The 72,089-nt window shown below is 40.7% G+C and overlaps 1 protein-coding gene across 2 annotated transcripts; it reads left to right on the top strand.

The window, feature by feature from the left end:
- The first annotated feature begins 24,394 nt into the window (after window positions 1-24,394).
- OPRK1 (opioid receptor kappa 1) lies at window positions 24,395-49,966 on the top strand. Of its 2 annotated transcripts, XM_005563313.5 has the most exons (4): window positions 24,395-24,519; window positions 24,885-25,189; window positions 40,583-40,935; window positions 45,863-49,966. In XM_005563313.5, the coding sequence occupies exons 2-4, from the start codon at window positions 24,933-24,935 to the stop codon at window positions 46,393-46,395; spliced, it is 1,143 nt and encodes a 380-aa protein (XP_005563370.1). In that variant the 5' UTR covers window positions 24,395-24,519; window positions 24,885-24,932; the 3' UTR covers window positions 46,396-49,966. The 2 variants fall into 2 exon arrangements, with proteins under 2 accessions (XP_005563370.1, XP_045254187.1); XM_045398252.3 differs by lacking the exon at window positions 24,885-25,189.
- The last annotated feature ends 22,123 nt before the right edge of the window (window positions 49,967-72,089 follow it).

Raw genomic sequence — 72,089 nt, 5'->3', positions numbered from 1 at the left:
TGCTGTGCTAGCAATGAGGAAGGCTCCGTGGGCGTGGGACCCTCCTGGCCAGGTGTGGGATATAATCTCCTGGTGTGCCCGTTTTCTTAAAGCGCAGTATTGGGGTGGGAGTTACCCGATTTTCCAGGTGTTGTGTGTCTCTGTTCCCCTGGCTAGGAAAAGGGATTGCCTTCCCCCTTGCATTTCCCAGGTGAGGTGATGCCTTGCCCTGCTTCAGCTCTCGCTGGTCGGGCTGCAACAGCTGACCAGCACCGATTGTCCGGCACTCCCCAGTGAGATGAACCCAGTACCTCAGTTGATAATGCAGAAATCACCTGTCTTCTGTGTCGCTCGGGCTGGGAGCTGGAGACTGGAGCTGTTCCTATTTGGCCATCTTGCTCCGCCCCTCCTCCATGTGATTATTTCTTAAAAGTTATTGTCAAGGACTACAACTGTTACAGTTTGATTGCAATATCAAATTAAAAAGTGTCAATCATACGGCTGATTCCTAGAAACTTCATGAAGTGGAGTTACGTATATGATCCACAGTCTCGCCTTTGGCTTCAAGAGTCCAGAAACATAATCTCAGGGACCCAGTCTCAGTGACCTACTGATAATCAGTGGGCTCACAATGCACTGGTCAATAAGAAAATTAAATGTACTCTTTTATAATAAGATATTCAATTGTGACATGAGTGGTAATTTTCTTCTTAGAGTGATCAGTGCCTTTTTGTCCTATAGAAAAGGATAAAGGGGAAGTGAAATATGAAGAAAAGGTTGCTGAATGCATATAAAATCAGCACAAAGGGTGTGGCTGTTCCTGCTATGTCAGTCTGATGCACTCATAGCTGCAGTAGGGACATGCTTCCAAATCCACAGGGTATTGAATTAGCTGGTATGTGTCTGCTAACACTTGGGCTGTTCTGCCTCCCTTTGTTCCTTGTTTTCTTCAATATCCCATACAGACAACTTATATCCTTTTGAGACTTTCTTCCTCTAACTATTGGGCTAACTGCACTGTTAGCCCACCATATTACCTAGAGAATTGTAATAAGAAGACACAGCCTTTATCTTCTTCCTGGGGAGATACTGGAGACATTCTGTCTCCTTTCATTATGGTAATTTTCTTTTTTTAACACCTTTATAGAGCTATAATTTACATAACATACAACTCAACTACCTAATGTGCAAAATACAGTGTTTTGAGTATATTACTGACTTATGCAATTATCACCACAATCTAATTTTAAAACATTTTTATTGCCCCAGAAGGAAATCCTGTATCATTCATAGTCATTCACTATCTCCCACTCCCAGACCTAGGCAACCATGAATGTCCTCACTGTCTCTATAGATTTGCCTGTTCTGGGCATTTCACGTGCATGGAATCATGTGATATGTGGTCTTTTGCAATGGGCTTCTTTCCCTTACCATGATGTTGTCAAGGTTCATCCATGCAGTACCATGTATTCATTAATACTACATTCTTTTCTCTTTTCTTGGCTGAGTAATATTTCACTGTGTGGACATACAACATGTTATTCATCTCCTCAGTAGTTGGTAGACGTTTCGGTTGCTTCCACTCTTGGCTATCATGAATAATACTGCTAAGAATACTAGTGTATAAGTTTTTGTGTAGATACAGGTTTTCATTTCTTTTGGACATAATGAAGACAGGAATTTCTGGACCATATGGCAACTCTACATTTAATATTTTGAGAACTCCAAAACTGTTGCTCCAAGTGGACCAGCAATGTATGAGGTTATGATTTCTCTACATCTTTTCTAACACTTTTATGGTCTATATTTTTTATTGTAGCCATTGTAGTGGGTGTTGAGTATAATCTCATTGTGGTTCTGACATGCATTTCCCTAGTGACTAGTGATGTTGAGCATCTTTTCATGTGTTTATTGGTCACTTGTATACTTTTTTCAGAGATCTGCCTATTTAGATCCTATGCCCATTTAAAAACTGAGTTACTTTCAAAATGATTATTGAGTTGTAATTGTTCTTTGTATATTCTGGATATGTCTTTTATCAGATATATAAATTACAGATAATTTCTCCATTTTGATGACTTTTCTTTTTACTTTCTTGATGGCATCATTTGGCTAAACTTTGTCAATTTTTCTTTTCAAAGAGCCAACTTTTGGTTTTGTAGATTTTCTCTAGTGTTTTTGGAATTCCTATTCCATTTATATCAGCTCTAACCTTTATTGTTTCCATCCTTCTACTAGTTTGGAGTTTTGTTTGCTCTTCTTTTTCTAGTTTCTATGATGAAAGTTTAAACATTTATGGCTATCGCATAATTTAATTCTGTTTTTGTTTGAGAACATACATTAAATTGTCAGGTACAGTGAGTTCCTCTTCAAAGGTGAAACTTCCTAGTTCTTTGTTTTTAGATTCAACTTCATTGTACCTTCTCACCCCCAGTAACCTGCTCTGTAGACAACTATTCCCGCTAGTCCTGACCTGCAACTCACCTTCTCCATTCTTTCTTGTTTCTCATCTTAATTTGTAGCTAGCCACACCCTGACATGCCCAGACATGCCTTGTACTTGTTCTGTAGAAAACCCTTCCCACCTTAGTAATGAACAGTCTCTCCTTCCCCTGCTCTCTTCACAAATTGTGCATTTACCCCAATTGGAAAAGTTTAGGTCTTAGCCAATTGGGATAGTTTAGATTGTGTGGTCCAACTCCAGCCAACGGGTAAAGGACACAGAAACAGAAGCTGCGTTAGAGACAAAAACCCTTCTCTCCTTTGTTTGGGGTGCTTGTGCGATCATAACTGATGCAGGCAGCACCCTTCTGCAGAAGTAAATTTTGCCTTGCTGAGAAATTATCTGTTTGAGTGCTCGTTCCCTTGGTGACTTCGAGCTCTCATTTCCAACAATTTGGGGGCTCATCCAGGATCCCATTCTCCTCAGGGAAAGGGTCAGTCCCCTCTTGTGAGGAGACGCATCCTGCTGCTTCGTTGCGGTGGCCTCAGAAGTGAGGGATCGAGACCCACCCCGTGTGATGAATAAACCTCGGCTCTCAGCAACATGGGAAGAAAGGCCTACAGATACTATGGTGACCAAGTAACTCTGTGCACAGACCAAAGTAAGAAAAATCGTGGGGGCAGTGAAGTATTCTTTAGTGGTTGGAACATCTTGAAGGTAGAAAGTATATGAGTGAGACACACAATTGAGTGCGAAGCAAGTGTGGTCCTGATCTGCGGTTCCATAGTCACCTCATATGGCTTATGATAGATTCCTCTCATGAGGTTTATACTGACATGCCCATGCTAAGAGAGACTTAAATTTATCCCAGGGAAGTGGCCAGAGATGAATGAAGCAAAAGAAAAGGAGTGAAAGAAACCTCCAGTGGGGGGTTGAGCCTCCAGGGAAAGGGTGCAAGAAATCTCTGGTAAGATAGGTTGAGCCCCACGACTTAAGAAACTCAGGGAAACACCTAAAACTTCCAGAATGAAGGAGTGCAAGAAACCTCCGGTAGTAGGGTTGAGCCTCCAGGGAAAGTGTGCAATAAATCTCTAGTAAGAGAGATTGAGCCCCATAGACTCAGGGAAACACTAAGAAAACATGAAGGACCTTAGGGAACTGATAGTTAAATGGATTTGGGAATCAGTACCTCAAACCCAAAATATTTTCTGACCATTTAATATAAAGCAGGGAAAAGGTGAAGGGCCCATGAGTTTGTTTGTTTGTTTATTTATTTATTTTTTTGAGATAGAATCTCTCTCTGTCACCAGGCTGGTGGGCAGTGGCACAATCTTGGCTTACTGCAATCTTTGTCTCCCAGGTTCAGGCGATACTCCTGCCTCAGCTTCCTGAGTAGCTGGGATTACAGGTGTACGCCACCACACCCAGTTAATTTTGTATGTTTAATAGAGAAGGGGTTTCACCATGTGGGCTGTGTCTGGCCAGACCGGTCTCGATCTCTTGACCTTATTATCTGCCTGCCTTGGCCTCCCAAAGTGCTGGGATTACAGACATGAGCCACTGTGCCTGGCCGAGTTTTTAAATAGACTCAAAGAAAAGATGAAAAAAATATGCAGGCTTAGACATAGAGGATCCCCTTAGGCAGGGGAATGTTAAAGCTCCATTTTGTTACTAGTTGGCCAGATATCATGAAGAAATTTCAAAAAAATACAGAACTGGAAAGATTGGCTTACAGAGAAATTTTAGAGGGAGGCCCAAAAAGTATGTGTAAGAAGGGATGAAGAAAAGCAAAGCAAAAGGCAAAAATAGTACTGTCTGCTCTAGAACAAAGTACCCAAGGCACCAAAACCTGTAAAGAAGTAAGCCCCTACTAAGGCCATATAAAAAGTATGAAAAAGCAAAGCAAGGGTACTTAAAAATAGGGAGAGAAAGAGGGCAAACAAATGTTTCAAATGTGGAAGAACAGGTCACTCCAAAAGAGAATGTCCTGAATGGGAAAAAGAAAACAAAGTCATCCTTATGGCCTTTGAGGAGGAATAGGGAGGTCAGGGGCCCTGTTTCTTTTATGTTGAGTCCCACCAAGAGCCCTTGATAAATTTAGAGGTAGGACCCACTTCTTTACCTTTTTAATCAACTCACGAGCAGCTTGCTCCTCTGTTTGTTATACTCCATCTGGTGTACTTTGTTCAAAACTATCCTTAATCAGAAGGCAGGAAGGTGGCTTGCTGACTCAACGATTTTAAAGTATGAGGCTATATTATTAGAAAAGGATGATTTAACCTTAACCACTTAACAATTCACTTAACCCTGCTGCCTTCTTAACAGGGAATCCAAACCCAGAGAGCCATGGGCACAAATGTTTAGATCAAATTAGTTATCAAACCAAAGTTAGACTAGACCTAAGTGAAACGTCTTTCCAAACAGGGCATCACCTTTCTATAGATGGCTCTTCCCAGTTTGTTGAAGGAAAAAGGCATAATGGGTACTCCATAGTTGACAGGAACACCCTCACAGAAATAGAATCAGGAAAATTACCAAACGATTGGTCCACCCAAATGTGCAAGCTATTTGCCCTAAATCAAACCTTAAAGTTTCTACACAATCTGGAAGGAACAGTTTACACTGACTCCAAGTATGCCTTTGAAGTAGTCCATACCTTTGGAAAAATCTGGACTGAATGAGGCCTTATTAACAGTAAAGGTCAAAACCTAGTCCACAAAGAGTTATTAATACAAGTGCTACATAATCTCCAGCTGCCAGAAGAAAGAACTATTCTTCATGTCCTACCATGAGGACACCAAAATAACCCTTCTTTTGAAAGTCAAGGAAATAATCTAGCTGGCCAAATAGCCAATGAAGCTACCTCTTCTCAAACTGTACCCATTTTCCATCTAACCCCTCATCTTCCCCCTCCAACCACAACCCCCATCTTCTCTTATGCAGACCAAGAAAAACTAACAAAATTAGGAGCTAAGGAAAACATAGAGGGAAAGTGGGTACTACCAGACAGAAGGAAAATGTTGTCTAAATCTCTTATGAGAGAAATACTATCACAACTTCATCAGGGAACTCCTTGGGATCCTCAAGTGATGTGTGATGCAGTTCTTAGAGTTTATGGATGTATAGGAATATATACTCTTGCCAGGCAAGTCACAGATAGTTGCATAGTATGCATAAAAACCAATTAATAAAACTTAAAGACCATTCAGGGGAAGAAACCCAGGGTCGAGGCCATTCCAAAGTGTCCAAGTTGACTACACTGAACTACCCCCAATAGGCCACCTTAAATATTTACTAGTCATAGTAGATCATCTCACCCACTGGGTAGAGGCTATCCCTTTTTCAAGTGCAACAGCTAACAATGTGATCAAAGCCCTGTTAGAACATATCCTACCAAGGTTTGGTTTAATAGAGAATATTGATTCAGACAATGGGACCCATTTCACTGCCCTCATCATTAAGAAGCTAAGTCAAGCATTAGGAATAAAAGGGGAATATCATACACTATGCATGGCATCCACCCTCATCAGGGAAAGTAGACAAAATGAATCAAACCCTCCAGACCCATTTAAACAAAACTGATTTTAGAAACCCAGCTACCTTGGACAAAATGCATTCCTCTCACCTTGTTAAGAGTCCGAACTGACGCCTGAAAAGACATAGGCCTATCCCCTTATGAAATGCTTTATGGGTTGCCTTACCTAAACTCTACTACTGGCCTTCCTGCTTTTGAAACAAAAGACCAATTTCTCAAGAATTACATGTTAGGTTTGCCTTCCACCCTCTCCTCCCTTAGGATTTAAGGTCTCCTGACACAGACCCCACCCCTCGAATTCCTGGTTCACCACCACCAGCCTGGAGATAACATCCCCATCAGAAGTTGGAAAGAGGGAAAGCTCAAACCTACATGGGAAGGACCTTATTTAGTGCCTCTAATAACTGAAACAGCAGTCTGGACCAGTGAAAAGGGTTGGACTCATTACACCCGGGTCAAAAGAGAACCATCTACTTCCAGACCCACCCCAACCACAGTAATGTTGAAAAGAACAGTTTAATCTGTCTCTTCCTCCTTTTCCTCTTCTCCCCAGCTACCTCACATCTTATTATTAATATAACTAGGTCTAGTTCCCCTCAAACCATTACGTTTGATGCTTGACTTGTTATGCCCTGTGGAAATCTCCAAAGCCAAAGGAAGCTAGCCTCTTTAGAAAAGTACCTTTGCCCTTCCAGGATAAATAAAACTGCCTATAAGAGTGACTCTTGCACCAAACAAGCACAAGACAGTTGCAGTTATTGGAAGTTCTGTTTTGGCTGGGGAGATGTGATCTAGACCTTCAAGTATCAAGGCTGGACCTCTCCAGGAGGAGGCTGCACTAACCTAGAGCCTTACATCCACTTTACCAAAGAGACAACTCCCCCTAATTATAAACTCCAACAATGTAACCTTGTGCAAATCTCTATTACTTTCCCCACCTCTACCGATACTAACCCCACTCTAGGTTGCTTCTATGGCCTAGGAGCTGATGTTCCTGGAATAGACGCTATAGGATCCTTTGAGATGCACTTCATTGCTCCTCCACCCCCTTCCCTTCCTCCTCCTTCTGAACCTTCTTCCAATCAAACAGCTGTTCTTTCCGTACCCAATGACAAAACTATAGTAGACATTGTAGAAGTTAAAGATTTAAAAAAAACTTTAGCGATTGAAACAGGATACCATGATGCAAACGCCTGGCTGGAATGGATTAAATATTCTGTTCACATGTTAAACAAAAGCGGCAGTTTATGCTTGTGTGGCAGCGAGGCCAGAGGCCCAGATAGTCCCCTTCCCACTTGGGTGGTCTTCTGACCGACTAGGCATGAGCTGCATGGTGAGTCTCTTTCAAAACCCCACAGCCTGGGGCAATGAGGCATGCAAGAATCTCTCACTGCTATTCCCTGAAGTTAAAGGCTCTGTGGGTCAGCCCTGAGGGCCATCTGGCCTCCAGCTTCTGATGTTAATTGTACCTCGTGTCTCTCACGACAGGGGGAAAGATTAACCTCCCTCAGAGACCTAAAAGAATGCAGTGAAACCAAGCCTTTCCAGGAGCTTACTAGTCAAGCTGCCCTTGCTTATTCCCTAGGGGATGTGTGGTGGTATTGCGGTGGACCACTACTGGGTACTCTGTCAAAGTAAATGGAGAAGCACTTGCGCTTTAGTCCAATTGGCCGTCCCTTTTACCCTGGCATTTCCTCAACCAAACAGGAAAGAAAATCACAAAAAAAGAAGTACCCCCCATGGGTCTTTTGACCCTCATGTTTATGTAGATGCCATCGGAGTTCCACGAGGGGTGCCAAATGAATTTAAAGCCTGAAATCAAAGAGCTGCAGGATTTGAATCTGCATTATTCTCGTGACCAACTATAAACAAGAATGTAGATTGGATAAATTACACTTACTATAATCAACAGTGATTTTTCAGTTACATAAGAGATGCCAGCTGAACAAGTAGGCCCTACCAGCCAAATGGCCTGGAAGAATAGGATAGCCCTTGATATGATATTAGCTGAAAAAGGTGGAGTATGTATCATGATTAGGACCCAAGGCTGTACTTTCATCCCTAATAACAGTGCCCCCGATGGAACCATAACAAAGGTGCTACAAGGTCTCACTACCTTACCCACCGAGTTAGCTGAGAATTCTGGAATAAATGACCTCTTCACTAGTTTAATGGAAAGGGGGTTTGGCAAATGGAAGGGACTCATGATCTCAATCCTCACCTCCCTTGCAATTGTAAGAGGTATACTTATTCTTGTAGGATGCTGCCTTATACCCTGTGTCTGTGGATTGGTGCAAAAACTTATTGAAATACCTCTCACTAAAACCTTCTCCAATTCTCCCCCACCTTATTCAGATAAACTGTTACTTTTAGAAAATCAAGAAGAACAGCAAAGTCAAAATATGTTAGACAAATTTGAAGAAGAAGAATTCTGAAAATCAAAAGAGGAGAAGTTGTCAGGTACAGTGAGTTCCTCTTCAAAGGTGAAACTTCCTTGTTCTTTGTTTTTGGTATCAACTTCCTTGTATGTTCTTACCCCCAGTTACTTCTCTGTAAACCACTATTCCCACTAGTCCTGAACTGTAACCCACCTTCTCCATTCTTTCTTGTTTCTCAGCTTAATTTGTAACTAGCTGTGCCCTGACATGCCCAGACATACTTTGTACTTGTTCTGTAGACACTCCTTCCCACCTTAGTAACCAACAGTCTCTCCCTCTCCTCCTCTTTTCACAAATTGTGCATTTACCCCATTTGGAAAAGTTCAGGTATTAGCCAATTGGGATAGTTTAGATTGTGTGGTCTGACTCCAGCCAATGGAGAAAGGACACAGAAACAGAAGCTGTGTTAGGGGTAAAAACCCTTCTGTCCTTTGTTCGGGGTGCTCTTGTGATCGTGACTGATGCAGGCAGCACTCTTCTGCAGAAGTAAACTTTACGTTGCTGAGAAATGATCTGTTTGAGTGCTTGTTCTCTTGGTGACTCTGAGCTCTTATTTCCAACATATTATTCAAATATGGTTGGAGCCATATGTGGCTTAGAGACTAGTTTTGCCCTATATTTAACTCAGGACTTCGAGCTCAGAGATTCCCTCTCTGGTCATTCTCAGAGGCTAGTGTTGGGCAAGCACATAATCTTCCCGACCATCAGACATGACTCTGGTTTTGGTTGGGCTCTCTTTGTTTTTTACCACTAATTTCCCCATTTACCTTTTGTTCTTCTCTGTGATATCACCTCCAACTGGCAGCCTCCACTAATTGCTACTGATTGCTTTATTGATTTTTACATTGTCCTGGGACATAAATTGTTCCATTGTCTGATCCAAATATAGCCAGGTCCCATGGCAGGGTAGGGTATTGCTCACCTTTGGGTCTTGGTCTGACCCTCCCTGAGGAAGAACTTTTGTTCCGTGGAGCAGAAGGTACTGCAGTGGGGATGAGGATTCACTCTTCACCAGCTGCTCCATCTAGATCCTCCTTATGGGCTAGAGCTGCATGGGTGTGGGGAGTGGGGAAGGGGGAAAGGTTAGGAGTTAGTGCTGCCACTGGTGCTGCCATTGCCCAGTAAGAATTTCCTGCAGACAACCTTTGAGGAACTTGAGATCTGCCAATGTTCACAGGCTGCTGAAGCTACCCCAAATAGTTCTTCCACCCCAGAAAGCTGGGGAAGAAAGGGACTACCACTTCATTGCTGAGAAAACCAGAGCAGCTCTCAGAAACATAGAGCTGTGCAGGAAAAGCAAATTTCATTCTTCCTTATCTTCTCTGCTCAGGTGTTCCCTATGGTGTGGGAGTTGACGGTGGGTGAATAGGAGCCTTTCTCCGCTTCTCCCATCTTCCTGGTACAGGATTTCCACAAGATGAAGTTGTATGAAATAGAATCTGTTGATGTTCCCTGGCTGCTGAATCAGTAGGACTAGGTCTTCTATCCAGGGAGCTGGGGGAGACAGGAGCTGCCACTCAGCTGCTGAGCCTACTGGAAAAGCTCTTGCACAGGTGGAGCTGTGCTCTGTGTGTGTGTGTGTGTGTGTGAGAGAGAGAGATACAATTTTTTCTTTCTTTTATATCTGTTATTTTTCTCTAATTTTTGTTTTATATACATTTTCTTTTAGTTTTTCTTTTTGATTATTCATCAGTGACTTCTACTTTCCTGTAGTACCTACCTGCAGGAAGCTCTCATGGTGAAGGGTGACATCAGGATCATATTCCATGCTTCAAAGCTCTGAAAGTCTCTGCCACACAGGCAGAATTTTACAATTTGAAATGACGAAAATTGGTCTAACATGATCAATATTGAGAAATAGTCACGTATCCTTATTGGACTTTAAAAGACAATTAAAAAATCTATGAAAAGTTGAGAAAATGGTCAAGTTTTATAAGAGGAAATGCAGGTAAGCTGAATTCACTTCTCCATGGCAACATATAAAGCCAGATGAAAGGGAAGCAATGCCTACAAGATCTTCAAGGGGAGAAAGTGTGAGCAAATAATTTTCTATCTAGCCAAACTAGATATGTTTTAAAAGAGGTTTTAATACATAAAAGTTCAGAAAATACTGTTTCCTGAGCCATTTAAAAAAGTAATGCTGGAAAAACTTCAATAAAACATAAATTGGCTAAGGAAGCCAGAGCAAAGGTAATAGCAGTGAGCACTGATAATATGTATCTGTAAAACTAAGATTAAAAAAATATGAAAATGAATGTGACAGGTTATAATGGAAATGTATGTGCCTTGAAAATCTGGAAATGATACATATACTAGTATATGAATATGAAAGAGAAGGTAGCAAAAAAAGTGTGAAGTGGCATAGTTTTGGTAATTGCCTAATGTGTAATGTCTGGGAATCAAAAGTATCACATGAAGTTGCAAAATCCAGCATTTAAATCATAAACATGTTTCACAATTCAAAGGTTAAAACTAAGAACTACATTGGCTAAATCTTGGCAGTGGAAGGAGAAAAGAAATATGCTAATTTTTGTCTTATAGAGAGAACTGTATTAATTTCCTATTGCTGCTCTAACAAACTACCACAAACTTAGCAACTTAAAACCACATCAATTAGGCTGGGCGCTGTGGCTCATGACTGTAATCCCAGTACTTTGGGAGGCCGAGGCGGGCAGATCACGAGGTCAGGAGTTTGAGACCAGCCTGACCAACATGGTGAAACCACATATCTACTAAAAATACAAAAGTTAGCTGGGCATGGTGGCATGTACCTGTAATCCCAGCTACTAAGGAGGCATAGGTAGAAAAATCACTTGAACCCGAGAGGCAGAGGTTGCGGTGAGCTGAGATGGCACCAGTGCACTCCAGCTTGAGTGACAGAGTAAGACTCTGTCTCAATAAAAAAAAAAAAAAAAAAAAGAAAAGAAAAATAAAAAGAAACCACACAAATTTATTATCTTATGGTTCTGCAGGTCAGATGTCCAAAATCGATTTCACAAGGCTAAGGTCAAGATGTTGGCTGGGCTGCTTCCTTCTGGGGATTCTGAGGGAAGAATTCATTTCTTTGCCTTTCTTAGTTTCTAGTAGCCACTTGAGTTCCTTGGCTGGTGGAATACAAGTGGTCACTAGAAACTGAAAAAGGCAAGATGAACCCTTCCTCCATCTCCAGAGTGCATCACTCCAGTCTCTGCTGTGTCATCAGATCACCTTCTCCTCAAATCTGACCTTGCATGCCTCTTACATTGGGTCCCATGGGTAACCCAGGGTAATCTCACCATGTCATGATCCTTACATTACTGGTAGCTACAAAGTCCCCTTTTCCATATACAGTAACATGATATTCAGGTTCTGGATATTAGGACATGCACATATTTGGGGGCACTTGTTCAGTTTACCACAGAAACTATTGTGTATTTTCTTCAGACGCAGATGATTAAGGTGATTTTTATGTAATGGTGATTATGAGGATAACCGCTTCACCTTTATAAGCATTGTTATGGACTAAAATGTGTCTCCACAAATTTATATGTTGAAGCCCTAACCCTCAATGTGATTGGATTGAATTAAATGAAGTCATAAGGATGGGGCTTTAATTCTATAGGACTGGTGTTTTTACAAGAAGAAGAAGAACCACCAGAGCCCTCTCTCTCTTTTTTTACATCCATGCAGATAAGGCCATGTGAGGACCCATCGTGAAGGTGGCCATCAAAGAACAGAGGAGAGAGGCCTCACCAGAACCCTCCTATGCTGGTACTTTGATCTCGGACTTCCAGCCTCCAGAACTGTGAGAAAATGAATTTTTGCTGGTGAAGCCGCCCAGTCTGTCGTACTTTGTTATGCCAATCCTAGCAGACCAATATAAACAGAACCCATTCTAAGTATCAGAGGAACTAAATACAAAAACAAGAAAACATAGTACCCTGTATTATTAGAAGCTGTAAAACAAAACTCGCCAAAAACTTTACAAAACCCAGAAAACTTAATGCAAAATAATAGGAGAGAATTAAGTCAAAATGTGTCTGTGAAATTAATAAATACAAATGGGCTTAATTTACCTACAAATACAAAAATATTTTCAAATTGAATTAAAAAGCAAATCTCAGCTCCATGCTACATATAAGGAACACTCCCTAAATAAAGAGATTTAGAAAAGTTGCAGATGAAATAAAACATTATACTAGAAAAAGGCAAAGAAAAAGAAAGCAGAGGTAGTGATGTTGTCCTAACACAAAGGATTGAGTTGTTAAATCAGAGTTCCACGAACCAGACAATCTACTATATATCAAACTTTATTAGTAATTTCCAAATGACACAGCTATAGCAGCCAGGTGTCCAGGACATTCAAATGTTTACCAGGTCCCTTTTTCTTGCACTGGACATACTCTCTGGCCAACTCATAAGATGATATTTCTAAATGGGTCTGTGGTCACTTTACATGCATGGCAGAGAGCATTTAGGTTATGAAATGCTTTTATTTTATCTCAGATTTATATAACTTATATAACTTATGTGATATTTTCCAGGAGACATGGCTCATATATTCAAAGATTCTCAAGTTATTTACTGCAAACAATCCTAGAACAGGAACATCCTGCTAAAAGCATTCAATAGATAAGGACTCTTTTCTTACCTATTTCAATTATTCAACATATTTTCAAAAACATTTTTAAGGTATATTTACAAGGTGATTACACTGAGCTAACTGCCTCCTTTATTCCCAAGGAGTTTCTCCCAAATCCTATAACTGAAGGGAAATGGATTGCAGGATAGTTCCTTAACTCCATCATTCCTAGATATTACTATCAGACAAGATGAAATGTGGGACAGAAAGAACTAAATTAGTGTTAGTAAGTGAAATTGTACAATGAAAACATAACAATTGTAAATAGCAATGCATCAAAAAATATGGCAATAACATTCATAAAACAGAAATTGCAGAAGACACAAGAAATACAGTTGTGGTGAGGGAATTTAGATCACCTCTTTCGTATAAGACACATGAAGTTGACAGTAAATAAATAAGGATATAAAAGACTAAAATAACATGGTTAATAAGTACATGTAATTGACATTTACTAAACTCTGTATCCTTAAATTGGAGAAAATATCTTCTTTTTCAAAAGCTTATGGAACATTCACATTTACCATCTATTGAGCCACATAAGTAAATTTCAATATACTCCAAAACAGGAGAAAAGAAAAAAGTTCAGACAATTTGATCATAGTTACATTAGAGTAGAAATAAATTTTAACAATTAGAAAACAGAAAGATTTCTCCTTTTGAACATTTACAAAACTCTCAAGCAACTCTTGGATCAAAGAGTAAGTAGAAACCAAAATTAAAGAATTTCCTGAAAGCAAGACAACGAAAATATTGTGTTTAAAGACCTTTGAAATAAAATAAAATGAGAATTCAGAGGAAAATTCAAGCCTTACATATTTTCAACTATTGAAAAAAGGAAGAAATAAATTATCCTCCAAATGGAAAAGATGGAAGAACAGGAATAGATTAAACCGAACAAAAACAGAAGAAAGGAAGTAGTAAAGGTAAAAGCAGAAATTACGAAGCTTTTAGAAAGAAATACGATAGACTAAATTCAAATTTGGTTCTAAAAAAAACGAGAAATGATAGAATAGGTAAAACACTATGTTTGAAAAGAGGAAAATTTCAAATATAAAAATTAAGTAATCATAAGGAAGGAAGAAACTATAGGAAGATATAATTGGCCAAAATTAACACCAGAAAAGATTTTCCAATTTTTTTTTTCTAATTTTTTTTTCCAATTGCATCCTGGTAAAAAGAAGAGCAGATTCTTATTGAACCTATGCAAAAATCTATACGGCCATTAAAAAGTAGAGAGATTCAATAAGAGAAGTGAATGCTGTGGAGAGTGAGAATCAGATGTCAATTAAAAATATTTAATTTCCTTTTATAAAGTTGGAGTCTACTAAATTGCTACAGGTTACAAATAGCTCAAAGATATCTAATGGGTGGTGTGCAGGTAAATGTTTAACCAGTGGCTCTTTAGAAAAAAAGAAAACAAGACCCTGACTGATAGCGTCTGCTAGCTTCTGTGGTTTCAATACTTCCCTATCATGGTTGAGTCAGCAACCGATGTGATGTCACTGAGCGCAGCACACCATTATACAGTACCCACCATGTCCATATAATAGACTTCTCCAGAGCACAGACTAGAGTAAAGCACAGTAAAATAGTGAGGAAGTGATTCATTTGTTTGTTTAATATATTTATTTATAATATAATTTATAAATATAATAATGGGATTTTATAGTATAATTTTATAATATAATATATAATTAACATTTATATAATTTAATTTTTAGTAGAGTCTGTTTTTAACAACAGATCAAATGTTCCCAAAATGTTAACAGCTGATTTTAGCACACTACTTACTTTAACTATGCTTTGATTAAATCACCCCCCTCTGAGAATTACAGGTATACCTGCACTCCTGCCCAATGATGTAAACACACAATTGCAACATTGCTTGTGATAGCAGGAGATGAAAACAACCCAAGATTCTATTTGTGAAGGATTGGTTACATAAACTCTGGTATAGCCTCAAAGTGGAATGCTCTGAAAAAGTTAAAAAAAATTTTTTTAATTGAGAAAACTGTGTCTCAGTACAGAAATATCTCCGGAATGTATAACTACATTAAAAAAAAAAAAAAGATGGTGGGGAACAATTAATATTTTTATGTAAAAAAATAGAGTACATAATTTGATTTCGTTTGCATAAAGAAACACAAAAACACATGTAAAAGAAACTGAGAAAGTTAGTTTGCTTATATGAGATAGGAGTAGGATGGGAGGAGGAGAATAGGAGAGAGCAAAGCTTCCAAATATCTTTGTAAATAGTTTTGACTTTTGGTTCATGTGAACATATTAGCAAAACAATTAACGATCTTTTTTTGTTGTTGTTGTTGAGACAGAGTCTTACTCTGTTGCCCAGGCTGGAGTGCAGTGGCATGATGTCGGCTCACCGCAACCTCTACCTCCCGGATTCAAGCGATTCTCCTGCCTCACCCTCCCAGGTTGCTGGAATTACAGGGGCACGCGCTCATGAATGACTACTTTTTTGTATTTTTAGTAGAGACAAGGTTTCGCCATGTTGGCCAGGCTGGTCTCAAACTCCTGACCTCAAGTGATCCACCCGCCTCGGCCTCCCAAAGTGCTGGGATTAAAGGCGTGAACCATCACACCTGGCCAACAATCTTTTTAAACTAAAATTTCTTTTTAAACTAAAAAGAAATATTGCTTGTTTTGACCTATACATAATATTTTTTATTGTTTACCATCTAAGCTTGATCAATTATCCTATATAACTTTGAATGTTACTTTCACATGTTTCGTGTAATCCTGTTCATGTCAATTATTTTTCCCCAAATAAACATATTTGCTGTATTCACTTATTCGATATTTTTCTTTTCATTGACTGTGGAATCGATGAGTCTTTCCTTCTACTTGCTTTAGTTGTCCAAATACACCCTTTTTATACAGAAGTTTAACATACTAATATTGACGCAGTTTTTCAAAATTGTTTCCGTTGTGACCATTTGTTTCTGTTTTAAAATTACATTAGGTAGCTCTTGCACAATGAAGACAATGAAGCCACAGTTCATGCTTCAGTGTTAAAGAGAACACTTGACAGTCTTCTCACATTTTAATTTTACTCTTATGACTCATCTCTGCTTTCATTCAAACTAAAATTTTTGTGCAACCTGGGAAGGTGAAAAAAAATCACTGGGTTGGAATTCAGGAGAAAGATTCTATTCCTAGTCCTCCATTTATTAAGTGATCATGGTTATAGGGCTTAACCTCTTGGAATGTGTTTTCTTAATTATAAAATAGGGATAGTCAGTTTTTTTCTGCATAAAGTACAAGGAAGATATGACCAAATATGGCATTTTTTCTTTATAGGAAGTGCCTTGATGAAAGCAAAGACTCAAACAAATTCATGATATTATTATTACCATGACCACAGAGGTGCCTTAATATGCTGCATAGATTTTGAAATATAAAAAATGTCAATACCTTTGAAATAAAGCTGGATTCAAATTTTGCTGTGTCATTGAAAGTATTTATGTCAGCTCTATCTCTGTTTATTTTTAATCTCTTTACCAAGAGTAATATTTTATAGTACCTACTCCCTCTGCTGTTTGAACGTCCTTGTTTTCACATTGTGTTAAACTGTGAGTTGGGGGCAGAAATAAATCACATAGAATTCGCCTCTGTGTCAAGTGAAACATGTTTGCAATTATCTCGTTCTTTCTTAGGGTGGATTAGTCAAACATTCTCTATTCTTTTTTTTCTTTTCTTGTAGTTTGTAGAACCATGCTTTGATCTTCTTTCTAAATATGATTTTTTTTGAGTGCAGTCTAAAGCTTTTAATTTGAATGGCACATGCTGTGAAATGCTAGAAACTGAAGATCTTTTTCTTATAAGACAAAGGAGTCAGTAGAGATGGTATTAGTAGATGTCATGAGCTACTGCGGCTTCTCTACTTAGAGGATTTTTGTTTCTAGACTCTGAGTGCTAACTGAATAATTGTGAACTTTACTGTAAAATAAGTAAAATTTTGAGCAATCACTGCCTTCAGATACAAAGCTTATTCCAAGTATATTGCCTTTGGAGTCATGAACCCTTAAGTTTTGTTAAATTCAGTGAATTTATTGATCTTCATAAATGTGCACAATGCTATATGGGATCCAAAGAAATCCACCAACCAGTTTTCTCTAGACTTGCATTCTACCACCTTGGTCATAATTATACTTCAAGATTTATGTAAGAAAAAAGAAAACAAAATGCTCTCGAAGTTACTAAATTAAATATAACCACTGTCTTAAGGTAATGCTAGCTTTCCAACACATGCTTATATTCTATAAGCATTTTTTCTGGTCCCGAGGCCATCCATTCTCCTTTGCTTCTTTAATGTGAAATGTAACATATAATTTGTCCTTTTTTTTTTGAAACTGGGTCTCACGCTGTCACCTAGTCTGCAGAGTAGTGACACCATTATAGCTCACTGTAACCTGGAACTCCTGGGCTCAAGCTGGAGCTACAGGTGGGCACCATTCCTGGCTAATTTTTATTTTTATTTAATAATTTTTGATTTTTAAAAAAATCTTTGTTGTACAGGGCTGACCTCAAAAGATCCTCCCTCGCTGGTCTCTCAAAGCACTTGGATCATGGTGCGAGCCACTGCGCCCAGCGTGCCATTATTTTTAATTCATCCAGTTAATTTATGCTTTGTAGATGCCAGAAATTGTATTGGAGATATGAATAAAAGTATCAGTATGAATATTTATTAACTGAAAATGCTTTTCTCTCTTTGCATACAGGACAGTGGGTTTGGTGAGGTGGAGGGTGATCAGAACACTTGCATGACCAGACCAAGTTCTGGGGGACTGAGCACTGTGGGTTTGGTAATAAAGACCCGCTGTCCCAGGGTGAAGTTTGTCTTCCCTCTGCAGAAGCTGACGGCATGGCCGCCTTGTCAGAGCGTTTGCATGCCAAGGAGCCAGGTGAGTGGGGAGGAAGAGTTTAATGTCTGCTGGTTGCCCAGGCTACCCTCTGGAGATTCTGCACAGCCTCTCCCAGTCCATTCAAGAGCAAGGCAAAATGCAGCCATTCAGGGACTGAGGAGTCCCTCACTCCCAGGGAAGCCAATTATTCTCCAAACTAGCAGTCAACCAGTCCCTCTCTGGGCAGTGCTTTTGTGCATCTGCCCTAAATGTCCTTGCCTGCTCAATTGTGCATCAGTAATTATGGTAATTCCTGAAGATGAAAAGCTCCTGGCCTTCTTGCTCTCCCTGGAGATTCATGTCTTCATCCATAAACTGAAACTGTCAGGCAGTCATCTGAACTATGAGCAACATTTTCATGTAAGTAATGTGTTCAAGCCCTTTAAAATGGCCTTTTTGATTCAGTTCTCGGAAGCTGAGAATGGAAAGTGCCTACAACTACACTCCAAACCAGAATTTTCGAGTACAGTGAAGGCGAGAGTGATGGAAGTAGAGAGGTATCCACTTGTCCTCCAGACCCACTTGAGGGGCATCATATCAGAGCGGGAGAGTCAGTTCAGGCAACGTTTGTGAAAATAATCCTTGAAGGGGTCTGATCTTCCTACCATGCCTCTTCTAAGGCAGATGAGGAGCATCCCCACCCTGGGGAAGAGAGTGTAATTCCCAGAAACAGTCTTAGTAACCATTAATGTGAGGTATTGACAGGGGCTTGGGTAGGGGTAGAGGATCCTCCTGGACTTGACAGAAAACAAACCAAACAGAGAAAGAAAAAGAAAAGATCCCTTGGAACTTGAATATGTCTTTGCGAAAGGATTATTTATTTTTAAAAATAATTGCCTTAATTTAATTTGCCTGCAAAAGGATTTGGACGAAGTGATTTTGGAAATTCTATTACAGAGAACCTTATGAAAAACTCAACTTTCTAAAAACTAGGCAGATAGAGGCTGATCAGCTGAGACACAAAGTGGCTTTGCTATGTGTGACCCATGGCCTGGCAACACTGGAGCAGCTGGCCACTGCAGCAGGAGACTTCTCTCCCCACAGTCACCAATAAGGATGACCTTTGGTCAAAATCCAGACTAGTGAAGACCTATAGTGTGTGGAGTTGGCTGTGTTTTAACCTCAGTGGAAACATACTGAATTTCGACGAGTAAAAGGGAGAGTAACATCACACAAGCTAAGGGCCTGAGACCTTGTCTACCAGAGAGAGGGCACCTCCATTGCAGAGTGCAAAATTCTCCCATGGCCAGTGGCAAGGGGTGCTTTTTGTGTTCCCGTAGTTGTGATATAAATTGGGGTGTGGCCCTGGGCAGTGAGAGAGAGGCAGGTGTCTTTTGCACTAGCCATGTGGCATACCCCTACCCTCTACCCCAGGGCAGGAGCACCTTCAGCAGACACTCTGAGGCTCAGTGGGTCTTTGCCCTTTCACTATTTTATTGTCTGTTAATTTCTGTTCATTGAGCAAATATAAAATGTAATTTTAATTGTAGATAGCACTGGTGTCTCCAGTGGCATTCTCTTTGCCAAATACCTTATTTAACTTCTTGGCCATGTGGACACCGTTCATCACCTCTCCATCCTGAAATTCTTTCTCCTCTTGGTTTCTCTGACTGTTTCTTTTCCTTCTCCTTCATTGACGCCTGTTCTTCATCAGTGTTCTTTGATAGATCCCTATTAAAGCGCATGGTTTGTCCAGCATTTTCTCATCAGCTTGATTTTCTTGCAATGTTCACTTTCCGTGCCCTTATTTACCTGCATGGCTCTGCCCTGTGTCTCTCCAACACAAACTGCCCGGCATTAGACAGCCCTGGACCACGCACCCAAATGAATGCCTCACTGGTGCCTCAAGCACAGCCTTCCAAACCCAAGCTCATTCTGTTCTTTCTATAGCTTGCTGTGATTCCTCCTGTATTTCTTATTTCAGTTAATGGCACCGTCATTCACTTGGTCACCCAAGCATAATCCTAAAGTAATTATAAACCCTTTCTCCTTCCTTACTTCCACATTCATTCAAACCACTTCTTGTCAATTTGATTTCCTACATGGTTCTCAAAACTATCTTATTCTCCCAAATCTGCTTAGCAATTGTATTGTTTTAGGGTTGATTCACCTCTCACCTAGATGGTTAGGAGAGCTTTATTCCTGTTCTCTGTCCAAAGGCGTCCTCCTCGCGTCAGTCAGGGCCACTTCCACCACACGGTCAGCTCACGATCCCAGCACGGCTGGGCCGACCTACTCTTCCCAGAGTCTGCGACCTGCCTGTCCCGATGCACCACTTTCCTCTCCTCACACCTTCTGTAACACTGCAAGCCCCACACCACCACGTGTCAGGCTCTCACACCTTTGCACGTGTGCCTCCATGCCTTTTCTTCTTGATAAATTCTTGCTCAAATTCCAATCCCTACCTTAGTGTCATCTTTCTTCTACTACCAGAGATAATCTAAACTTCTTTTGAAATAATTCTGCCTGTACGTCTTATATGCCATTCATTGCTTTGTGTTGCCAAACTTTCTCTCACTCCCCAACTTAGAGTCTGACATGTGACCGGCACTGACTTTTCAAACCTGTGGATTCAATGCAGTCAAGAGTTTCAGTATAAGCAGTTTCAAGTTTAAGTCTACAGCCGTAAGAAAGTCCTGGTTGCATGCCATCTATGTCACATGCACAACACCTTTAGCTGCAACAACACACGATTCCGATTGAATATGGAGCTCCTCATACCTACGCATTCCCTCCAGTATGTTCACCAAACTAAAGACAAGTGATACTTCAAAGACCCCAATCTGGGCATGCCACTCTCCTGCCTGAGAGCCTTCACTGGCTTTTTATTACTCTTAGGCCGAAATCCAAAATCTTTGACATTCTTGACAAGGTTCAGCATGGTCTGCGCCGTAACTGCTCTTGATCACCAGGCTCAAGCACCTCAGCCTCGTCAGGGTGCCACAGAAATGCCCCACTGTTGACCATCTACATTCTTCACATATGCTGTTCCCTACCTGGAATGCTCTTTCTTCCCCCTCTCCTGGATAACTGCCATAACTGCAGTCCTTAAATATCAGCTTCAATGCCCTTTCAAGAAGGGCTTCCCTGATGTTCTCTGACTGAGCAGGGCTCCCAGACACCAGGTCTTCTTCAGAGAATCTGCACACAGGTGTAGACTACACTCCACCTAAGTGTGCAGTATCTCACAGGATGCTTCACGCTGAAGACAAGACTGATTTGGGTATTTATTTTGACAGCTTTCTGACAGATATAAGTGCGTTATGAAAGGGATGCTGTTTTTAAATTTCATGCAAATTTGCTGCATTGGCTATCACTGTTTATTAAACACCTTTTCTACATAATATTTGCCAAAGCTGGATGGATTTAATTGTTGTTAATTATTCATTAATTATTCCTAACATTAAAAAAATTTAGATCCCATCTCTCACACTAGATTGCACATCCTCTTTGAGAAGAGATTGTCTCTGTGTTGGTATTGTTGTACCCCCAGAGGGTGCCTTTTCTTCAGCCACTTGGGGATACTCTGCAATATCTGCTGAGTGAAGTGAGCTGAAGCCAGCTGCATCCCGGCTCAGCAAGACTCCATTGGCTGCCCTGGGGTCTTAAGCTAACGAAGTTGCTCCCTCCAGCTCTGCACTCATTGCTGCACAACAATATCTGTTGTTGGAGCCACAAGAAAGGGAGTTAATTGCAGTTTACTGGTGGGTTATTTAGTCTATCTAACAAAAATGTCAAAGCCACCCCACCACCCAAGATGCTCCTTAGCATTGTAGCATTATCCAATAAAAATCACCACATTTTCATCTTTAAAAGTGCTTTCCATGTACTTAGTTATAAGCATAGTGTTTGCATTGAGTAGAGTGGCCAAGCCTAACCATGTGTGCTTTATATCAGTGTGTAACAGTGCACAGCATTTTAGCGGTTTATTTTTCCTTTCTATTTTATGAGCTTTTATCCAATATTATGATAAAATTGCATATTCCCAAGAGCATGACTCGACAGAAGCAGCTGTACTTCCTGGATTTAGAGACTCGGGTGGGTTCCCCTGGCAACCTGAGCCACCTGAAGGCTTCTCCATGCTCTGTTCATTTTGTCTTCCCTTTATTTTGGCCATTAATTTGGTAAAAAAGAAAGATAAGAGTGCTCAAATGAAATAAAACTACTTTTATCATAATTAGTCTTGTTTTACCTTCAAAAGACTGTCTCGACTAGAAGAGGACTTTTTTTTTTTTTTTAAATCAATGAGAATGAGAACCTCCTATTATAGTTTGGTAACCCCGGGCTGGACTTGTACCCCTGCTTTTGTTATGGAAGGGAAACTCCTCTGCACTCATGGTATATGTGAGAAATGGAGTTCAAGAGTCTGAATTGTTGAAATTGTATCAACTTGGTAACTTCTTTAAAGGTTTTCACCTCTTTACAATTTTACCTAAATCTTTTCAAATAATAACTTTTCCTTTCTTTTTCCATCTTTGCTGAATATCCCCTTCCTAAATGTATTTTGTCTTTGGAGGGGAAAAGTGGCTCTGTATTTGTCTTCTTACATGAAATAGTTCTATTCAATAAGCATATGGCAAGAGCCAGAAACACCTGTGTTTGAACCCAGATCTAACATTACCAGCTGTGAGACCCACTTGTGCACTAACCAAAGAAAACAACTAATGTGGTAAACGAGTACAAAAGAAGCCTAGATAGAAAATACGGGCACCTTCAAAAGTGTGTAGCACAAGCACAATTGTATCTTTGATGCATGGAATCATAAATAGACAAATAGGTAATAGATAAAAAGATAGATGGATAATTTTGAACTTCCCACTTATTTCCTTTTGACATACTATTTTTACTTTCTTTTTAACACTGACACCGCCCAGTTTTTGTTAGTTTCAAGTAAACTATTTGCTGGGTTGGTTTGGGGGCAGCGTGGGATCACTGTGGCAGGAAAGGAGCTCCCAGACATGCGGGGAAGACAGTCTGCCATCTTCCTTATGAAGAGGGCACCCTTAGACACGCGGAGGTCTCAGCAGGTCTGATGTGTTACTGAAGCAGATGTGATGCTCCAATGACAGTTTGCAATCAGACTTAAAAGAACTCTAAGACTTGATAATAATTTTCAAAATTATTTGAAGGAGTTGAAGGGATATGGTTGAACAAAGAGAAGATTTCCTTATGCTCTTCATATTACACTGCTCCAAAGAGTTGTGCATCTGTGCATCTCTAGGCGGGAAGACGCTGGTGGTCAAATCCCACTTTGGGATCATGGCGTCTTGCAAGAGACAGGAGCTCCCTTCTGCCCTCAGCTGATGGAGGGAAGGGTTGTATCAGCCATTAGTGTGCCCAGTTGTGGCATGGACATTACCTGTGGGATGCAGTGGGGACCTGTGTTTGTCAGCCTGAGGCAGTGAATCCACTGGGAAAACTGAGGTGCCTAAACCCTCAGTCTCCCCCAGGCCTGCCTCCAGTACCCTACGCAGAAGGGGAACTTCCCCACTTCCTTTCAGAACCTTAATTTTAGGGGCTGAGCCCTTGCTCCCCTTGGGTCTTGCCGGTCCCTTTGCCTGAGAAGAGAATGTCTCTACTCCAGCAGAATCTGACAGCGATCCTTGGACTAGCAGAGTTATGCAAAGAAATGATGGTGACAGTTTATTTATGGACGCTCAGATTCGCGGCCGGCCGTATGATGGAGGCGGTGCTACTGTGAGGGAGAAGTGAGGAGAACATGATGGCTGCAGGGATAAATGTAAAACAGAGACATTTTCACCTCCTTAGAGCACCACTGAGGCCCGGGTAAGGAGAGTGTTTTGCCCTTCTCAGATACTATCAGGAGTCAGGTAATACCCGGAAGGTGCAGTTTGTCTGCAGCCTGTCATCCCAGTTACAGCAGACGGAATGGAAGAGAACACAAGGAAATATTCTATTTATGTGTCTTTTAAGTCATTATTTTATGAACTGGTCTTATTCTAACTGGATCATTTTGCTACTTTCTTTGGATGGGTCATTCTAATAAGAGTCGTTCCTGACTGCGAACTACGCAGATAAGAAGTTCTAGACACAATATAAAAATCCAGGTGCATACTTGCACAAAATAGGCACGCCCCTCCTTTTCACTAAATCTAAAGGGCTCAGTCTCAGGTCTCCGGGAAGGCTGCATGGCCGGGGTCTAGCTTGTGTGCCGCTCGGGCAGTTAGTGGGCCGGGCGAGCCTTCGGGGCTGGAGGGGACGCGGGGCTGAGAGGCTGGGGAGTTGGGGGCTGACTCCGGGCGGGCGGGGCCGGGCAAGGACCAGCTGGCCTGGGGCGGGCGCACCAGCCGAGCTCTCTGCCCGCGGGTCCCCAGCGCCCAGCCGCGTCCCGGCTGCGTCCCGCCCCGCCCCGCCCAGCGGAGCCGCCGCCAGTAGTGGGAGCCGCGCACTGAGAGGCGGGGACTGCGCTCAGCGGAACAGCAGCCCTGGGGCCGAGAGTGGGGCCGGGATCCGAGAGCAGGTGACGCCAAGAGCTGAGTGGGACTCTTGAGCGCGCGGTTCAGCACCTACCAGGGCGTCCCCTAAATTACCTCGCCTTCGCCTGTCTCTGGGAAAGAGGTAAGCTTTGGGCTTTCGAGGCGCAGTTCTAGCTAGACCTCCGTTCTGGGAGGTGGGAAAGGGGCTTGACCCTGGGGGCTCAGATAGGCAGTCTGGGGACAGTTCCACCGGGGCCGGTGCCTAGAAATGGTGAGGGAGGCACCTCAGGAGCTGGGAGAGAAGGAGTGAGCGCTCTTCTCCCCTCTCTGGCACCCAGCGGCGCGCCTGCTGGCCGAGAAGGAAGCGAGAAGTCTGTCCTCCCTGTCCTGTCCCCGGCAACTTGCGGCCAGGGTGGGGGTCCGCAGGCTCCGGGTCCCCAGCGGCGCCAGCCAGGGCGGGGGCAAAGTTTGCCTCTCCGCGTCCAGCCGGTTCTCTCGCTTCCGCAGCCCAGCAGGTGCCGCCTGTCCTCGTCTTCCCGCTGCAGCCGCCCCACCATGGACTCCCCGGTCCAGATCTTCCGCGGGGAGCCGGGCCCGACCTGCGCCCCGAGCGCCTGCCTGCCCCCCAACAGCAGCGCCTGGTTTCCCGGCTGGGCCGAGCTCGACAGCAACGGCAGCGCCGGCTCGGAGGACGCGCAGCTGGAGCCCGCGCACATCTCCCCCGCCATCCCGGTCATCATCACGGCGGTCTACTCCGTGGTGTTCGTTGTGGGTTTGGTGGGCAACTCGCTGGTGATGTTCGTGATCATCCGGTGAGCGCTGGGTCGGCGCGGCGCGGGGGGCTGGGCAGGGCAGGGCAGGGAGTGAGGGTCGGGCCCCGCCACTGTAGCGGCGGTGGGGGCAGCTAGCCAGGCGATGGGAACTCTGTTCTGTGAAGGATGCTGGAAGTGCTACAGGGTGGCCTCCTAGAAGAGGTGAAGGATTTTCTGGGAGTTTTTGGTGGAGTGCTGAGAGGTTCACACAGGCGAATCCGAGCGTCCAGGGGCATCTGGAAGATTTCAGAGTGACTCCCCCGACTCCACCCTAGGGCCCAGCGTTTCTGCTGAAAACTCTATGCGCAGGGCAAGGTGCCTGAGTGCTGACAACAGGGTCAGGGTCTCCTGGTAAAGGAGTTAATCCATTTGCCTGGTTGCCTGCGCCAGTTCGTAGCACTTTGTTATGCCCTTTGCAAATATTTCTTAAGATCAATTTCAAGCCCACCCAATGCACTGAAGATAATTCCGAATTTCCTGTGACTCCTCCGACTGGTGTTTTGGCTTATGAAACAAAAGCTGATATATGATCTAGCGTTGTTGATATGCATATAGGAGCCTTTTTAGTACCAAATGTCATCCCATTTGTTAGGAATATCAGTAAATAATATTTATCTTCTAAAGCATGGCCTGTGGAGATTTTCAAAAACTGCTTTGCTGTTTTTTTTTTCCACCATGAGAAATTGAAGGTTTTATTTTATTATTTTTTGTGTGTGTGTGGAAATTTCTTTAGGTCAACTTCCAATAATAAGTATCGCAATGTCCACGAATATGGTAATTTTCTGGTAAGCAAAGTGATTCTGACTTTAAGAAAGAAAAACAAGAAAAGAAAAACCTAACTTTGTTCTGCAGTCTTCTTGAGAGAGATGTGTTTCCTTTTCTGGAAGCACTAGAGTTTTGTCAACACACCTGTGAGAAGGAGTAGGACACTTGTGTTCCTTTGAGAAGTCTCTGTGAAATAAGGGCGGGGTGCAAGTCACCCTGGCTAGGGACTCTGAAAGGATGAATAACTGATTTTTTTTTTAAGCTTGATTTTAGTTTTGAAACAGGCCTTTTGTTTATTATGAACTTTAGCAACCATATCATGAATGATAGCATAAATCTTTCCCTTGGAATATTATCATAATAAAAATACTGCTTTATCTTTTGTTTTTTGTTTTGTTTTGTTTTGTTTGCTTGAGAATGTCAGGTCTTTTCTTCCTATGTATGCTCTGACATTAAAAACCATCATTTAAGTCTCCAAACACTTATTATAAAGCTCATTTCACCAACAACTAGTGTTTATAGCTTGGTGCCCTTGGTTTTCATAATTGCCTATTGCATTTCCCAGGAATTCTATCCATGATGAGTAAAGGAGGGAATATTTTAAAAGTAAATTGTTTGTCCAAGTCATTAGTAATCTGAGGGCTGGCCTCTACTAAAGAGACAATTAGACAAAAGAAAAGACAACTGTATTCTAAATTTTAATCAAAATTTTTAGGAGATCTTTGGTACAGAAGCCATTTTTTTGGTGGTGGGGTAATAGAAACATTGTTACACAAAAGAAAGCTCTAAGAAAACAAATTAGCTCTGTTTCTACCCATATCATATTTGGGTGCTCAAGTAAAACAGATACATATTATTGTTATTTGAATGAGCCCCTGAAGTCTCCAGTTTGAAAAGAGCTTTGTAGTTGCTCTACAACCTTTTGCAGACTAGAATTAAAAAGACTGAAGAATCCTAAAATAACATTTAGATGTTATGTGCAAATATAACTCCGTGGGGAACATTTGACATGGAAGAAGGAAAAAAAATCCTGTAGATTAGCTAGGACTTTTAATGGATAGATTTCCCAAAGATATCCAACACTAAAGTGTGTTATAAGGGGATAAGTTCAGCTAAAAATATAAAAGGAGTTGGATAGTTCGCATACATCGTTCTCCATTCTCCCACTCCATTCTCAATACTTAAAGGTTACATTTGATGATAAATGAAAAGCGAAGAGTTCTACTGCCATCCTGGAGTGCCAACCTACTGAAATCTAGCTAGTTCACTGATGGCTAGGGCACATACATCTCAAGTTCTTCACAAGTAAAAGGTTAATGTCTAGTGAACCTAGTTCACTTAAGTCTATCGCTAAGAGGGAAAAGGAGTGTTTAGCATTATTTCATAATGATAGATGGTTCAAGGATTGAAAAATAAAACCTTTGAAGAAGAATTGATGTACTTGGGTTTATTTATCTTAGGAAATGAAGAGACTGAACTTGGAGAGAGGGTGGCATAAAGTGGCTTGCGTTGTGATCATCAGGCTTGAGTGCAAACCAGGGTGTGGAGGCCCCGCAGCCCTTGTAACTGAAGAGACTGAGTAGCTGTGCTTGAAAGATGGAGGATACTATCTTAAAATATTTTACATGGGAAAGGCTCCTAGCATAGTTCAATCTCATAGAAAATAATTGTAGAAATGGAACTTAGATGGTCAGAGTGTGGGCAGGCGCAATCTAGACTGTTCAGCTCAGACCTGGGGAGTCAGAGCTGTGGAAAAAGATTTGGCTACTTTTAGGCCTGCCTTACAAATAGTTTTTCCCACCTCGGGTCCCTGGAGTGCTGCCTCGTATCTTCTGATTTAAAGTTTCAAGAGTTCTCATCATTTAGTGTGTACCAACTAACATAATCCCTTGATAATTAGGGCACATTAACTTTCACTGTGGAGACCTTAAAATGCAAGTGCTCCAGCCTCCTCACTCACCAGGCTTTGGAGTTTGTGGTTGTTGGGTGTGAATATGGGTGTGACCCTCAGGATTCTTTTTTTTTTTTTTTTTTTTTTTTTGAGACACAGTCTGGCTCTGTTGCTCAGGCTGGAGTGCAGTGGCATGATCTCAGCTCACTGCAACCTCTGCCCCCCAGGTTCAAGCGATTCTCTCACCTCAGCCTCCCGAGTAGCAAGGATTACAAGCATGCACCACCATGCCCAGTTATTTTTTGGTAGAGACGGGGTTTCACCATGTTGTGCAGGCTGGTCTCAAACTCCTGACCTCAAGTTATCTGCCGGCCTTGGCCTCCCAAAGTGCTGGGATTACAGGTGTGAGCCACTACACTCGGCTGACCATCAGGATTCTAATCTTGTGGTCTCACGATTTCCTCCTGTGTAGGATTCCCCCGTGCAGTCTTCATTTTTTATTAATTAATGAACACCATGACACCCACACCCCTCTGCCCTGCCAGAGGCAGCCCTACCTCTGACATCGTAAACATCCATTCTCCCACTCTTACCACAACTTCATACATGTTCGACTCTCTCCTCCCTTAAAGAAGGTGACTGACACTTAATGAACACTTACTATGTGTCAAGCAGGTAAAGCTACCTTCTTCACGTGAATCATTTAATCTTCGCAGCTATAGGTATATCATTACCATACCCACTTAATAGATGAGGAAACTAAAGCACAAAAAATTGAAATAAACTAAGGTCACACCTGGGTAACTCACGGGGCCAAAATGATCCCAGCAGCCTGACCATAGATCCTGCACTCTTACCCATTCTGCTCCTCATTTCCCACCATACCACTACTGCAAACGTTTGGATTCTTTCTTTCCAGGAGGTTCTACATTTTCTCCCAGACTATCTCTTTTTCTCTTCCCCATCCTAGACTCCATGAGCTATCACTTAAAGCTCTGTCTTGACAACACACTCAAGTGTCCTGCCTTCTTGTACTTCTGCCAGTGTCTTCCACTAAAGCCTTAACCCTTGATCAAGCCAGTAACCTACCTTCCTTATTCCTATACCCAGCTAGTTGGATGCTGTTGGATAAAATCAATTTTATCTTTGTCAAGACAAAGTCACCACCTTCAAGTATATCTGACCCTAATTCTCCCAAGACATTTTTCTGTGCCCCTCCTCTATTTTCCAGAAAGAGCCAATTCCTTCTTTCATTTCCCATTTTTAAAAATGAATTCAAATCTACACTTATTCTGAAACCCTCCACCTGATCATATTCTCTTCATGGTCATATTCTTTACTCTCTTTATCATATGAGTGGTTTTACCCAGTAGTTCACCAAGACACTGGAGTGCAGCCCTCAGGAACACTGCTTCTCTACATACGCACACTGGCAGCCACCCTCCCTGTATTCTGTTTTGTCTCACAGGAATTTTCTCCTTCCTTCTATCCAAGGCTAATTCCTGCTCCTGGGTTTTGAAGCTCGTTGCCTTCTGGGGTCTTTACCATATAAGCTATCTCCTTTCTACTGTGTCTGCAATCTCTCCCTCTTCACCTGCTCTTCAGCACATGAACATACCCAAGCGTCTGTCATCTTACAAGTAATCAACAACCCACTGTCCACCAACCCTCCATTTTCCTCATTTCCTTAGCTAATGTCCTTTCATCCTCCTGCCTGTCATGGGTAGGCAAGCTTCTTGGAGGAGTAATCCCTCCTCTTTGTTTCCTTTTCTTCCACCCGGTCCTCTGCCCTGAGCATTTGAGCTCCCCCCGTGCTCCTTCACCAAAGCCCTGGTGTGTGTTTCAGATGCTCGTTTTAGGTCACTTTCACTTGGCTTGTGTGGAGGGTCTGGCATGCTTGGGCGACCTTAGGTCCTCACTTTCTTGAATAGCACCCTCTTCTTAGCTTCCCCCGCATCCTCTGGCATTCTCCTTGCCCCCCTGCACAGAATGCCCTTCCTCTGATGTTTCCTAAATGCTCATATTCTCCAGAGCCTTCTCAGCCCTCTTCTGTCCTCACTTTGCACATTCTCTGTATTAGTCATGGATCAGCCGAAGAAGCAGGACCAGTAGGGGATGTCCATGTTAAGAAATTTCTCACAAAAAAGTGGCATAGCTGACTGTGGGACTGGCTAAGATAGGAAGTCAGGAGAGACAAGCTGCTGCTTGTCTTCTCTTCCTCAGGGAGCTTCTTCTTCCTCAGGGAGCTTCGGCTCCGCTTTTAAGGTTTTCACTGATTGGATCAGGCCGCATTTTCAGATTATCTAGGATGATCTCCCTTGCTTAAAGTCAATGATTATGGACTCTAATCACACCTACAAAACACCTTTGCAGCAGCACTGAGATGAGTATTTGAAAACCTGGGGACTATAGCCCGGCCAAGGTGACTCATCAAACTGACAATCACACTCTCTTTCAATGGTTTCATCCATTCTTGTGGCCATAACTGTCAGGTACATTCTGACAAATCCTAAATCTAACTCTCTCTCTCTCTCCCAGTTATCCATTCCTTTCTGCAGACTCAGCTGGCCTCCTTCCTTCTAAATGGCTCAGTGTGATGATCTCCCTGGCACCTCAGGTTTCTAGAGCCTCCGTTAGTTTGCTGAGGCTGCCATCACAAAGCACCACAGACTGGGTGGGTTAAGCAACCCCTGTTGTTGACTGTCTCACAGTTCTGGAGGCCAGAAGCCTGAGATCAAGGTGTCTGCAGGGCTTTCCCTGAGGCCCGAGGCCTCTCTCCTCGGCCTGTAGATCCGGCCTTCTCCCTGTAACTTCACATAGCCTTTGCCCTACACATCTGTGTCCTAATCTCTTCTTATGAGGACACCAGTCATATCAGACTGGGACCCACCCATATGGTCTCATTTACCTTAATTATCTCTTTAAAGCTCCTGTCGCCAAATGCAGTCAGCCCTCATTCTATATCTGTGAATTCTGCATTCATGGATTCCACCAATCATGGCTGAAAAATGTTGTTTTTGAAAATTGCACCTGTACTGAAGATGTACAGACTTTCTTTCTTGTCATTATTCCATAAACAGTAGAGTATAACAACTATTTACATAACCTTTGCATTGTAGTAGGTATTATAAGTAATCTTGAGGATCTGCATAAGTTACATGCAAACATCACCTCATTTTATGTCAGGGACTGGAGCATCCATGGATTTTGGATCCGACGGGGAGTCCTGGAACCAATCCCCCAAGGATACCAAGGCAGGACTGTACAGTCACATTCTGAAGTACTGGGGCTTAGGACTTCAACATAGGAATTTTGGGAGGGCATGGTTCAGCTCAGAACACTGCCCATCCTCTTTCTGTTCTCCTTAAGAGGGCACTCTGTCAAGCTTCAGTTTTCACAACAATTATGTATATGTTCTCGTTTTGTTTATTTTTGTAAATTAATTGTAAGGATAAACAAGAAAAATTTGTTAAGAAAAATAGGAGGAATCAGACAATTCTTTGATCCTTGGTCTTAAGTTTAGCTTATTCCTTTTCTCATTAGTTGTAATTAATTTGTTGCTGTCAGAATACAGACCTATAGGGTTCCATCTCTCATGAACCATCCTCTGGGACCCTACAGTTCAGCCTCAGCAGTATTGAAGCCTCCCCAAAGGGGGAAATTTGTAAGGGGCCTAGAAGAAAACAAAACTGCAAAGGTACTATGGAAATGGTTACATTTCCTGACCTCAAATTTCTGCACCAAAGGGAGCCAACTCACCCAAACTTGCTAGGCATAGAGCTTGGTCCTTATAAAAATACTCATCTTCTTGCTTATAAATAGTGGGATACAGTGTTTCTTCCCCAATCCACTGAACAGAAGTTCCAGGCTTCCTCTGCTGGGATCATCCTAGGTTATGTGCCATTTACTGACTCATTCAAGTCACCCCTGAGCCAGTCTGGGCCTCATGGTTCTTTTCTCAGTCTCACCAAAACTATGTGGCTGTCTTGGAACTAGAGAAGTGTGGGACGGAATGGGGTGACAGAGTGTCTGGCACAATGCCTGCCTCTTCTCTCCCAAGTTTCTTCTTCTCCCTCCTTGAAGTACGTGTTGTAATCACTGTTGAATTACTGTTAAATTGTTGTAATCACTGTTAAATTACCTGTTGTAAACACAACTGTAGTTGTGTGTACATACATGTTCCACATTCTCACAAGTGTCAACATAGCCTACCTTAGATAATATCACCAAATCACATGTACAGAGGCATTCAAAAAAAGCAGAGGTACAATATCGTACCTGTATAATTCACCAATGGCTGTTCCCTACAGGACACCAGTCTTATTTTAGGCTTTGGTTAATATAGTATGCTCTAATTTTTCTTGAAACTGTCTTTAATTTCTTGATCCTGTCTTTAAACAGTTTCTTTAATACAAATGTAGCAAAAATAACTTCAGAAATTATTTTCAAGAGACTATCTTTCATTTCTCAAAGTAATTTGTATACATTTGACAACCTTTTGAAAGAGAGAATTGCAACTGCTTACATGGATTAACCAAATTATTTTCTCCCCTGTGGGATGTGTGATCGCAGATGGAGGCCAAAGCCTTGTGGCACTGTTTTCAGGGATCAGAGACTATACAACTGCAGAGAGAGAGAGAGAGAGAGAGAGAGCGCAAGAATGCGAGAAACCAGTTGGGTGATCAGGTATGGAGCTCCTAAACTTTAATAGACTCCAGGCAAAACTGTAGCCTTCAAAACCATTTCTTGATTTGTTGACTTTACATGTTTTCTGATGCCTGTCTCAGAGTTAGTTTCAGAAAGAATTTGCTTCTCACTGGTACAGAATAGCTCCTCTCCATGACTCATTCAGCTGCATCTCATCAGCAGCAATATTTTCATGTGGCTGTGCAGTTGGCACCTCCCTTCATTCCCGATTAACTTGGATGCACTTAATTGTCGTGGCCCCAGGAGTCTCTGTGTTCAGCTAAAAACCTCAAATTGTATGGCTGCAGGACAGTTGCCTTTTGAAGGTTTAGCTTACGTGGTTTCAGTGGTACAAGTAATACATGCTTAGAATCATATTAACAAGAGATGGTTTCAGAATAACGTTTATTTATTCCTCAACAGAAAGATCAGCAGTCGTCCCTTTTTTTCCCTTTCTTTGGAGGGGATGCAGGTTTATGTATTTGGTAAGGAAGGCTTATATATAAAGAATAGATTTTAGGAGGGGGATAATACCGTAAATGGCTTGTTTAACACTTGCCTTCTCCATTGGCCAAGCAGGTTGGAATTTCAATGGAGGACGACAAAACCATGTGATGAATTCAGAGATCCCAAAGGAACTGGTTTGAAGCTGGGCAGGGAAGCCTTGGATTAAGAATGGCTGGTGTTACATGCAGTCAGAGATCAGCTATGACAGGACTGATTTTCAGAGCTCCTGTTGAGCTCACACAAATTCACAACACACCTATGAAATGAAGATTGTTAGAGCTCGTTTACAGTTGAGGAGATCAGCTACAGAGGTTTAATGAACTGCCCAAGGGCAGGCAATTGTTAAATGATCAATCCAGTATCACAGCCCAATTTGCTTAGCCCTGAATCTTCTCAGCGCCCTCTGCCTGACTGGGTTGCTTCCTGTCCAGTGGAGGACTGGCTTCATGGGAAGAGCACAGCACAGGAGGGCCATCATCCCCCTCTCCATGTGCCCACACTCTGTGGCTTGCTCTGACTTAGGTCAGCTTTCTGTATAAAAAATAGGAAAATTAATTTTAAGTATCCATATATTGCTAGGCATCCAGGTAGTTGTGCCCTAGGAAAGTGCACGCCAGTCATTAGCGAGGTGCCGTTTTCTTACAGGTGCTGTTGGGCGTGAGAAGTGCTCACCCTGCATGTACCCCTGAATGCACTAGAACATTCCTTCTGGGGGTCCAGAGGCGCATGATTCCCCAGCCGGGACAACTGAGAGGAGGAGCTTAGCAGCTCCCGGGGGCACTGGCTGTTCCCGTGGAATCATCGCTCCCTGTTACCCTTCCTTCCTTGCTTGCTGCCACCCTGCATGGACAGCCTGCCCCTGCACGGGGCTGTGCATCCGGATCCTGATCGCACATGGCTGCCTGCTGTTCTCTTGATGGCTTTGCACTTTGCGTGCAGGAGAGTGATTCTGGAGAGCTGCAGGGGCCTGGCTCCTATGTGAGCATGACTCCTTCAGAATACTACAGACTGAGGGATATCAAAGTCAGATCCTTTGAGAAGCAGTGAATTTAATTTCCTTATCTTTCCTTTCCATTTTCCTTTTTCCTTGCTTTCTCTTTTCCTTTCCTTTTCTTTTCTTTTACCTTTCTTTTTAAGCAGACAAACAAACATGGAGTCTGTCTCTGTCACCCAGGCTGGGGTGCAGTGGAGCGATCAAGCCATCCTCCTGCCTCTGCCTCCCTCCTTTCTTTTCTAAAATTAATAAACTGCTGCCCCTTTAGAAAAAAAAACCCTACAATTTCAATAGTAAATAACCCAGAAGAGCATATAGCAGTTAATTTCATTGAGGTGAATGGAAACTAACTGAAAAATTTAATGAAACACTCTATGTTTTTAAGTAAGTTCCACTGAGAAGTGACATCAGCACGGTCATCAATCTTCATTTTATTTTTATTTTTTAAACAGACTTTCAAAAAAGCAGTTTTAGCTTCACAGAAAAATGGAAGGGAAGTTACAGTTCCCATATACCCCATGCTCCCACACATGCACAGTCTCCATTCTCACATTCCCCCAGAGTGGGGCATTTGTGGGACTGATGAGCCTGCGTTTACACATCATCACCCAGAGGCCATACTTTACATCAGGGTTCATTATTTCCCCCCCCAAGATTTGGTGAGGCATAATTGACAAATAAAAATTACATATATTAAACATGTACAACATGGTAATTTGATACACATTAATTTGTGACTACCACAGATTACACAGCCATTACCACACACAGTTACCATATTGTGTGTGTATGGTGTGTGTTGTGAGGGGGTGAGTACACTTAAGATCTACTCAGTCAGCAAATTTCAAGATAAGCAATACAGTATTGTTGATGCCGGTCCCTGTTGTACATTGGATCCCCTGAGTTTTTTCATCTTATACTGAAGCTTTGTATCCTTTGAACAGCACTCTCCATTTCCCCCACTGTTTCTGATCATTTTGCACATAAAATCTAGAATGCCATGCATCTGGAAGACACGCCCAGGAAAATGCTCATTGGCAATACAGAGAAAAGAGCTCCCAAACTCATCTCTCATCATGCTCCATCTTCCATCATTTGTGAAAAAGGACTACATTTTCCCTGCTGCTGCAGAGGTTTCCTCCCAATGAGTTTGGTGTCCTGGGCATCTTTGGATTCCAAGGGCAACTCGTGTTGTAAGAGAGCTTCCAGCTTCCTGTGAGTCAGTGGCATTTGATCACACTCGTGTTTTCACCAAACAGCATTTGTTCAGGTGCATTCTATGGACCTTTAGGTTTTTGCTATATTAAAGGAATCTATTTAGAAAATCACCAGGGCTTTTGTTTTGTTTTGTTTCCTGTTTCTTTTTTATTATATTGGAGCTGAAGTTTGAATTCCCACTGTCTCACTAGTTTGTGGTTTCAGGCAAGTCACCTACTCCCTTTTAACTCAGTTTTCCCACCCCCAAAAATGGGCCTATGGAAAAATTCCAGAATGTACATGACATTGTTTTGTCCATTGAGGAGTAGTATTTAATGTATTATTACAGTATTTCTGCCTGGGCCTTGCCCTGTTTCTCATGCTAAATGTTCTCTACCCTCATGGTGCATACGTGACCGTCCTCATCAGAATGCTTTTTAATCTTGAACTGCAGGAAGTGGCAGTATTTATGTCTCTGATAAAATACCTGATTTTTAAAGAAACTTTGGAATAAGACAAGCCTGAGTTCCTTTACTTATTACATATAGATTCCAAGAACTGAAAAACAAGAGAGTATTTTTAAGATGTTTTCTCAATCTTTTTTTCTTCAGAAGAAAGTGGGGGCAGTGGTATCTTACGGGATTGTGATATGGCATATTAGGGCTGTGGTAGGTAATGAATGACAACAGTAACAACAGCAGGAGCAGTCATGTGACAATGAAGGCTGGCGTTCACTAAGCAATTATCAAGTACCAGTCTGGTGCTAAGTAATTTTATGCATGTCTCATTTAATCATTATGACAACTTCATCAGACAATATGAAATTCCCCAAACAGTGTCTGTCACATAATGTCATCAATAAATGTTAAAGTGATTTTTTTCCTTCTGGTTTTCAGGGCCCTCTGTGGCCTGACACTACTGTTCCATCCCAGGCAGCCACCTGTGACTCCTCAGCAGGATCCCTGAACCAGGAAATCCATTTCCTCATTGACTCTGAATGAGACACTAGCCAGAAAACTTCTCTCTCTGTCCAAATCTTTTTCAAAACTCAAGATCCTGCTAAGTTTTCTCTTCAAAATATGTCCTGATTTCCTCACTACACAGCAATCTTTCCCTTCCATGTATTCCTATAGTTCACATTAGAATCTGGTCTCAGTTTAAAAGATCCTCAGAGCCAGGGCCTGTATACTGAGTTTTTCAGTCGTCCTCAAAGTCTAGTATATTGCTACTTATGGGGTAGGGGTTTAAAAACGTGTTAAAAGAAATGAAAGGGTAAAAACAGGGGAGGGGCCATGCACATAACTGGAGAGGGAAGAGAGGGTGCATGCGTTACCATGGGGGACAAGTGCAAGGGAAGACCCAGAATAACTGAAATCAGTGCAACTGAAAGTGTGTTGGTTTGAAAGGTATATGGTAATCAGTCATCAAGATTAAAGGCATATTATACTATTGTCATGAAGGTAAAGAGGAGTTCCTGATTAAAGAAGCATCACTGAAATTTAAAAAACAGAAAACAAACCTGGGCAATGCACCTCAACAGCAAAGCATGCTAATAATCCAATAATTACCTCTTCTACCTCCTGCATATTGTCTGAGTACAGCCGTGCATGGAAAGGACAGAAAGTCCTGAGGGTGTCGTGTTGCAGGGTCAGCTCCGCCTTCTCAAGTGCCACCTTTCTAGCATGGTGAGTGTCACGTCTTCCCAGAAACCCTGCCTGGTGACATTGGTTCCTGACATCTCAGCAGATAACTTTGTTCCCCTCACCATCACACAAGCACCAGTGGCTGACAATTTTGAAGTCACCCCTCATTTCTCTGTAAAGAGAAGTACACTAGGATGGTCTTGAGTTAAGGTGTCATTGGGGAGCATTTCTAAGTCTCTGGAACACCCTCCGCCCTGTTGCCTGGCCACCATAGCCTTTCCGGTGCTCACAACTCAAGTTCCCTAGGTAAGCCCTCTTTCCCGGCCTGCCCCTCACATACCTTTCCATGCACCGTACTGTTGTCTTCAGGTCTGTTATGTTGTCAGTTTAGCGAGGACAGCCCACGGACTTTGCTCTTTTCATACCATATGCTCCTGCGGTGTGTATGCTCAGAAGTGCAGCCATGAGCTGCCACCCCACTTCCAGCTCCTCCACACAAGCCAGAACTTCCCACCCAGATGGTGCCATTTTGCTTGAAATGCTTGTGAATTTTTGTAAAGCAGTATGGGTGAAATGGAAAATAATTTCATATCATAGCATAATGAGAAAGCTTGCTTGTTTTTTCAGTGGTGGACATACAATGAATGAAAAGACTGGCTAATTCTGTTGCGGTTAGATACAAACAATACCCCGGGGCTCAACCAGACTGCCTCTGAGCGTCACAGCCTTGCTTTATATTCACGTTCATAGAGTAGTCCAGTGTAGTACACAGAAGACTATCTATAAATATTCATTGAAGTCATAGTTTATTCATTCCTTTTAATTATACTCTATGAGTTCTCCCCTTCTAGTGTTATAGGTTTATAAGCATGTGTCTTCCAGAAACCTGGAAGAGGGGCCCTGCCTTGCCATCCCTTGCAGATCCTCCCACTGAGGTCCTGCCTCTGCTGACACCAAACAAATCACTTAACTTACCTGAGCCTGACTTTCTTCAGCTATATGAGGCAAAACACATAAGTCTCTCAGGGAAACTAGAAGGGCAGTAGTTTTGAGAATCAAGCAAGATACATGGAAGTCAAAATACTGGACTTTGCAAATTACAAAGTGCTGGGGAGATGTAAGAATACACGAATTGGGATCAAACCCCTAGGTTTAAATTTCTGCTGTGCCTTTTATAGTTATATCACTTTGAGAATTTTAAAGAAAATCCTGTGATTCTTAGTCACTTCATCTATAGAATAACAATACCTACCACGTGAAGTGACTGTGAGGACGAAATGAGACAAAGCTTGGGGAACGCCTGGCAGGGGGCCTGACACGGGCACTTCAGAAATGTGGTCAGTGTGATTATTGCCTATGCTCATCTCTCTGAGATCTGAAGATGGGGTTTGAATTCTTTACATGTTCAAGTCTTATGCAGTTTCATACATCTATTGGCTATAAATATTTTGAAAAACTAAAATCAAGCTATTACTCTACATTGTGTGCCTACTTAAAGATGCACATTACATTTTATGGTAATTTATGTATCATTCCATTCATGTTCTTTGTGTCCGGTCCTGGGGCTCATTTTTATTCTCACCTTTTATATTTAAGCTGAATTGGGTAAATATGACCATGGATGTTACCTAGAAACTATATTCTTTTCTGTTTCCTGTGGTAACTGGTGGCTTCCACCCACGTAAGGAGGGAGGTGGGAGTTGGGGAACAGGACATAGATTAGACATGCTGTCTGGTTCAGGTGCATTCATTCATTACCCCTGGAACTCTGTGACATAAATATTATAGTTTCCACTTTACAATTGGGGAAACTGAGGCTCAGGGTGGTTAAGGACCCTCTAAAGTATACTTGTTAGTTTGAAAATTAAGGACTAGGACCCAGGTCTGCCTAAGTTTATAGCATAAAGAATGCCACTCTGACTTCATAAAGAAAGAGAGGGAGTATCAGGGTCACAAAATACAAGAGCAGGAGTCAGATTCCTGCTGGAATCCTTGCTAGTATCGGGGGTTTTGGGGTGGGAGGAGTTGAAAGAGTAGAAGGTAGGTTTGTAAGATGCATTTTTTTTTTCAAACATAAAACCATATTTTTAAGAAAATATCTGAATAGATAGCATTTCAGTCTTTCTCATTAGAAACATGTGACTCCTTCTCAGTAACTGTCCTTGCTTGGCTATCTCTGTTTTTGTAAAGCCTGTGCTATGAGACCCTGGCCGTCCATGTTTAGTCACTTTCTAAAACTTATAGGTCATTTAATAATGTCTGAATAGAAAGTATAAAGGCAAAACACATTTTTAAATAAACTGCTTGCTTTCCAGATTAAATCACTCTTTAGTAAGCAGAACATCCAAATGGAAACCAACAAATACCAACTCTAGTACCCGTCTTCACAATGCCTTCCCGGCTGACCCCAAACACAGCCACTTCCTAATGAGCAGAGATGGGAGGTGGGGAGGAAAGGCAGCAGATACTGAGGCTGGAGTGTGATTCTGTGCGTCAGGCCATCTACTGCCCTTGTCTTATGTACTGTGAGTTAGGTTTTATGATTCTTATTTAGCAGGAACTGAAACTCAGATATGTCATTCTCTGAGTTCAGACTCAGGACTGTCTGAGTTCACATGAGACCACACTGCCTCCAAGAGGAGCCAGGGCTGTTCTGTTCTATCATGAAATGTTCAGAGTTGTTTCTCAGGTGGAAATTCATGTATCAAATGGGGCACCCTTGCATTGTGACAAGGTCTTCAAATCTGAGGCTGTAGAAAGTAATCGACATATGGATTTTCCCAACATATTTCAGCTCTTGGCTTTTGAAAACCTGATGGTATGGTTTGGAACTTTTAGTTAATACTCTGTGGATATTTGCCGAAGCATTCTCTAAGCAAAACAACCCTCTGAATTCAGTCTTAGTTGAAAATGAAGTTGTCCTAAACATCATGTTATGATGTAAAGAATAACTCAGGCATAAGAGCAATCTTTCTTACCTACCTTGAAAATTACTCTTCCCTCAATTGGAAGATGAGACATATTACGTGCTTAGAAAATATCTCAAGGAGTAAAGAAAGAATTATTTCTCTCCTACTGTACCATACTATGCTTAGTGCTATGACACGTGTAAGAGCAGGATTCAACCTGCTTTATTTATATAACATATTTAAAATGACAAATTAATGGTGCACTGGAGAACAAAAATCAGCAAACCCTAATTGTGTTTCAGTGATTGCAACTGAACATATATCAAAATGAAAACCATTTTGTAGTTTCAAATGACATCATAATTATAATGATTGATTTCTCAAAATAACTCTGAGGAAAAATATGTTTTAAACAAGTCAAAGAAAATGAATATAGTGTTTGAAAAATGCTCAAAGCCAAGCGACTCTGGGCAGGATTAAGATGAATTGTCAGCCACAAAATAAAGACCTGTATTATATGCAATGCTAGATCTATATGTCTATCCATCTATCTCTGCTATCTTCTGTAATCTTCTTTATTTAAATGTTTTAAAGCAGTAGAATAAACAATAAAGTCGGAGATCTTTGTCCATTTTTCCTATCAATGTCTAGAACAGTCCTTTTACATGTTAGACCCTCAGTGAATATAAGAATAATTGAATGAAGAAGCAAAATCAGTAATCCAAAGGCTATCACAAACACATTCACCTTATGGGTTTGACTTGAAAATGGAGGGAAATGCTATTGTTTCTTTTCTTTTAGATACACAAAGATGAAGACAGCAACCAACATTTACATATTTAACCTGGCTTTGGCAGACGCTTTAGTTACTACTACCATGCCCTTCCAGAGTACGGTCTACTTGATGAATTCCTGGCCTTTTGGGGATGTGCTGTGCAAGATAGTAATTTCCATTGATTACTACAACATGTTCACCAGCATCTTCACCTTGACCATGATGAGTGTGGACCGCTACATTGCCGTGTGCCACCCCGTGAAGGCTTTGGACTTCCGCACGCCCTTGAAGGCAAAGATCATCAATATCTGCATCTGGCTGCTGTCGTCATCTGTTGGCATCTCTGCAATAGTCCTTGGAGGCACCAAAGTCAGGGAAGGTAAGAGCAGTCATTTTCATTCCATTCATAAAAATGTAGCTTCAAATTACAGAGACTTTTAATATGAGAGTGAGTAGGCCATATATCTAGTAGAAATCGATGCCAAAAGACGATGGAAATGTAGTGCCTAAATCCATGGAAGATGAGAAATAGAACAATTTTGTGTCCTTTTCCACCTCTAAACACAGAATGCAATCATGACATTGTCAGAAGAGAGATGCCTGACCTGTCTCCTCTTCTGGCAATGCCTAGTAGAAAGTGGAGGGGTGAGGATGAGGTAAGAAACCACAGGCATGTGGAATTTTAAAGTACAACCTGGCAATTCTAGGACGTACCTTCTCACTCCTTTTTTTTCTCTTTAACAAGGGATATACATTATTGGCGACATATGTTTGTTCTTTCCTCTTTTATTCCTAAAGGATAACCTCCAAATCACTATTTTTAACAGCTTTGGCTGTAGGCCATTCAAAATCAAGTTAACGGATGGTAGTTACGGATGAGCAGAACCACTTGATTTTGGACATATCAGGTTTACCCCATGCAAACCAGCCAATATATTTTTTTTTTTGAGACGGAGCCTAACTCTGTCACCAGGCTAGATAGAGTACAGTGGCGCGATCTTGGCTCACTGCAACCTCTGCCTCCCGAGTTCAACCAATTCTCCTGCCTCAGCCTCCCGAGTAGCTGGGACTACAGGCACACGCCACCATGCCCAGCTAATTTTTTTTTTTAGTAGAGACAGGGTTTCACCGTGTTGGCCAGGATGGTCTCAATCTCTTGACGTGGTGATCTGCCTGCCTCGGCCTCCCAAAGTGCTGGGATTACAGGCGTGAGCCACCGTGCCCGCCCCCACGTTGATGTTTTTCCTGTATTTCTAGGACAGTAGTTCTTACTCTTGGCTGCACATTGGAATCACCTGGGTACTTTAGAAAACACTGCTGCCTGCATCTCAGCCCTGAAGGGTCTGATTTAATTAACCTGGGGTACAGCCTGGGTGTCAAGATTTTTGAGCTCTCCCCAGGTGACTCTGACCTGCAACCAAGGTAAGAGGTACTGTTCTAGGAGTTTTGCTTTACTAGCAAAATATAAAGGTATGGAAAGCATCTTTGTTGCTCATAGAAATTCATGATGAGGAGGCGAGCAGAATAGTCACTCTGGGCCTTACTCATGCTGTTTAATGCTCCAGCAGGTATGTAAATGCTCCAGTTTATTAGGGGATTCATAATACCTGTGATAGCAGATAACTGAGTGTATATAGTGAGGACTTTCCAGGTCATAGTGAAAGGGCAAGACGCTAAAATCATAGCTTGTCTTGCATGATACATGGTTGGTTTGTGTTTAGACTTTATTTAGGTTTCAGTTGACAGTTTTAGGTTCATAGCAAAACTGATCAGAAAGCATAAAGAGCTTCCATTTACCTCCATTTACCCCACACAGGCACATCCTCCCCCACAGAGTGGTACATTTATTATAGCTGCTGAACCCACACTGACGCATTCTCACCCAGAGCCTGGAGTTTACAGGAGGGCTCACTCTCCAGGTTATGCGTCCTGTGGGTTTGGACAAATGTATAATGACTGTATTCATTGTTTTTTAATGAAGCTGATCTTTTCCCTCTGAAACTACAAAATGAATTTCTAGCATAGCCACAGCAGGTGTCAAGCTATACTACTAGGCAAATTTTAAGAAATGCCCAACTTTCTTTATTGTATCTGCATTTTAAAATATGATTAATCACACATAGGATTTTGTTTCTTCATGCCTACAGCAAATAGAAATAAAGTGCAAGAAACTCTTTTGAGGCAAAGCTTTCACTTTGTGAACGTAAAATGTTGACTCTAATATTTTCCATACTGTAGTATATGTGTGTGTACTAAGTGAGGATTTATAGTCCGCTCTTGCTTTTATTATAGTAGCTAAGACTTATTATAATCACTGTAAGCAGAAACAGTATATTCTTAACAAAATGAATACCCACAAGAAAAGCTTTAGTTTAGCTATTAGAACTAACTCTATAATTATAACAAGCATGAGATGCTGGAACAGGAGCCATCAGAAGCCACAGCCCACTGATATTAATATAGAAGGAAACGAAAGTCTGCTTGTTGAACTGAGGCAGTTGTATGGATACTTCAACCTGAAAATGCCCCCTTCTTCCTGAAACAGAACATGTAATAAAAATGGCATGCTTGGACAGGAATTTCTTTTTCAAAAAATGCTTAGTTTTTATGGATTCATAATAGTTGTACATATTTAGGGGGTACCAGCGCTATTTTGATACAAGCATACAATGTGTAATGATCAAATTAGGGTAATTGGGATATTCATCACCTCAAGTATTTATCATTTGTTTGCGTTAGGAACATTATAATTTCACGCTTTTAGTTATTTTGAAATATATAATAAATTACTGTTAACTGTAGTCACCCTCTTGTGCTACCGAACATGATCGTTTTTCTTCGAAGTGTATTTCGTATGCATTAACCAACCCTGTATATCCCCCTCCCCATGACTCTTCCCAACCTGTGGTCACCACTAGAGGTTCTACTCTCCATCTCTGTAAGTTCAGGGTGTTTTTTTAACCTCCCAAATATGATGCTTGATGACATGTGATATTTGTCTTTCTGTACCTGGCTTGATCCCCTTAGCATAACGTGAAGTGCACTGGAATTCTTGTTGCGTCAGCACTCTCTTTACGCTACAAATTCAGCTTCATTGACATTTCTGGAGGATATTTCCAACTCTATAATGGAACGTTTGTTTCCCAAAGTCTTGTAAGGTAGCTGTTGTTGATTATTTCACCCAGTCATCTAATACTTAATATCTCCCACTACATGCAAGACAGTTTGTTTGGGAGGAAGCTGAGCCTCGGAGTTAAAGGTCTATCCAAATTAAACAGCAGCCCTGTGTGGCTTCTGCTTCGCTTAGCTTAGCCAGTGACTTTTCCATAATAACTACTGTAATTAGGACACACTTTCGAGGGTTTGTTATTCATGTGGTATGTATTTGTTTGTTCATTTATTTAACAATTTATTCTCTTTATGCACCACATGTTCCAAGTACTACCCTAGGTGTCAGGGATTCAATATTGATTAAGGCAGGCTGGGTTTCTCCACCAAGGCAGTTCACGTTCTAGATGGAGAGAAAAACTTTAGGAAGGTAGCACACAATTACAGATCAGACAAGCTTCTGTCTAGGAAATTGGGTGAGTATAACATGTAGACAAAGTATAAGTTACCGGGGAGAGGACCATTTAAGAGACAGATCTCCATCTAAACATCTCTGAAGTGACATATAAGCTGAGGTCAGCCACAAGAAAGAGCTAATGCTGAAAACAAAAGCTAAGCAGAAAAAACCAAACCAAACCATGGTCCCTACCTCCAAGGAAACTCTTCTACCAGATTCAACAAACAAGTCAAAACCCAGAATAGAATATTTATATTGAACTCAGATTTTTTTTTCATGTGTCACTCATCAAAAGTTATTTAATGGGTATCTTATATTCTATGATAATAGTAGTGATTTAAAAATAATTTACCATAAACACTAAAGCAAAAGTTAATAGTCTTCATAGTATTATTACTTTGGACAATGACTTTTTAAAAAATTAAAAACGACAAATTTCTCTGGAAGTGTTCATTTACTACTCCAAGGTTTGATCTGGTATTTCATTGATACATGAAGGTCTCTAAGATAGTTATCTTTATTAATTGTCCAAAATGATTATATCCTTTTTATTTTAAAGTATATGTAATTAACATTCTAGTAAGATGGGATATTCTATTATCCCAATCTATTAAGAGTGAATTAAAATGTTTTAGAAAACATTAATAAAGCTGTTTTGCTATTTAAAAAATATTCATGTGCAATTTTTGAAGAAGATTTTTCCAATGTCAGAGGAAAATATTTTCATTATAGTAATCATACTCACGGTGTTGCTCATGACTACCTTGTCTGTGAGGAAGGACCAGGGCAAAGAGAGCTCTGCTCTGTGCTCGCTGACTGCTCGGGGCAGGGGTTGGAAATGTGAGCTGGCTGGTGTTTGGTGAAAGGCGAGCCCATGGGACCCCCATTAGAATAGTTTAGAAGGTGTCCATCCTGAGTCCCTGGCCTTCTTAACATTAAGGCTACTCCAAAGAGAATACTACCCAGCAAAGAGAAGCAGAGCAAATAAAGCAATTTTCTAAGTAATCACATACAAATGTTTGTTTTATCTGAGTTACATAATAATGTTGGTAAAAATGAAAATAAATGTGCCTGATTTACTCAGAATTCCCTTGATGATGATGATGATTCTCCCCCACCTCCTCCAAGGGTTTTACTTGTGTTTCAGTAATGCCCTTAATCACGAGTGTCATTGGTTCCATTAAATCACAATACCTGAGTCATATTTAAACAAATTTCATATCAATTTTTGTTGACCCACATAATGATTTCCTGTAAACCAGTTAATGTTTTTCAAACAAGTTGGCTTTTGTTAAATTCAGTGACTAGATTTGAAATATTTAGTCATTTTTTATTAGCTTTTTTTATTGCCAGAGCCTTAGGTCTGGTAGAAGTGTTAATGAATGGAAATAGAAATAAGTACTCATGCTATATGTTAACTCTTTACCTCTTCTGCAAGCTGTCAGTGTCAAACCAACTTCTGCAGCTAGATGAGCAAGATTGTCAGCTAATCTTAATTCTACAGTATTGTGTATGTTACCAGTAAACAGTGACTGTCATCATTGTTCCATGCACAAAGATTAAGATGGCTAATAAAATACAGAATTCATTAGTAATTTGGTGATCTACTTCAGGTAATGTCATCTTACCATAATGGGACCATTGCAATAAAAGGTATTAAAATTCACATTTAAAACACTTTGCAGCCACGGTAATAACAATAACAGGTTTCTGTGTTGTGGTTCTTATTGCCCTCCTCCAGACGTGGATGTCATCGAGTGTTCCTTGCAGTTCCCAGATGATGACTACTCCTGGTGGGACCTCTTCATGAAGATCTGCGTCTTCGTCTTTGCTTTTGTGATCCCTGTCCTCATCATCATTGTCTGCTACACCCTGATGATCCTGCGTCTCAAGAGCGTCCGGCTCCTTTCTGGCTCCCGAGAGAAAGATCGCAACCTGCGTAGGATCACCAGATTGGTCCTGGTGGTGGTGGCGGTCTTCATCGTCTGCTGGACCCCCATTCACATATTCATCCTGGTGGAGGCTCTGGGGAGCACCTCCCACAGCACGGCTGCTCTCTCCAGCTATTACTTCTGCATCGCCTTAGGCTATACCAACAGTAGCCTGAATCCCATTCTCTACGCCTTTCTTGATGAAAACTTTAAGCGGTGTTTCCGGGACTTCTGCTTTCCACTGAAGATGAGGATGGAGCGGCAGAGCACTAGCAGAGTCCGAAATACAGTTCAGGATCCTGCTTACCTGAGGGACGTCGATGGGATCAATAAACCAGTATGACTAGTCGTGGAGATGTCTTCGTACAGTTCTTCAGGAAGAGAGGAGTTCAATGATCTGGGTTTAACTCAGATCACTACTGCGGTCTGACATGAAAAGATAGAATTTTAAATAAACTTTTAGAGATCTCATGGTCTGAAGTCATCAGATGCAGACCACGTTCGTGATCAGTGGAAACATCAAGGATGAAAGATCCACGCAACACATGCACCTCTTCTCTAGGGTACAGAAGTGAGGCAGACCCTCAGTTCCTCTGATGAACGAGGGAACCCATCTTTTCCTTCTGGTTTCCTAGATAAGGTTCAGCACCCGTCTGCTGTGGCTTTCCTATGAAATGTAGTTTCAAAGCTCGGTTTAAGAAAAAAGGAAAAGAAAAATCATTGCTTTCAGAGCTCAGTGGGTATCCAATCCAGATGTTTAACAATGACAGCAATGACCTCCAATGGAATGAGAACTATTTCCAGGGTTCATGCCCAGCCCACTGTATGCTATGTGGACACACATTTCATGTGGCTGTGTGGTGAGAATTCCAGCTTATGTATGGCTTGGACCCACATCTGAGGAATCTGATGTTCACTTATACCAGAACATTATCTTGCTATTTATGAAATTATTTAAACATTCAAAAGGTTGTTTTTAACATGGTTTAATTTCTCGAAAACTACAGTTTTTTTTTCTTAGCATGCTATTCAGGTAGACAGTCTTATAATAAAGCATGTCCCATTGTCAAGAAACAAAGTAGTGTGAATATCACTGAAAATATATATAGTATCTTCTGTAAATAATAGTACATGTACAAATAAGGAATAGGCTTGCCTCCCAGCCAGGCGATTTCCTGAGGGCACACTAGTGATATCCCCTGAGTTGCTAAGTTGATGCTGAGAAATTTTGCTGGGAATTAGTCATGGCATGATCTCTTTCAGACTCCCTGAATACCATTTAGTCCTGTAACAGTGCTCATAACTCATGTGTTAATGAATCACAAAGGCTTCAACTAGCTCCCAGGTTGTAGCCTTAGCAGGATCTAGTTTATTTGCCACATCTCTTTATGAATATATAGCGATTCGCAGATCCTCTCTATTCATGGAGAGGAAGGTGTTTTGCTTCTGTAGATCTCAAGGTACTATTTTGTGGCTCTCAGCAGGAAGTAGAATTGTTCCTAAATGTGTGCTGAATGAGGACATGATGTCCCTCCTGGTGCCAGGACACATCCTGCATGGCATTCTGTGAAGGGCATACCTGCTGAGGATAATGCCAGGAGCAGCACATTTAGGGTAATTTTGCTAAAACTTCCAGATGACATATAAATTCCCTCTTTTTCCCCCTGAAATTTACCATTTCAGAGGTAATGGCTTTTTCTGTAATTTGCCTGAGAAGAAAAAAGGGATAATTTAGAAATAACACTCATCTCCAAGCCTATATATTATTAGCACAGCATCCTCTGGAATTTAATAGAAAAAGTGAATATATAGCCCTATGTAACTACAGACATCATTAAAACTGTTAGGTTCTGTTCACCATGCACTTTCTTAGTGGTGTATGTACTCTCACCTTTTGGAAACAAAACCTTGCATTGAAGGTTTTACACATGGCTTCAGAATGTTACTCTGACCATGTTTGCCTCCACTCCAGATTATCATGGCACCGAACGCAGATGACATATGGCAGAATGAAAGTGATTTCTCCTAATGAAAATGAAGTGCTCTTTTGAGTATTTCTTGTTTTATTGAAATTCCTAGCTGCCCTTGTATTTTTATAACTGAATGTAAACAGGAATGGCTTAAATACTGGTTCACACTAATCCCATAGTAAAAAATCTTGGCTATGGTACAGGAAGGATATCTATATAGAGGATAGTTCCAGAAACAAGCCCTGGTGAAATAAGAAATATAAAAACTTCTTGATGGAACAGGAAAACCCAAGAGACTTTCTCGTCAGATTCCTTTCCAGTGCAAAATATAACAGAGATAGGATGGTGAGATGAAATCAGAGTAGTGTGTTTCCTTTAATGTTTTCTGTCTTCTTCTTCTTTTGTTTGTTTGTTTGTTTTTGAAACAGAGTCTCACTCTGTTGCCCAGGCTGGAGTGCAGTAGTGTGGTCTTGGCTCACTGCAACCTCTACCTCCTGGGTTCAAGTGATTCTCCTGCCTCTGCCTCCTGAGTAGCTGGGATTACAGGCGTGCACCACCACATCTGGCTAATTTTTGTACTTTTAGTAGAGACGGGGTTTCACCATATAGTGCAGGCTGGTCTCGAACTCCTGACCTCTGAATATTCAGCTGCCTCAGCCTCCCAAAGTGCTGGGATTATAAGTGTGAGTGGCCACACCTGGCCTGTTTCTTTTAAGTTAGCACTTCACATGCTCTCATAGCATTAATTGCCATTATTGGTTTGCCTGATTTTCCTGCATCTCCTCATATGTAAGTCTGCAACCCAAGGAAAGAATAGTAGCTTGTATGTGTCAACGAAGGGTGTCCAAGCTTCTTGATTCTTGTTAATACCGACTTCCCAACATTGAAAAAGGAGCGAAGAAGGGAATATCATTTTAGGGTACTGCTTTAAATGAATGATAAAGTAAACAATGTGGTAGGGAAAATACCACTTGCACAAATGTATTTCTTTGTCAAAGTGTGTACATGCTTTCTGTATGTCCTATGTCCTGATGTGAAGCAGGGACCACAATGCCATTTATTCATTGTTCCAGGCAGTGCATTTGTTCAAACCCCTCTGGCTCTCTGATATCTCTCATCTCTTCATGTTCCTATTCTCTGACCTCAACGGGGAGGACACTGTCTGTTGTGTCTCTTTGAGACCAGAACTGCATGTGTTTAACCTTCAGATCCATTCTCTACATGAACCCTATCTTTCCACCCTGCTAAGAAGGCCTGGAAGACAGGTCCTAGCGAGGGGTCAGAGAAGGCACAGAGAAATGAACCAGCCATGCAGGGGCAGCACTGAGGAGGAAACCCCCCACTCTAACTGGGAGGAGAGTGGAAACACTCTTCGTGTCTCAGAGTAGTTACCAATCTAAGAGCATCCCTCGAGTTTAAGTCAAAACTCCAGGCTTAATACTAAAAATAATACATCATTTGGGAAAATAGCTTGGAGAAAAAAATCAATAGTCACATAAAATCTTAAGAAAATGGTTCTATTCTGTGAAATATTACTGAGAAATAAAGTTCTTAAACGTGTATAACTATTGTCAGACAATTTATAGGTGTTTTATCTAGTCCTGGGACAAAATAACATGACTCACGCAATGCAGGGAGCACATTAGCTGACTTTAAATTGGAACATTGTAAAGAGAAAGCTGTGAAAGGTTGTGTGTCCTGTCAATGAGATTTATTTTCTAACCAAGAGCTATTTGGATGATTCAGTGTAAATCTGAAAATCACATCCAAAAAGGGTATAACCCAGCTTCCTTAAGGCAATTTTCTTCTCTGAGATAAGAGTATACTCATATGTTCTTTACTATAATGTATATTATTTTATCTTGTACTTTAAAAGATGATAATTATGCATTGTATATACAATTGTGTGCCTTGCAATAAAATCAAAATTGTACCTGCTAAAAATCACGACAGTCAATTATTGTGGTAAATTATTTATTCTGTAATTACTTCAGTGATGCTGCACTTCAACAAGAACAATGGAAACTGTTTCTCAAAACTATAAGGGTTACTCTAACTTTCCATCCATGACAATGTTGTGGGTGATTAGTGGATAGAAACAAAATATGTGGGGATCTAAACTGTGATCTTTAGTTTCCAGACCTATGAATTGTGGGGATCTAAACTGTGGTCTTTAATTCCCAGACCTGTGAATTGCTTAGGATAATTCACCTGTTTTCACAATAATGCTGCGAGGACCCCAGGATCAATGTGACCTCCTGCCCTCACAATGAAAATCCACTTTTTTCACTACAGAAACATGCAAAATTCAAAATCAAATTGTTCCATCAATAAAAGCATAACGAAATAGCAACTCCACCTGGAAGCATAAGCAGCCCCTGCCCTGCTCCCAGTACGATACAACCACATCACTGCCAAGAATGATCTGTTTCTGTGTTCTAAACACATGGTATTTTACACACAAAGAACAACTTAAAATCCAGTATCACGACAAAAGAAAGATTTGTGGAAGTAGAAGCAAAACTTAGGCTTGGGAAGTAAAAAGGGACTCATTCTGCTAATTGGGAAGAACACACTACTAAGTCCTAGTCTCTTTTCAAAACAAAGCAAATTTCTTATTCCTGTTTATCTTTGATTGGTAAGTCCATTTCATAAGGGATTGGAATGCAAGTGTGGTAGGGGCCTCCACTTCCATTTTTAGTGGAATTTTTGGTTGCTTAATGAAATAAGGATAAAAATAAGTTAGAAAAAGTCTAAGGAAATAAGAGAGCAAACAGTTTTTCATCTGAATCAGTATCCTTTCTTTGCACTGGTTGTTATTTGGGTATATACATTCTGAATATGGAATATAATTAGAAACTTATTATCTAAAGAAAATTTTAATATATCTGGGGAGAAAACTCAATATATAGCAAATTTTAGGCCTTATAATATCTTCTTTATGATTATTTGGGAGCACTATACATTCCTCACATTCCTGCTGATGATCCCCATGTTTGTGAAAACTAGTGACAACATAAAACAAATGAACAAACAGACAGGACAGTTACTTTTTTTTCAATAACTTGTGTTTGAGAGAATATTCAGTATATTCATATATTTTTGTCAGGAACTATGCTAGATTCTGAACACACAGTGGTAAACAAAACAGACACCCCACCCCCCCCCCCCGTTTTCTTAGTGCTTTACTAGTGGATTTATTAGTGTCTTAAGTGGCCAAATACATTTTTGATCTTACAGTCTACAAATGGCAAGCAATTAAGCAAGTAACTGCAATATATTGCAACAGCAGCACAAATTTTAGTACAACATAACCTATTCTAAAAGGTCTATTGTAACCAAAAAGCAGGTTAGTTGCTTGCTGAATGCAGAGTCCAGTTAGGGAGAGTGAGGTCTGATACCAAAAAAAAGTGAATTTATTCAGAAGCTAGCTTGGGGAAGGGCACAAAGCACCCTGCATTTAAATGTGCTACTTCACTTTGGGAGCAGAAAGAGGGCACTTTTATAAGGTAGGGGAGTAAATGAGCTAGGGAAGGCATCCCCCTGCTACTGGGCAGTTATATACTGGGCAGTTCAGTTGGTACCTTCCTGGGCAGAAATAAGTTGCAAAAGTGACCAAGTGGGCATGCTTTTGACATGCCCTCCTGAGGTGACCCCCTGGAGGTGAGGGTTCCCTGGGGCATGCTTTGGTCTGCAAATCCACTGTCAAGGAGAGATCTTGTAGCACATAGATGAACTTGCCCTGTAGGGAGTGTCTGGCCAGGGGAGGTGAAAGGTGGCATTTGCATTTCTAAAGGACTAAGTGGGAAGAAGGGAGTAGAGGTAAGGGGGAAAGAAGAAAAGAAGAAAAAATAATAAAAACAATTAAACCAATTTAGCAAATTGAAGGTACTTGGTTACACTATTTATCCATCTACCTAGATATATTTTTAAAATCGTTTTATCTGTGTATTTATGTTATACTTGAAATTACTAGAAAAGTTAAAATAAAAACTTTTCAACTATTTGGAGACAGTTAAAGTGGCAACTACTTTCAATAATATATGACTTATTTGAGTTTGAGTAGGTCAAGGAAGCCAATATATTGGAAGCCAAATAATTTGGCAGCATTATAGCCTTGGAATGACCCTAGCGGAGGAGACATTGTTATGAGCTATGCTATAAAAGTGCATGTAAGACACAGACTGAACTACAGGCTCTAGTGTAGCTGTTTTTAATATTTTTAAATGGAACTAGGGAGGAAAGAGTTAAAATAGCTGGCCCGCAACCAGTTCATTTGCTTTGTGAGGAAGCCCACCCACCCCCTGGCAACCAGGTGGACAAGCAAAGAAAACAGGTGACTGTCTATTCTCCTTGCCAACTAGACCTCTGATAGTGATTTTTGCTATGTGGAAAAAACCTGCAGAATATCTTTAGCAGGATGTCCCTGGCTAGAGGATTACTTATAATAAACCTATAATCTAAGGGTTTATGGTTTTGGGTTATACAATGGATGTGTTTCATAACTTACATGTTCTCCTTGTTGTTTGAGGTGAACTGCAACTTCTTTAGAAACCCCAGCTATTATTTAGGGGAAGAGAGACCATGTCTGATGCAGGAAGGAAGGACTAGGAACCACCCTTTTAGTTCCAGATTTCTCTCACTTCACCCAAACTGGAGATATTCTGTATTTTTGAAATTATCAATAAAATTTGATATTTCCGTGTCATAGCACATCTCACCCAGAAATTCAGGTTAAAGCTTGAGAGTTATTTACTAAGGAAAGGTATTAGTAAGTTTTTGTTTAAAAAGAACAGTGCTGCTACTGATAACACCAATAATTATAAATCCTTATATTTATTGCTATACCAAGTGTTTTATGTGTCCTGATTTACTACTCTCAACAGACCTATGAGTTAGTTGTATAAAACTTGGATGTATCAAGTAAATTTGCCAAAGCCACATTGTTAGCAAGTGGAAGAGGTGGGAAAAATGTGATTTTTACATGCAAAATGATGGGAATTCTCAGGGTCAGTGTTCATGGAGGTTAGTGAATTGCAACTAATGAGATTGGGAGGATAAAAACTAGGATAGACTTGGAAATTAGACTGCTTAGTTTCAAATCTCAGCTCCAGTTGGGATTAGTGTGGTTTTGTGCAAAATGCTATCTTTTCTACACTACAGTCTCCTCAGTAAAATAGTGACCAAATATTCACATAAAGTTATTGTGCTCATATAACTATAGTAAGTACTCACTAAGTGTTAGTTAATATAATTATTATTTTCAATTGACCTCACTACAAAAACATCGGATTCAATGATTTCTATAGTTTCTTCCACTTCTAAAATAACATGACTCTGGATTCCCATCAGCTGCTTCTCATAGTCATCTGATACGTAATGGACTCATGAGATCTAGTGAGTAGCGGGGACATGACTTATTCCTACTGCCATCTCCTTCCCATCAGTAGTTGCAAAATAAAACTTGGATGTCACTGTGTGTTGGGAAGAAGGCCTGAGTATCTAGCAAGAGGAAACACAAGTCTTTGGTCTTTCTGCATAATGAGAGCTTTGCTTCCTTCTCCAAACCTAAAAGTGATTCATTCTTGACCAATGGATTGCCTTATCACCATTGGTTCATCCGTTCTGGAAGTGAGGGTTTGTCCTAGGAAAGGGAAAGGACTGGCTTGGTTACTTTCTCACCTAAAAGGGAGCACAGGGTTGCTGATTCACAAGTCATGGGGTTTCCCCTGCAGTGAAGCTCAGGGAGCTGATGTGTCAGATGAGGGATATGGGCAGATTCAGTGTTGAAATGATGACACTGAGACTCTGCTTCTCTCTGTATCTCTCTGGTACCTTCATTTTCAGGTCATGTCTCTTTAAGTGTGGCACTGGCAGGTCCCGGCTCACATAGTTCATGCAGCTCATAAAAACTGAGGAACAGAGAGACCCTTTTTTTTTTTTTTCCAGAACCCATATATTCAAGGATGAGATTCTAACTGTCCTATCCCTGAACTAATCCCATTGCTGGGGGATGTGTGCTTCAGTGGGTCTGGGATCAGCGACGTGTTCCCAGAGCCCCTTGGGTGCATGTGCATGTGTGTATTAGCAGAGAGGCATCAAGAAGGGTTAGTTTTCCTTGAACCTCATAGAATCGGTTTCTACTGGAAAGAGGGATCCTACTACCAGAGAAGAGAAAGCGATGCTGGAAAGAGGAATACAATGGCTATACCAGTTTCATCTAGTTACACTTTCACCCTTTCCTCAATGACTCTACAAGAGGGAAGGGGATGAATCTGGGAGAATGGAAAAATGGGGAGGACAGCTTTGAAAGGAATGTATGTGGACAGCGTGTTTGCTGGTGGAGGTGGAGAGTGACCTAAGTTGTGGGATGAGTGGACAATAAGAACAGAGGTGTCATGAGCACAGACTGCCCCAGGCTGGAGGGACACGGAGTTTGACACCTTGCACTACTTCTTCCCTTCCACTCTGGGAAATAGGCTCCAAATTCACATATTGCCAAGAAGAAAACCCACACTGAGAACATGTACATTCCCGAGTATCAATTCTAAGTAGCAACTAATATCTAAGTGTATGAATTTTGTATTAATAGAAAATAATAGAAGATACTTAAAATTAGTAAAATTTAACACAGAAGCCTCAGAGTAAGGGATACCTTTGAAAAGTTCCAACACTGACATTATTTTTTAAATAGTACAAGGTGACATCTGTTAGAAATCAATTAGTATTTTCAGTTGCTAGACATAAAAACACTAAAAATGGGACTGCTAACACAAAACACAATATACAACAATTGCTTCCCTCTGCTGACCAAATTAATGCTTTTCCTGGACCTTCTGTAAAGATGGGCTCTTCAACTCATGGACTTTGTCATATGGTGGCTTTCTGCACCTAGTTTATCCTATGACTGTCCCTTCTAAATGACACACCATTTTGAGATATGTAGACCTAGGTATATTGTTGGCATGGAGAAGTGATTATGATGCAGGGACAATGAGAGGAAAAGACACAAAATAATGTGTCTTTAGCTTACTTACAAAGAAGAGGATTCTGCCATCCTTCTTGCAACCCCACACAACACTGTGACCTATGCCAGCTGGAGCATACTTCAATTTGAGTGAAAATTAAGAGTGTTTATCATTCTCTGGGATGAACTGAGGCATGCACCACCAAATACTGATTAGGTTTGTCTTTAATGATGACTTTTATTGGTAAAGCACCAAATATTTTCCCATAGCCTGTTTACATTTTGGAGCTCCGCTTTGATGACCACACTGTGATACGATGACCCTCTAAGGTGTCTTCTATCATTCTATGAGCTTCCTCACAACTTCATTTTCAAATTTCAAACTGTATCTCTGCTTTTCTTTAAGTCATATTTTAAAATTGTTCTTCCATATCAGCATTTGTTTCTAAGGGTTACTTTTAAAGAACAAGGGTCTTTGTAGTTAGATCAACATTCAGGCAAAAATTATTTGCTTTAAGGGAGGTCTCTTCGGATTATGTCATTTAAATATTTGTTCAGACATAAGTAAGGATGTTAACACTATCCTGCATCCCACCCTCCTCCAAAAAAAACCCCACACATACTTTGACAGGGAGTAAAAACTTTGTGAGTCAACATTGTCTTTGCTACTGCCTTGTTTTGGTGAAGTTTTCAGGTATGGTTAGGCTTCTGTGTTTTGTGAATCAGCTGCCAGTTGCACTGAGCTTTCCTGGCCATATCTACTCAAGCCGACTTTGCTAGCGTCTTTCTCACCATTTTCATAAAACAGATTCTAATGACTGGCAATCGACGGGTAAAGTATCAGCTATTTTACATCACACTCTCTATATCATCACACTCTCTGTATCATAGGAATACTGAAGGAGTAAAGATTCAGTCATGAAGAATGAATATACAATCAACTTTCATTGTCCTTTAGGGAGAGTCTCCTAATATGAGAAATTTAATTGTCAAATAGTCCCAGATCATTGATTCTTTTCCTACTTGCTTGTGCTATTGGGAAATCACATGGCTCACAAAGTAATAAAAGTATATTTTTAAGATCTGACTCATTGCAGCAGACTGGATGTTCTCAAATGGTACAATATCTTTTATTCTAAATGATCTTCATACATGAAGACCTTGGCATGTCTCTCATCTGGTGTTGGATCTATCCCTTCCTTGAACGTGGACAAACCAGTGTTACTGTCACAATCCACAGAGTATGTGACTTCTGAGACTAAATAAAAATATACTTTGCATTTCTGCTTTTCCCTTTTGGGATTCTTGCTCTTGGAACCAGCTGTCATCTTGTGAGAAATCCCAGGAAAGCCCTTGTAGAGATGCCACAGGTAACAGCCCCACTGAGGCCCCAGTCAACAGAGGGCATCAACTGCCAGATAGGTGAGTGAAGGCAATGCCCTAGATTTCAACCCTTGGCCGTACAGTCACTCTCAGCTTTTGTCTTTGCAGCTGGAAATCCAGACAATGTGGTTCAGAGCAATCCATCCTTGCTGTCTCCAAATTCCTCACCTACAGAATTTGTGAGTGCAGCTGAGTTTGTTTTGTGCCACTACATTCTGCAGCAGTTTGTTACATAGCAATAGAAACTGGAATGCACACCGCTAGAAGGCTGCTGAATTTCACCCCATTCCTCCACTAAAACCTCCCCACTCACCTCTCCACAGTGCGTGTGGGAAATCTACTCCTCTCCATGATAAAAAGAATCATCCCAAGTAGATTCAGCCTTTCTTCATAACCTCATTAGCTCACCAATTCACCTCCTCTTATACATAAATGCTAAGGCTTCTAAGAAACTCACGTAAACCCTATTCCTCTGACTACTGCTGGGCCACAGAAAGCCAGACAATGAACACAACTAAAAACACAGCCTAGTGGTGGCAGAGAATCGTGCAATGAAATTATTAACAGTGGAAATAAGCAATACATTGAAACATTTTATAAGGACATAGAAAACAATTTATCTTAGATATGAATAATTTCCCTATCATAATAAAGTATTTGTGATAAAAAGTAAATTTGTCATTGCACATTATCTCAGATTCCTAAATATTACTGTGTCAAATTTATGCAAATGTCAATGACAAAATTATGAGAAAGTTAAAAAATCATGGTTTTGGGAGCCAGAGAAATTTGTATTCGAAATCACCTTCATTGACTGACTTTATGACTATGAATGTATTATTTAACAGTTCTCAGACCTAGTTTCTTTGTGCACTAAAAACAAAGATAAAAATGCTTATCTTCTTGATCTGTTAACATATTAGATTGTTTGAGATTTTGAGTTAGGAATCAGAAGTACAAATAGATACATACTTTTTTGATACTGTGTTAAAATGTATTTCCCGAGGCAAATTATATAAAGTTTAATAAGCTGAAGAAAACATCAAAGAGTCCATAATTGTTTCTTCTCAGAGTAGTAGCAATTTATTTGATCTGAATTAATGGCAGTTGGGGTTTTGGATTATATGAATAGATAGATAAACAAGTTCATTAAAGCTTTACAGAACAGGAAGGCCAGCGGGGTTTAAAGTTGGCTTTATAAAACTCAGAATATTTGGAGCATAGTTTAGCCCAACTTTCCTTTAAGTCTGATAATAGATTTTCAGACAACAATATAAGGTAAAGTGAAGGGTGGGGAGGAGGGAATCTTTTATTGCCTTCATTCTCCATAAAAGAGAGGCTATAACTGACTTAAATGCATAGAATCATTTATTATCTAACAAACATATAAATCTCTCTCTCATGCACACACCCCCTGACGCACACACTCAAACTGTAGCTTCTGTGTGAAGCATAAACGCTGCAAAGCCTTCCACACCATTTGGCAAAGAGCATATGAGGATGCTGTCCCCAGCAGAGGCTGTGAGTCAGCCAAAACACAGGCGGCCCATGACTGTGGGGCACACAGAGCTGGAGGTGGGAGCAGAGGCCTAGGGATTACTGCCCCCTCACCCCAAGCTTCAGCAGGCAGGGGCGGTGGAATAGGCTGCAGGCCACAGCGTTGGTGTACATGTCCTGGCTCACCGCCTCTGGGAGCGCTGGGGATCCAGGAGCAGACAGACCCTCACTCACAGCAGCCATTCCTTCACTGCAACCAAGTGTGCCGCGGAGACCCAGTGAGGAGCGACACAGTGTGATGGGGTATGTGGAAAAGAAATGCTAAAACTCAACAGGTGATTTGGGAATGATTAAAGTGACTTGAACTTACATCACTTGGAAAGCAGTTTTATTATACATATATACACATAGTTCTAGCTAGAAAATAAAAATTTAGTTTTAATTTTTTGCTTTGGACATTGATACTTTACATTAACTTCATTAAATGTTTCTCAATAACACCCCTGTTTGTTATATATGTATGTATACACATCCATATACAAAGACACATGTGCACGTGCACACACACACACGACAATATTCATAAAACAAGAACACTAATACTGTCACATGATTGGTAGCATTGTCCAATTGGTAGATAATTGTCAAGCTTAATTTTAATAGTGGGACATTTAATAAGGCATCTTACAGTTATTTACCTATACCAACTGAATGTTTGGTTTATGGAATCCCTTTATGGGACTGAGATCGCTGTTGCTGCTTAATGGCTTTTATTGAAAAACCCAGGGTCTCCTGTTGGACACTGATCTATTGTAGGAATCTTAACTTTATTGATTACTCCATCAGGAAGTACTTTCTTTACCCTTAGTATACCCGTGGTACCCTTCTGTTCCATTCACACAACATTTGTATTAAATTATCTTTTTCTAGAAACATTTGGGAACATGTTCCAATCTCCTTCCCATTAGCTACCTGTATACAAACACAAGCCCTCTCAGTGCAGCTTCAGAGTCTTACACATAATTTTTATTCCTCAGGGCCCAGCACAGTGCCTTGCATATTTCAGAGTCAGTTAAATATTCAGAATAGAGGTGTAAATGTTTTAGTTTTCTACATATGATCTAAAGAATCCTTAACAATATGGAGTTATCTTTCCTTCAAAGAATAATGAGCAGTGGATCAGGAACCTGGAGCTTACGCTCTGCTTTTAACTAGCTGCATATCTTAGTCTTTAACTTCCACGACTCTTAATTTTCCTCTGTAAAACAAGCAAGTGTACACAACAGTCATAAATATTGTATTCTATGAGCAAGCCTAATTTTTACCTGTGCCTTCTTCCTCTCAGGTTTATGGTGGCCGTATTGGGGATAGATGCATGTCACGAGAGTTTCTTTCCTGGAGGCATTAGTCTGTGATAACAGGTATTTTTGTCACTCCAAAGCTTAGTTGAAAATGGTGTTTCAGGAAATGGTGTTACAGCTCTGATTGAATGAGCTGGATGCTGTCCTGCTGGGCACCCCTGAGTGCTTTCCTGAAATGAAAAAAAAAAAAAAAAGTTTCCTGACTCACTTTTTATAAAGTTCGTATATCACACTCCTGGTAAATCAAGTCTGTACTGAATTTGTGATCACTGTTAGTTTGAAAATTGATAGTAAGAAATTAAAGTACATACATTAGGCTGAATTCTATTCCCCTCTCTGCCCACCAGAAACTCATATGCTGAAGCACTAAGCCCCAGCACCTCAGAATGTGGCCTTATTTGGAAATAGAGTCTTTACAGAAATAATTAAGTTAAAAATGAATCCATTAGTGTGAGTTCTAATTCAATATGACCAGTGTCCTTATAAAAAGAGGGCATTAGGACACACACACAAACACACACAGAGGAAAGATTATCTACAAGCCAAGGAGGGAGGCCTCAGAAGAAACCAATCCTGCTGACACCTTGACCTGAGATTTCTAATCTGTAGAATTGTGAAAATATAGATTTTTGTTGTTTAAGCCACCCAGACTGCAGTACTGTGCTATGGCAGCCTGAACAAACAAATATAGTCTACAATGAATCTCAAAATCTGTAACATTCTTTAATTCGAATTTAAACAACATTGTGTAAACTAAGATTTTTAGAAATTTCAAAATTTTATCGAATTTCTTTCCAAAAATGTTTCAATTTTAAGAATCAGATTGTGATATACATCATTAAGATGGCTGACTAAATGGGGCCAGGAAGAACATCTGCCAGTGAGGGACCAGGTCATCAGGAAGACTGGTCCCCTTCTAGCAGATCTTCAGAGGGAAGCATTGAGAGTTGACAGAGGGAAGACACAGAAGCTGGGCCGAAGACAGAGGAAGCTGGGAACCCCACACAGGGCTATCATGCACTGGGACTCATTCCTGGCCACCAATAGCTCCTGGGGAAGGAGTGAGTTGAACAGGCAAGGAAAAACCTGCTGTCACCAAAGACCTCTGGAACCCTGGCAGGAGGAGACCCCTTGACCAACACAGACTCTTGAGTTGGCAGGGAGAGCTGCTTAGAGAAATGGTAGGGGCAGAACTCCAGCTTTAGTGGCCCAGAGGATTTGGTGTGAGAGTGTCTGTAGTGGAGCACCACCAGGAATGCCCATCCCCTTAGGCTCGACTTGCTCCCATAGGAGACTTTAGCACCAGGGGAACTGTTGGACCTGATCTCAGCAGAGCGGTCTTGCCCATGAGATGGGGCCAATCTGACTTTAGCACCCCTCAGTCTCCTGGGCTCTTCCATGGCCCCAGCCTGACCACACCTGTTTGCAGTGCTGCTTCGGGTGCAAGTGAGGGGGTTGTGTACTCCTAGGGGCAATAACATGGCTCTTGCCTTGGTGGATGTCACCTGACCAGCAGAGAGCTCCAGCACAGCAGCCCCATGGACATACACCAACCCACTCATGTTCTCACCCCACTGCAGCCTTCCCTGTGCTGCTTTGCCTGCATGCATTTGCCCATGGACATCCCCTACATTGCTTTGCTGGTGTGTGTGTATGCAAGTGGACCTTGCCTCTCCTTCCCTGTCAGCATACATGTGCACATGCACCCTGCCATGCTACTGCTGCCAGCATGAGTGCACCCTACCTTCCTTCCCTCACTGCACCACTGTTGCTGTCAGAGCATTGTCAGGCATGGAGCCTACCAGTCCCACCCCGACCAACATCCTGCCCTTGTGCCAACACTGCTGCTGGCATGGAACTAAGCACAGAGAATGCAACTGTCTCCCACCCTGGGCAGCAACTGTCATATACACGAATGCACACAAACGACACGCATAGTCCTGTGCTCACCAGCACCCCACCACCATGCTAATACCACTACCAATGTGAATGCATACACACATGCTGGTGGGGTTCCCTGCATCCCATCCTACCAAGTCATGCTGCCACTACTGCAGTTCCAAACTCACACAGAGGCTGGAGCCCTGGCACCTGCTAGCACCCCACCATAGCTGATGAATGTGCACCCCACCATGCTGCCAGTGCTGCTGAGGCTGGCATGTGCAAACAATGATGGATCCCACTGCCGCTACCCTATGAAGCACTTTGGATGGCATCGCTTATTGTAATGTTGTGACCAACAGTCTGGGAGAACCATGGACCCTCTAGCACAGCAGGTTCCTAACCTCCAAAGGTCATAGAGCAAAGCCAGGACCAGATACCAGTCCCCCAGAATTAGAGAATGTAGTCCAGGAGGGCTGAGCTGAGTCTTGGCCCCCTGAAATCTTCCAGAAATGGAGCCAGTTGACCAAAACCACCTTATACCACAATCAATCCCTCAAGGTCATAAAATAGGATAAAAGAAAAAAAACTCATTCAAAGAATAGCAACTTTAATGATTGAAGGAACACAAGTCCACAAAGATAAAAATGGACCAGCACAAGAACTTTGACAATTCAAAAAAGCCAGAGGGCCTTCTTTCTTCCAAATGACCACACTAATTCTCCAGCAAGGGTTCATAACTGGGCTGAAATGGTGGAAATAGAATTCAAAACATGGATAGGAATGAAGATAATCAAGATTCCGGAGAATGGTGAAACTCAATCCAAGGAAGCTAAGAATAATGAGAAAATGATACAGGAGCTGGCAGGCAAAATGACCAGTACAGAAAAGAACAACATAACTGACCTGATAGAGCTGAAAAGCACCCTACAAGAATTTCATAAAACAACTGCCTATATTAACAGCAGAATAGACCAAGCTGAGGAATGAATCTCAGAGCTTGAAGACTGGCTTTCTGAAATAAGACAGTCAGACAAGAATAAAGAAAAGAATGAAAAGGAACAAACAAAACCTCCAAGAAATATGGAATTATGTAAAGAGACTAAATCTGCAATATATTGGCATCCCTGAAAGAGGAGAATGGAAGCAACTTGGAAAAAATATTTCAGGATATCTTCCATGAGAACTTCCACAACCTAGCTAGAGAGGCCAACGTTCAAATTCAGGAAATGCAGAGAACTCCTACAAGATGCTTCACAAAAAGCTGATCCCCAAGAGGTATAATCATTAGACTCTCTAAGGTTGAAATGAAAGAAAAAATGTCAAAGACAGGTAGACAGAAAGGACAGATCACCTACAAAGGGAAGCCCATCAGATTAACAGTGGATCCCTCAGCAGAAACACTAAAAGCCAAAAGAGATGGGGGTGGGGGGTGGGGGGTGGCACTCTATATTCAACATTCTTGTTGAAAAGACATTCCAATAAAGAATTTCATATCCAGCCAAACTAAGCTTCATAAGTGAAGGAGAAATAAGATCCTTTTCAGAAAAGTACATACTGAGGAAATTCATTACCACCAGACCTGCCTTATGAGAGCTGCTGAAAGAAGTACTAAATATAGAAAAGAAAGTTACCACTACAAAAAGACACTTAAGTACACAGATCAGTGACACTATAAAGCAGCCACATGAACAAGTCTGCTTAATAAACAGCTAACAGATAAATGGGAAGATAAAATTCACACATATCAATACTAACCTTGAATGTAAATGGACCAAATGCCCCAATTAAAAGGCACAGAGTGGCAAGCTGGATAAAGAAGCAAGACCCAATGGTATGCTGTCTTCAAGAGACCCATCTCACATGCAGTGACACCCATAGGCTCAAAATAAAGGGCTGTAGAAAAATCTACAAAGCAAATGGAAAACAGAAATAAAGCAGAGGTTGCAATTCCAATTTCAGACAAAACAGACTTTAAACCAACAAAGGTCAAAAAAGGCAAAGAAGAGCATTACATAGTGGTAAAGTGTTCAATTCAACAAGAAGATCTAACTGTCCTAAATATATATGCACCCAACACAGGAGCACCTAGATTCATAAAGCAATTTCTTAGAGACCTTCAAAGATACTTAGACTCCCACACAATAATAGTGGGAGACTTCAACACCCCACTGATAGTATTAGACAGATCATCAAGGTAGAAAGTTAACAAAGATATTGAGGACCTGTACTCAACACTGGACCAAATGGACCTAATAGACCTCTACAGAACTCTCCATCTCAAAACAACAGAATATACATTCTTCTCATTGCCACATGGCACATACTCTAAAATCAACCACATAATTGGACATACAAAAATCCTTAGCAAATACAAAAAACTGAAATCATACCAACCACTCTCTTGGACCACAGTGCAATAAAAATAGAAGTCGAAATTAAGAAGATTGCTCAAAACTATACAGTTACATGGAAATGAAACAACCTGCTTCTGAATGACATATGAGTAAATAATCAAATTAAACAAATTTACAAGGAAAAAAATTAAAAATTGGGCAAAGGACATGAGCAGACACTTTTCAAAAGAAAACATACATACAGCCAACAAGCATATGAAACAAAGCCTAACATAACTGATCATTAGAGAAATGCAAATCAAAACCATGATGAGATACCATTTCACACCAGTCAGAATGGCTATTATTAAAAAGTCAAAAAATAACAGATGCTGGTGAGGTTGTGGAGGAAAGGAAATACTTATATATTGCTGGTGGGAGCATAACTTAGTTCAACCATTGTGGAAGGCATTGTGGCTATTCCTCAAAGAGCTACAACCAGAGCTACCTTTGAACCCAGCAATCCTATTACTGGCTATATACCCAAAGGAATATAAATCCTTCTTTCACAAAGATACACCCACACATATGTTCATTGCATCACTATTCACAACAGCAAAGACAAAGAATCAACCTAAATGCCCACTAATGGTAGACTGGATAAAGAAAATGTGGTACATACACACCATGGAATACTATGCGGCCATAATAAAGGGCAAGATCTTGTCCTTTGCAGAAACATGAATAGAACTGGAGGCCATTATCCTTGGCAAACTAATGCAGGAACAGAAAACCAAATACCACATGTTCCCGCTTACAAACGAGAGCTAAATAATGAGAACACATGGACACAAAGAGGGGAACAACAGACACTGGGGCCAACTTGCAGGTGGAGAGTGGGAGGAAGGAGAGGATCAGAAAAAAGTAACAATTAGGTACTAGCTTAATACCTGGATGGTGAAATAATCTGTACAACAAACCCCTGTGACATGAGTTTACCTATATAACAAACCTGCACATGTGCCTCTGAACTTAAAATAAAAGTTTTTGTTTTTTTCTTTCTAAAAGAGTCAGATTGCATTTTGCTCAACAGTTCATAAACAATGGGGCTAATGTCATCCGACTATATAACATTGCAATTTCTGGAATGAACCCATCTCACTGATTGCCAGAGATAGGCCAGTGAATACTCCCTGAAACCCTAAAAAAGAGAATTACTTCTTAATGACTGTTATCCTGAAAGACATTGATAGGTTTCAAGATCTCTAAGGTGGCAGTCACAGAGATCAGCACCTATTTCCCTATGTGAATTTATTGTTAATCCCAAATGAGCTGGTTGAGATAAAGTATTAATTCACTGAAAAGAACACTCTGGGGAAAAATAGTGCTGGTGTATCATTATTTTCATGTTCCCTCCCATTCATATTTTGTATTTTTATCATTATTAACCATTGATATAGAATGTATGTAAATCCCATCTTTTGGTAGGATCATAAAACATTGGTACTGGCAGTAATTTTACAAATTAACCCTCTTCTATCTTACAAAACTAAACAGCTAGATTACCATGCAATGTGGCAATTGAACCCCCAGGTATTTACCCAACTGGATTTAAAACTTAGGTTCATCTAAAAACCGGCACATGAATGTCGATAGCATATTTATTTATTGTAGCAGATTTATTCATACTTGATAAAAACTAGAACAATCAAGATATCTTTCAAGAGGTGAATGGATAAACGGTGGCATATCCATATAATGGAATATTAGTCGGTGGTTTTTAAAAAGAGCGATCAAACCACAAAATGACATGGGTGATCCTTAAATGAATATTTCCAAGTCTCACTTTCAGAAGCCACTCTTAAAAGGCTGCCTCCTGTATGACTTAAATTTTATTACATTCTGGAAAAGAAAAACTAGAGTGAAACTAAAAAGATCAATGGTAATGAGAGGTTCAAGGAGAGAGAGAGATTATAGGTGAAGCACAAAGGATTTTTAGGGCAGCGAAATAATTTATTTGTTACTGTAATGATGGATACATGATATTATGACACATGAATATTGGAATTGAGCAATTGGGTTAATGGATGGCAGATGTATGAGCCAGGTTACCAAGTTGCACAGGAATTTGCAGACAAGCAAGGGGAACTAGAATCATCCATGTAGTAACAGAGTAGAACTGGAGACATCAGTACGACTTCATGTTTGTCCAGATAATTACATATAGAAAAATTTATAGATGTGTATGTGTGTGAGCTATCATATACACTTGTATTTCCTTGCTCTGTCAACTGAGAGAATCTAAGTAAAATGACACCAGTAGCAATGAGCACACTTAGTGCTCAGATCACAGTTTCCAATGTCACTCTCCAATATAAGTCATGAGCAGCAATTCTAAGACTGCGGCAGGTAATATACAAGATTAGCCTGGAACATCTTCCAGTGCCAGAAATTGAGAATATACGCAAAATAAATAAATAATCTTCTAATTCTGGGGATATGTCAGAGGATACAGGAGCTGATTGAAAGATATCTCATGGCTAAAGCTAAAACAATTTGAGCAACAGAATAAACTAGTATTGAGTTATAACCTAAAGTGTAATAGAAATATTGATGAGTCCACTCTGGTCTACAAATAACTAAACAAATAAATAAATGGGAGAAGAGACAAATTCCAAATATTTTATTCAGATATTCCTCCCTCAAGGAGGTATTGCATGATTCCCTACTTCTTAAGTATTGGCTATGCAGAATGGCTGTCTTCCAAAGAATATAGTATGGAAATGGGGGGAAACAGTAACTTTGCAGTGGAGAAACCTGGAAAACACTTCTTCAGCCAGGTGGTCAAGGTCACCATCAAGGGTGACAAGTCATGTTGACAGTATGTAGATTTGATATGATGTGATAAAATGGCACTTTGCCTTGGGCTTCCTCCCAAAACAACCATAACTCAAGTTTACAACACAATAAAAATGTCAGACAAATCCCCAAAGAATGATATTCTACAAAATACCCAAATAGTACTCCTCAAAACAGTCAGGATCATCAAAAATAAGGAAAGTCTGAAAACCTGTCACAGGTAAGAGGGGCCTAAGGAGACAGATATTATGACTAAGTGTAACGTGGCACTCTGGATGGGACACTGAAACAGAAAAAAATTAGGTAACAACTAAGAAAATGGAAAAATATAAGGACTTTAGTGAATACTTATGTATCAATATTGGTTCACTAATTGTAATATGTATGCCTACTAATGTAAGATGCTCATAATAGTGAAATTGGGCAGAAGATATATGGGAAATCTCCATACTATTTTCTTAATTTTACTGCAAGTCTAAATTTCTTCTAAAAAATAAAATATATTAAAAAAATCCCCCTAGTGCTATTACATATTCGGTTCCGTTTTCTTCACATTATTTTTTTTTGTGAGAAAGCTAGTAAATCAACTAAGATTTATTTATTTATTTATTTTAATTTTTATTTGTTGTTATACTTTAAGTTCTAGGGTACATGTGCACAATGTGCAGGTTTGTTACATATGTATACATGTGCCATGTTGGTGTGCTGCACCCATTAAGTCGTCATTTACATTAGGTATATCTCCTAATGCTTTCCCTCCCCCCTCCCTCCTCACCACAGTAGGACCTGGTGTGTGATATTCGCCTTCCTGTGTCCAAGTGATCTCATTGTTCAATTCCCACCTATGAGTGAGAACATGCGGTATTTGGTTTTCTGTTCTTGTGATAGTTTGCTGAGAATGGTGGTTTCCAGCTGCATCCATGTCCCTACAAAGGACACAAACTCATCCTTTTTTATGGCTGCATAGTATTCCATGGTGTATATGTGCCACATTTTCTTAATCCAATCTGTCATTGATGGACATTTGGGTTGATTCCAGGTCTTTGCTATTGTGAATAGTGCTGCAATAAACATACGTGTGCATGTGTCTTTATAGCAGCATGACTTATAATCCTTTGGGTATATCCCCAGTAATGGGATGATGGGGTCAAATGGTATTTCTAGTTCTAGATCCTTGAGGAATCGCCACACTGTTTTCCACAATGGTTGAACTAGTTTACAGTCCCACCAACAGTGTAAAAGTGTTCCTATTTCTCCACATCCTCTCCAGCACCTGTTGTTTCCTGACTTTTTAATGATTGCCATTCTAACTGGTGTGAGATGGTATCTCATTGTGGTTTTGATTTGCATTTCTCTGATGGCCAGTGATGATGAGCATTTTTTCATGTGTCTGTTGGCTGTATGAATGTCTTCTTTTGAGAAGTGTCTGTTCATATCCTTTGCCCACTTTTTGATGGGGTTGTTTGCTTTTTCCTTGTAAATTTGTTTGAGTTCTTTCTAGATTCTGGATATTAGCCCTTTGTCAGATGAGTAGATTGCAAAAATTTTCTCCCATTCTGTAGGTTGCCTGTTCACTCTGATGGTAGTTTCTGTTGCTGTGCAGAAGCTCTTTAGTTTAAATAGATTCCATTTGTCAATTTTGGCTTTTGTTGCCATTGCTTTTGGTGTTTTAGACATGAAGTCCTTGCCCATGCCTATGTCCTGAATGGTATTACCTAGGTTTTCTTCTAGGATTTTTATGGTATTAGGTCTAACATTTAAGTCTCTAATCCATCTTGAATTAATTTTCATATAAGGAGTAAGGAAAGGATCCAGTTTCAGCTTTCTACTTATGGCTAGCCAATTTTCCCAGCACCATTTATAAAATAAGGAATCCTTTTCCCATTTCTTGTTTTTGTCAGGTTTGTCAAAGATCAGATGGCTGTAGATGTGTGATATTATTTCTGAGGGCTCTGTTCTGTTCCATTGGTCTATATCTCTGTTTTGGTACCAGTACCATGCTGTTTTGGTTACTGTAGCCTTGTAGTATAGTTTGAAGTCAGGTAGCCTGATGCCTCCAGCTTGGTTCTTTTGGCTTAGGATTGTCTTGGCAATGCGGGGTCTTTTTTGGTTCCATATGAACTTTAAAGCAGTTTTTTCCAATTCTGTGAAGAAACTCATTGGTAGCTTAATGGCAATGGCATTGAATCTATAAATTACCTTGGGTAGTATGAGTATGGCCATTTTCACAGTATTAATTCTTCCTATCCATGAGCATGGTATGTTCTTCCATTTGCTTGTGTCTTCTTTTATTTCACTGAGCAGTGGTTTGCAGTTCTCCTTGAAGAAGTCCTTTACATCCCTTGTGAGTTGGATTCCTAGGTATTTTATTCTCTTTGAAGCAATTGTGAGTGGGAGTTCATTCATGATTTGGCTCTCTGTTTGTCTGTTACTGGTGTATAAGAATGCTTGTGATTTTTGCACATTGACTTTGTATCTTGAGACTTTGCTGAAGTTTCTTATCAGCTTAAGGAGATTTGGGGCTGAGACGATGGGTTTTTGAAATATACAATCATGTCATCTGCAAACAGGGACAATTTGATTTCTTCTTTTCCTAACTGAATACCCTTGATTTCTTTCTCTTGCCTGATTGCCCTAGCCAGAACTTCCAACACTATGTTGAATAGGAGTGGTGAGAGAGGGCATCCCTGTCTTGTGCCAGTTTTCAAAGGGAATGCTTCCAGTTTTTGCCCATTCAGTATGATATTGGCTGTAGGTTTGTCATAAACAGCTCTTATTATTTTGAGATACGTTCCATCAATACTGAATCTATTGAGAGTTTTTAGCATGAAGGGCTGTTGAATTTTGTCAAAGGCCTTTTCTGTATCTATTGAGATAATCATCTGGTTTTTGTCTTTGGTTCTGGTTATATGCTGGATTACATTTATTGATTTGCATATGTTGAACCAGTCTTCCATCCCAGGGATGAAGCCCACTTGATCATATGGATAAGCTTTTTGATGTGTTGCTGGATTTGGTTTGCCTGTATTTTATAGAGGATTTTTGCATCGATGTTCATCAGGGATATTAGTCTAAAATTCTCTTTTTTGTTGTGTCTCTGCCAGGCTTTGGTATCAGGATGATGTTGGCCTCATAAAATGAGTTAGGGAGGATTTCCTCTTTTTCTATTGATTGGAATAGTCTCAAAAGGAATGGTACCAACTCCTCCTCCTACCTCTGGTAGAATTTGGCTGTGAATCCATCTGGTCCTGGACTTTTTTTGCTTGGTAGGTTATTAATTATTGCCTCAATTTCAGAGCCTGCTATTGGTCTATTGAGGGATTCAGCTTCTTCCTGGTTTAGTCATGAAAGAGTGTAAGTGTCCAGGAAATTATCCATTTCTTCTAGATTTTCTAGTTTATTTGCATAGAGGTGTTTATAGTATTCTCTGATGGTGGTTTGTATTTCTGTGGGATTGGTGATGGTATCCCCTTTATCGTTTTTTATTGCGTCTATTTGATTCTTCTCTCTTTTCTTCTTTATTAATCTTGCTAGTGGTCTATCAATTTTGTTGGTCTTTTCAAAAAACCAGCTCCTGGATTCATTGATTTTTTGGGAGGGTTTTTGTGTCTCTATCTCCTTCAGTTCTGCTCTGATCTTAATTATTTTTTGCCTTCTACTAGCTTTTGAATGCGTTTGCTCTTGCTTCTCTAGTTCTTTTAATTGTGATATTAGGGTGTCAATTTTAGTTCTTTCCTGCTTTCTCTTGTGGGCATTTAGTGCTATAAATTTCCCTCTACACACTGCTTTAAATGTGTCCCAGAGATTCTGGTATATTGTGTCTTTGTTCTCATTGGTTTCAAAGAATATCTTTATTTCTGTCTTCATTTCATTATGTACCCAGTAGTCATTCAGGAGTAGGTTGTTCAGTTTCCAGGTAGTTGAGTGGTTTTGATTGAGTTTCTTAGTTCTGAGTTCTAGTTTGATTGCACTGTGGTCTGAGAGACAGTTTGTTATAATTTCTGTTCTTGTACATTTGCTGAGGAGTGCTTTACTTCCAACTCTGTGGTCAATTTTGGAATAAGTGGGATGTGGTGCTGAGAAGAATGTATATTCTGTTGATTTGGGGTGGAGAGTTCTGCAGATGTCTATTAGGTCTGCTTGGTGCAGAGTTGAGTTCAATTCCTCAATATCCTTGTTACCTTTCTGTCTCGATCTGTCTAATGTTGACAGTGGGGTGTTAAAGTCTCCCATTATTATTGTATGGGAGTCTAAGTCTCTTTGTAAGTCTCTAAGGACTTGCTTTATGAATCTGTGTGCTCCTGTATTGGGTGCATATATATTTAGGATAGTTAGCTCTTCCTGATAAATTGATTCCTTTACCATTATGTAATGGCCTTCTTTGTCTCTTTTTATCTTTGATGCTTTAAAGTCTGTTTTATCGGAGACTAGGATTGCAACCTCTGCTTTTTTTGTTTTCCATTTGCTTGGTAGATCTTCCTCCATCCCTTTATTTTGAGCCTATGTGTGTCTCTGCATGTGAGATGGGTCTCCTGAATACAACAAACTGATGGGTCTTGGATCTTTTTCCAATTTGCCAGTCTGTGTCTTTTAATTGGACCGTTTAGTCCATTTACATTCAAGGTTAATATTGTTATGTGTGATGTTGATCCTGTCATTATGATATTAACTGGTTTTTTTGCTCTCTAGTTGATGTAGTTTCTTCCTAGCATCAATGGACTTTACATTTTTGACAAGTTTTTGCAATGGCTGGTACCTGTTGTTCCTTTCCATGTTTAGTGCTTCCTTCAGGATCTCTTGTAGGGCAGGCCTGGTGGTGACAAAGTCTCTCAGCATTTGCTTGTCTGTAAAGGATTTCATTTCTCCTTCACTTATGAAACTTAGTTTGGCTGGATATGAAATTCTGGGTTGAAAATTATTTTCTTTAAGAATGTTGAATATTGCCCACCACTCTCTTCTGGCTTGGAGAGCTTCTGCTGAGAGATCTGCTGTTAGTCTGATGGGCTTCCCTTTGTGTGTAATCCGACATTTCTCTCTGGCTGCCCTTAACATTTTTTCCTTCATTTCAACTTTGCTGAATCTGACAATTATGTGTCTTGGAGTTGCTCTTCTCAAGGAGTATCTTTGTGGCATTCTCTGTATTTCCTGGATTTGAATGTTGGCCTGCCTTACTAGATTGGGGAAGTTCTCCTGGATGATATCCTGCAGAGTGTTTTCCAATTTGGTTCCATTTTCCCCGTCACTTTTAGGCTCACCAATCAGACGTAGATTTGGTCTTTTCACATAATCCCATATTTCTTGGATGCTTTGTTCATTTCTTTTTACTCTTTTTTCTCTACACTTCTCTTCTCACTTCATTTCATTCATTTGATCTTCAATCACTGATACTCTTTCTTCCTGTAGATTGAGTTGTTTACTGAAGCTTGTGCATTTGTCACGTAGGTCTTGTGTTATGGTTTTCATCTCTATCTGTTTTTTTAAGGACTTCTCTACATTGGTTATTCTATTTAGCCATTCGTCAAGTCTTTTTTCAAGGTTTTTAGTTTCTTTGCGCTGGTTATGTAGTTCCTCCTTGAGCTCTGAGAAGTTTGAACGACTGAAGCCTTCTTCTCTCGACTCATCAAAGTCATTCTCTGTCCAGCTTTGTTCTGTTGCTGGCGATGAGCTGCGTTCCTTTGGAGGGGGAGATGCCCTCTGAATTTTTGAATTTCCAGCCTTTCTGCACTGCTTTTTCCCCATCTTTGTGGTTTTATCTGCCTTTGGTCTTTGATGATGGTCCCATA

The sequence above is a fragment of the Macaca fascicularis genome, chromosome 8 (genome assembly GCF_037993035.2).
Source record: "Macaca fascicularis isolate 582-1 chromosome 8, T2T-MFA8v1.1".
NCBI classification, from domain to species: Eukaryota; Metazoa; Chordata; class Mammalia; order Primates; family Cercopithecidae; genus Macaca; species Macaca fascicularis.
The sequence above is the reverse complement of the archived record's forward strand: the minus strand, read 5'-3'. Positions and strand labels throughout refer to the sequence as shown.

Coding starts and splice junctions, on each gene's coding strand:
- OPRK1 (XM_005563313.5), top strand. CDS start 24,933: ATGGACTCCCCGGTCCAGATCTTCCGCGGGGAGCCGGGCCCGACCTGC. Junction 25,190..40,582: donor GTGATGTTCGTGATCATCCG/GTGAGCGCTGGG, acceptor CTTTTCTTTTAG/ATACACAAAGATGAAGACAG. Junction 40,936..45,862: donor AGGCACCAAAGTCAGGGAAG/GTAAGAGCAGTC, acceptor GCCCTCCTCCAG/ACGTGGATGTCATCGAGTGT.